Source organism: Gobius niger (assembly GCF_951799975.1).
Source record: "Gobius niger genome assembly, chromosome: 19".
Taxonomy (NCBI): Eukaryota; Metazoa; Chordata; class Actinopteri; order Gobiiformes; family Gobiidae; genus Gobius; species Gobius niger.
In genome coordinates this window covers 23,907,320-23,972,775 of record NC_136870.1, presented here as the reverse complement: position 1 = coordinate 23,972,775, position 65,456 = coordinate 23,907,320, and the positions used below count along the sequence as shown (strand labels likewise).

Sequence of the window (65,456 nt, the reverse complement as noted above, 5' to 3'; positions counted from 1 at the left end):
TTTTATGCATGTAAATGTAAATGTGTGTCCGATACAAAACAACGGGTTTAGTGGCAGAGGAGGCAATGACGCGGCCACAGACGCTCCTCCTTCTCCTCTCGCTCCTCAAATCAGAGATTTTGTAAATCAAAATCAAAGGCTCCTCTCTCTTTATGACCGATATTACAGAACAATTTATCAAACATTGGCTCTGTTCACGTTAGAGGCGCTGCTGTTGGACACAGCCTGGCCGGCCACATGCTTTTTCATAGATATTTCAGACACAGTAATCTGGGAGTAAGCATGATGTCAACCATTTCCCGGTGGGCGGGATTGTCAGACGGTATCAACCAATCAGGGCAAAGTTAGATACGTCGCAGTAACAAACAGCAGGAAGCCTTTACCAAAACATCTTTTTTCACGAGGAACGCTGTTTCTTGCTCTGGTTTTAGGGATTTAATATTTTCCAAATGATTTAAAACAGATGGAAGAGCAGAAGAAAACTGTGTATCGGTCGCCGCGCCTTCTTTAAAGGAATAGTTTACCATTTTTTATACTGAGATGTGTTCTTACCTGAGCTTAGAAGAGTTGATGCGTACCTGTCTGGTCTTTGTGCATGCCCTCAGTCGGCAAAAAGACCAAAGATGTTGCTAGTACTTGGCCTCTCCCAATGTATTCCTATGGCTCCAAACGGGGGTGAAGTTGGAAGCTACCACGCCCCTCCACGTGCACACACAATGACCAAACCGGCATCAACTCGTCAAAGCTCAGGTAAGAGCATATCATAGCATGGAAGAACTTTGTGCCCTCAGTCACGCAAAAAGACCAAAGATGTTGTTAGCATTTGGCCTCTCCCAGTGTATTCCTATAGCTCCAAACGGGATGAAGTTAGAAGCGACCAAGCTCTTTATTGGGCTCACAGACCAATTTGGTGAGTAATTGGACCAATCTGAAACGTTTGTCCCTGTTTCAGAGCGTGGCGTCCTGCACTGATCAGCTCCTCCTCCACCTCCTCCTTCCTCTTCCTCCTGCGCAGCTCCCTCTGCCCCACAACAGTCTTTCACCATCGGGCGTAGCAGACACATATATTCTCAAACATTAGTCAGAACAATAGTAGATAGAAGATTTGTGTGGCTTAGCTGCAAGTCTTGCCCGGATACCTCCCTATTCGTCCCTTCCTTGTCCCCTGTAGCGCTTCTTGTGACGCCTCCACTGTGCTGCTGTTTGTTTAATATAAAAAAAACGAAACCCGAGTCCTTCAAAACGTCTTCAAATTCTCTCCAGCTTTTTCCCACACAGCGACATGTTGCCTTTCCTTGTTATTGCCCCGAGCTCTTAACCACCCCCTCCATTCCCCACTGCCCCCTGCGCCGCGTGTGTTTAGCGCCCTGTATTCCTTTATAATGGTCTATATAAATATGTGAATGGGCGTAATAGGCGGCCGTATGGAGACAGGAGTTAATTTGCATGGCAGATTAGCTCAGCGTTGGCCGGGGCAGCGCTTCGGGGCTCGCTCTTCATTAATAGTATCTGGTCTCTTCAAATGCATTAAGTCAATAGGAGCCATACGTAATGGGAATGTAAAGACTGGAGGGAGAGACGCAGGGAATGAACAAATAAAAGTGGAACGACTGCAGCCTTGTAAAAGTTCAAATAATCTGCAAAAGTCGTACGTGGTGAAACAGCGGATGAGTGAAACAAAGCAAAGGACAGAGCTGCAAAAAGTCTGAGCATTATGAAATCAGTATTTGCTCTTGATTGGTTAGAGTTCGACCTCACAGCCTATATACCCGTGTGATGCCTCATTTGAAAGCCTAGACCTTCTCATTTCTGTGTGTAAGATCTGTGTGAGTGAAACAACTTGCTTCACATTTGCTGTTCCTGATCATAACCCTGACCCGACGAGTAACAGGTTAGCAGCAATTTATTAGGCAATTTCTGTGTCCCAGCGCCCCCTGGCCTTATGTTTAACCCCCTCCTTAACCGAGCGCATTTTCTCCAGTAAAAATATAAAAGCTTCTTCTTCAAAGCGTCAACAAAAATGTGATAAAAAAGTGACAAAAATATGATGAAAAAAATGATAAAATATGATACAAATCTTTTTAAAATGTGATGAACATTTTTTTAAGATTTGATGTAAAGATTTGATGAGAAAGTGATGAAAATATGATGAAAAAGAGACAAAAAGTGACAAAAATGTGATGAAAGAGTGGGAAAAAATGGAACAAAAATGTGATGAAAAATTGGAAAAAATTGGTGAAAAAATTGAAAAAATGTGATGAAAAAGTGACAAAAAATTTAACAAAAATATGATGAAAAAGTGGAAAAAATGTGATGAAAAAATTGAAAAAATATGATGAAAAATGTGATGAAAAAGTGACAAAAATGCAATGAAAAAGTGAATAAAATATGATGAAAAAATTGAAAAAATGTGATGAAAAAATTGAAATAAATAATTATGAAAAAATAGAAAAAATAATTGGTGAAAAAATTGAAAAAAATGGATGAAAAAGTGTATAAACTGGGAAAAAATGTGATGGAAAAAGTGACAAAAATGCGATGAAAAAGTGTTGAAAAAATTGAAAAAATGTGATGAAAAAATTAAAAAAAATATGATGAAAAAGTGCCAAAAATTTGAGGATTTTTTCCTCAAAGAAGTGGAAGAAATATGATGAAAATGTGACGACAACACAGTAGCAACATACGGGGAAAAGATCTGTGTAGATCACTTTTGTAGGTCTTAGCTTTCAAGTGAGGCGTGACACTGACCTATTGTGTGTAAAGCTTAGATTTGGGTAAAGCAGAACTGGAGAAAAGCTGAGGGTTAAGAGGCGGTTTGTCTTCCTTATTTCACGTCTGAAGTGACATCAAACAAGCAAAGTAAAACAGAGTAAAAGACTAATATTGTCAATTCAAGTCATTTAGTTTTTAATGTACCAACAGGAACAGGTTTAAATCCATTATCTTCAAGTCCTTTTGCCACTGGTGACTGTTTCTCCTGCACATAACACCAGCAGAAGAGGCTCTCGGCTTTCTGCAAGACTTCACCAGCAATAATGTGGGGACTTAGGCTTATACAGACTCCTGGATGACTGACCGATAGACACGCCGCATTTTTTATTTATTTTTTTTCCTAGGAAGTCGCCTCAAAAGCTAATTTTCGGGTTCAGTCTTAAATCCGTGGACCAGGACTAAGCACCTGGAGCGGGATGTGCTGACGGGGACGGAAACGCAGGTGCCGGACATTTAGAAATATGTCCAATCATCGTTAAAGTTTATCGTCAAGCTGTGAAATATCAAGCACCCGAGTTAATGTGCTCCTCTGGGTCCTCGATGCATGACTCCAGTGTAATTTAAAGGCACGGTTGGTAAAAGAAATGTTTTTAAAGTCACAAAAGTGGTGGACGTGTGTCTTACTCTTTCTGATAGTGGGGGAGACAGTAAAGCACATAATTATGGAATCATTCACAATGTGGACTTACAATGTGTATTTAGGCATTTTGGGCCAATTAAAAAGCAAAGACATAATCCCAGAACTATCTTCAAACCTAATTATTGTTCTGGTCACTGCCATATGGATGGAAGTTTGCCGATACTTATGGGTTCAATTCCCACCTGTGTGGAGTTTGCATGTTCTCCTCGTGTCTGTGCAGGTTTCCTCCAGGAAGAATAAGTTCAAATCAATCCACAAAACATCAACATAAAAATGTATGAATTACAGTAAAAAGGCAAGAGTGCAGATAAAATACTTTCAGTGGCAAATGCACAGGTAAAAAGAACCGGGTGGGAATCTCTGGTACTGCTCTCAACTGGTTCAAGTCCTATCTCGAGGACAGACAATACTTTGTTGAAATAGGCAACTGTGCCTCATGACCTGTGGTGTCCCCCAGGGGTCAATCTTGGGACGAAACATCTTAAAACACATCTTAACAAGTCCTGTTTTAACATAGGAGCCCTTGTGTGATAGCAGCTTCAAAATTGTTAAATCCATTAAACTTGTGAGTTTTTGGAGAGTTTCTGCTTGGATTTCTTTGCAAGATGTCAGAATAGCCTCCCAGAGCTGCTGTTTGGATGAAAACTGCCTCCCACCCTCATAGAAGTTTTGCTTGAGGCTCCAAAGGTTCTCAATAGGGTTGAGGTCAGGGGAGGAGGGGGTCCACATCATGAGTTTCTTTCCTTTTATGCCCATAGCAGCCAGTAATGCAGAGGTATTCTTCACAGTATGACATGGTGCGTTGTCATGCATGAAGATGATTTTGTTCGGGAAAGCACGGCTCTTCTTTTTGTAGCATAGAAGAAAGTGGTCAGTCAGAAACTCCACATGTCATTTTCCCACCTTCAGGGATCCTAAAGGGGCCGACCAGCTCTCTCCCCATGATTCTGGCCCAAAACGTGACTCCGCCCCCTCCTTACTGACGTCACAGCCTTGTTTCGACATGGTGGCCATTGACCAACCATCCACTACTCCATCCATCTGACAATCCAGGGTTACACGGCCTCATCAGTGAACAAGACTGTGTGAAAATGAGTCTTCATGTATTTCTGAGCCACCGCAGCCGTTTCTGTTCATCAGCTTCAATTAACCGTTTAGGGGAGGCCCGGATAGAAGGTTTATGCACAACTCCAGCCTCTGGAGGGTCCTACACCTTGATGTTCGGGAGCACCACCGATTATAGCAGCTGTTCTCTTAATCTGATGTATTTGTCTGGCAGAGACCGTCCTTATTGGTAAATGGCAATGGACTCAACTTATATAGCGCTTTTCCACCTACATTAGGCACTCAAAGCGCTTTACAGCAAGTAAAGTATTGTGCCTTTATCTGCACAAACCCATGTGAGTTTTGAATCATCCACAAATCTCTTATCTGTATGATGATTAAGCTTAATCTTTCATGAAATGTCGAAGGTTTTCATACCTAGACCAAGGCATTCAACTATTTCACGCTTTTTATCAGCAGAGAGATCCTTTTTCTTTCCCTTATTGCTTGAAAATAGTGGTCTGCTTAATAATGGTTAATGTCCTTTTTCAGTAGTTTTCCCTTAACTGGGCTTAACCTGACCTGTTTTTTTTATTCCATTACTGTAAAAAGTCATGTATGGGACGGACAAACGGATAAAGGAAAATCGTGGTCGTCTTATTTTCCTCCCACCCAGCGTGAGCCGTCCCGACCTCACATCGACTGCACAAAGCTCCTTTTGTTTTGGCCTAAACCTTATCTGCCCTCCCCAAATATGTGAGACATGCCTCGGAACAAAGACGGGTCTCAGGTCCCGGGACGGTCCGAGTCTAAGTCCAGGTCTAAGTCTAAGTCCACGGGGTCAGGGCGGGGGGGGATCTGTCAGCGCCGGTAGATTGCCCTGTGTTTTCTTAATCGACAGAGTGGGTGGGTTTTGATCGGGGGGGGGACGCGCAGCTGGCACACGGAGAGACCACCCCTGAGGCAGGTGAGGGGCAGGTTACCGGGGGAGTGGCGGGACGGGTGGTTTCGCCCGTGTGTGGGAAAGACGAGAGGAGAGTCTGGGGTCAGACGCAGGGGAGGGGGGATAACAGGGACCAGGATGTGGTCATTATGCAGTAAAAAGCAAAAGAGTCTTTCAGAGCGTAAGTCACGACAGTTTGATCAAACAAGTGACTTTTTTCATTTCTTTTCTGTGAACAAACAAAACAAAACAAGGCATGTTTATTTATAGCGCGCATTTCATACACAAGTGAACTCAGTGGCCTGGTGGGTCCTGGCGGATCCTCCAAGTTATTTTTAAAGGAATGTTTTCTTTTACCACCCGCCAAAACCAAATCCATTCTCTCCTCTTTGCCATTGTCGTCACTTTTTATTTCCCTTATGTGTTTTTGTCACTTTTTTATGGCACTTTTGTTACTTTTTTGCTGGATTATTGTCACTTTTTTGCTGGATTATTGTCACTTTTTTGTTGCTGTTTTGTCACATTTTCTGCCGCTCTTTTGTCACTTTTTTGCTGAATTTTTGTCTTTTTTTTGCTGGATTATTGTCACTTTTTTGCTTGATTTATGTCGCTTTTTTGCTTTATTTTTGTCACTTTTTTGCTGTATTTTTGTCCCTATTTTTGTTGCTGTTTTGTCACTTTTTTGTTTCTGTTTCGTCACATTTTCTGCCGCTCTTTTGTCACTTTTTTGCTGGATTTTTGTCTTTTTTTTTGCTGGATTGTTGTCACTTTTGTCAATTTACATCCTCATTTTCTTCTCGTTTTTTGTCGCTATTTTGAAGAAGCTTCTAGATTTGGACAATTTGGAGAACAGGAGAAAACATGTTCAGGTTGGAGTTAAAAGGTTAATAGATTTTTAGATCTTTGTTGTTTGCCATCAAAATTCTCTTCGAGGCAAGAGCTGTATTTGGCCCCAGGGACTGATGGTACCTGACCTCAGGGAAGCAGGAGGAAGCGGCTGGGGTGAGGGAAGTCTAGCCCCGTCCTGTCAATAATATTAGTAATAACAATAATGCATTGGTTTTATATAGCACTTTTCTGGACACTCAAAGACGCTTTATATTGCATTATTCATTCACTCCATACTTGGTGGTGGTAAGCTACAATTGTAGCCACAGCTGTCCTGGGGTAGACTGGAAGCAAGGCAACCCGTCTGCACCATCGGCCCCTCCGACCACCACCAACCACTCACTCGCCGGGCTTCCTGGTGTTTCCCAAAAGGTCTCCCATCCAGGAGCTGACCAGGCCCTTCCTGCTGAGCTTCTGAGATCTGACGGGATCAGGCAGAGCAAAAGAGGTGTGACCATATCCTCCTCGTTCGAGGGGGGGATCATGACGGATTTACAGACTCCTTCTCCCCAGCTCTGACGAAGCATGTTCCTAAAAAGGGCATAAGGGCGGGATCTTCACTGTAGACTCCGCCCTTGCGTGACGTGTAGCTCGTGCAGCTCCAATGCTAACAAGGATTGTTAGCATTAATGTTTCTAAAGTCCAATGCTTTTCAATGGGGGACTAGTGGCGACATGGAGGTACTACAGAAAAAAAAGCAGAGCAGTCAGCGGCCATTGGGTGTGACTTGTCGATGACAGTAATAAGTCACAGGTGAGAAGATTTGTCCCTGTCCTGTTACCGTACGGGTGATAAACTTGGGCATGATCTTGTTTCTGAAGCACTTATTTTAAATAATTTGTATTTTACTTTTTGTATTAGTGTCAATTTTTCTCTCATCCTTATTTTCATTATTCATACTTGGCCGACATATAACACTCACATTTAAAGCATTTGCTCACATGTCATTAAACAAATATTCACAGTTTCATTATGCTATGGGAAAAGCTCATAACTGAATCACACTTTAGAGACATTTCCTTTGACATTTTGAACAGAATCTGCACATTTTGAGGTTCCTGAAGTAGAGAATGAGGGCAAAATTAAAGACATTTTTATTGAAACATTATAATTAGACTTTTTGAGGCTTTAGCTCTCTTTGCACCTCGTCATGTAAAAAGGTTTACTAAAGTTAATACAAGTGCTTTGTCTTCCAGGTCGTGTGTGTGTCAGATACAGTGTGTTTGGCCAAAACATATGACAATGATTAATTGCGATTAATATAATAAATCACCCCCTTCTGGAGCCGCCACCTTAACGTGGTGGAGGGGTTTGAGCGCCTGAATGATCCTGGAGCTCTGTTGTCGGGGGCTTCGTGGCCCTGGTAGGGTCTCCCATGGCAAACAGGTCCTAGGTGACGGGTCAGACAAAGAGCGAGACCAACAGGCCCGGTCAGAACCATGAGGCCGTCCTTCTGTGGACCCACCACCTGCAGGGGGCGCCATAAGGGGCTGGTGTGATGTGATTTGGGCAGCTCGGACGGCTGCCTCTACGACCCGGAAACGGACAAGTGGAAGAAAATGGATGGATAATTAATCGCAATTATTATTATTTTTTATTATTAATTGTGAATTAAAGCTTTAATAATTTTTTTTCTACAATTATAATATTTGACCAGACTTTTCCTCAAGAGACAAAATCAATCATCTTCTTATACATTACATAAAACACAAAGTGGTTTACATTAATAATAAATCTGGGTTATCCTGCTGGAGTGTAAAGTGCGCCCTCTTCTGGACAACGACAGTAGTGCACACGTGGCCTCAATCTCCAAAACCAACAAAATACACCTTTATTTCAGGACTAGTTTAGGCTGAGCTGCACATTTTAATCCCTAAAATGAAATTAAAATTGTATAAAAGTATAAAGTCCAATATTTTTACCATTAAACTCTTACTTTTAATAACTCTAATCGAACAGTCCCTTCGCTAAAAAGCCACTCACTTAATAACCCAATCTCGCAGCGCAGGAATGAGCCTCTATGAGTGGTTGTTATAAATGCTCTTTACGGGCCGCTGGTTCGGACGCTGGCGTATCGACAGGAAGACGGATTCCGGCTCTGGTCTGGGCCGGGCCCCGGACTCTCTCACTGTGAGGCCCCGTCGCGGAGCAGAGCTGCCGTCCCGTTCAGATCAATGCTAATGGAGAGCGGTGATGGATGAGGCTTCAGGCCCAGTTTACCCGCGCACAAGTGGAGAGGAGTACGGACTGTGACTTACTTTGGTAATGACATAATAGGAGCGCAGACTCTGATCAGGGGGCGGCAGCAACTTTGGCGCAATTCGGCCGATTCCATTTCAGACTCAGGTTTTTTCTTCTATTCACTTGGAAGATGTTTAAAAGTCTGAATAAAATTGAATCAGAATTTTTTCATTCATTGGCCAAGCTAGGTTTTAATTATTAGGATTATTAACCTCTTAACCCCCACCATAAAACTCCTAACTTACAGCCTATAGCAGGGGTAGGCAACGTCAGGCCCGGGGGCCAAATTCGGTCCTCCAGCATAAAACCTTTACCCCAAGAGAATTTTGAAGAAACATTTATTCATAAATTAGAGACCAAATGCGTGAAAAGGACAAAAAATGTGGAAAATACTGTCAATATTTTCACATTTCCCAGCAAAACACCGCATTAGGTCATATATTATGAGCAAAACTTATATTTGTAGAAAAAAGGTGCTTTACTTTGGGCTACAGTTGTGAGTTTTGGCCCTTGGTGTTTTGGCAATGAAGAAAATCGACCCTCCATGACACAAACTTGCCTACCCAGGCCAGTGCAGTGGTTCCCAGTGGGGTCCGGGGCCTCAGATGCACTGCAGGGGGCCCCCCAAAGGTTGTCTTTAAGACAAGTGCATGAAAATATACATTTTGAAAGGAACAACACATTTTAAAACAGTATTAAGCCCAAAGTCATAGCCAGATGTTGCTTTTCATGTAATTTTAGCTGTAAAATAACAACAAATTCCTTTGAATAAAGTAAATTATTATTATTGGGGGCCTTGAGAGAATTTCCGATCGATTGGGGGCCGCGATGTCCTGGACTTTGGGAATGGCTGGGCCAGTGAAATGCCTCATTTGAAAGCTAAGACCTACAAAACTGATGTAAACATTTTTGCCGCATTGTTGCCGTGTTTATGTCAAATTTATTTCATCTCATTTTTGCAACATTTTAGGCACTTCTTTTGTTGTGCTTTGTTGCTTTTTCATCAATTTGTTTTTGCTTTTTCATCACATTTTTCCATCCATCCATTTTCTTCCGCTTTATCCGGGGCCGGGTCGCGGGTGCAGCAGCCTCAGCAGAGATGCCCAGACTTCCCGATCCACGCACACCTCCTCCAGCTGTTCTGACCCCGAGGCGACACCAGGCCAGCTCGGAGACATAGTCCCACCAGCGTGTCCTGGGTCGTCCACGAGGCCTTGTCCCACAAGGACATGCCTGGAACCAGTGTTAAATTTGTCGACTAAAATATTTAGTCTTAATTTTAGTCAAAGCGATATTTATGACGACTAAAATGTGACTAAATCTAAATTAAAAGTTTTTCATGAGACTAAAACTATGACTAAAATGTCCAGATATTTTAGTCGACTAAAATAAGACTAAATAAAAATGAAAAGGAGAGACTAAAATCATCCAAACTTCCACTGACCGTCTGAAAGAGCCTCATATTATTTAAATTCTCTGCCAAAGGAGCAGCTCCATGAAGCAGAGGAACAACATTAAATATGATTATATTGAATATTCTAAATGCTAAGTCAACAAAATTTGTCTTAAATTTAGTCGACTACATTTTTTTTACTAAATCTCGACTAAAATTGAAATAGAGACTAAATTAAAATATATTGTCAAAATGAACACTGCCTGGAACACCTCCCGCGGGAGCCGGCCAGGATGTATCCGGAACAGATGCCTGAGCCACCTCAGCTGCTCCTTTGGACGTGAAGGAGCAGCGACTCTACTCCGAGCTCCTCCCGGGTAACTGAGCTCCAGCCACCCTGGGAAGGAAACTCATTTCGGCCGCTTGTATCCGCGATCTTGTCCTTTCGGTCATTACTCGATCGGTAAATCGAGAGCTTTGCCCCGACTCAGCTCCCTCTTCACCACGACAGCCCGATCCGTCTGTCGATCTCAGGCTCCATCCGTCTCTCACTCGTGAACACGACCCCGAGATACTTGAACTCCTCCAGACCGACCTGAAGAGGGGAAGCACCTTTTTCCAGTGTTGCTTTTTTTAAAAATGTTAAGGCCTTTTCTGTTGCTTTTTCATCACTTTTTTTGTTGCTTTTCATAATTTTTTGTTGTGTTTTCGTCACTTTTTTGTTGCTTTTTCATTTATTTATTTGTTTGATCGGGACAACACACATTAATGAACGATCATAGATTCATCACTTTTTGGTCACGTTTTTGTTCGCCATTTTATTGTGTTATTGCTTTTCCGACATGTTGTTGTTGCATTTTTGTTGAGTTTTCATTCCTTTTTTGTTGCTTTTTTGTCACGTTTTTGTTTTTACAGCCTGTTGGCCTGTGCAAGGCCTCATTCAAAAGCTCAGACCTGGAAATATGTGTAAGATCCGTGTGAGAAAAACACAGTTTTAGGTGTTGGATGTCAGGTAACTTATTTAGTGACTTCCAACTTAAATGCACCGCGTGACCAAGACAAAGTCACACGCTCTGATATTTTCTTGTAGCACCTTTAGCTTTGATTACAGCTCACATTGTTTCATTAAGCTTCTGCAATGTCAAAACATCCAGTGTTGCATTCACGTTTCACCAAGATCTTGTATCGATGATGGGAGAGTGTGACCACCTTCTCCAGCACATCCCAAAGTTTAACATGTGTTTGGAAATGTGACAAATTTGTAGACTTAAAACAAACAAAAAGCCGGCCTGTAAACATTTATGCTTGATTAATTGAAAATATAGACTCACAACTTCCAAAGAACATCATTAACAATATTTTTTATTATTTTTTTCTTCATTCTTAACATATTGCAGCTGTAACTTGTAACATCAGTGGTTTAGAAAGAGGAGAAAGTGCCTGATTAGTTTTCAACAGCTCCCAAATGTGGTGTAACGCTGCCACCTGCTGACCACACACCAGAATGCACGGAAGGAAGAGAAAAATGTACTTCATTCAGAAACATCTTTTTAGGGTAAAACCAGTGCTTAATTTGATCCCCCGTTTGGGGGAACACATTCCCCCAATTCAATTTTTTTCAGGGTAAAGGATCCGGGAAATACTTCGGAGGATCCGGCAAAAGATGTATCTGATATAATGGTGTCTAATGAGAGTGTTCCGGCAAATGTTTTGGCCTGTTCCCCCAATCCATCACATCAGACCAAAAGTGTTCCTGAAAATACTAATTTACAAATTAAGCACTGGGTAAAACACATTAATTTACCAGTGTTAAGTGAACGTTTTCAAGACAAAATGGTGTCAAAAAATATGAATACAAAGGTGCATTGATTGATAAAAAAAAAAGAAGAAGAAGAAGAAGAATGGTTACTTATCCTTTCTAGAGTTTCAATACACTACAGTAGCAAAGACCTGGACTCCATAATGAACGACTTATTGAACTGATGTCCAAAACAGGAGCTAGAAATGTAAAAAAAATAACATGGTACTGTAGGCAAAGGGTAAGGCTCCGATACTAGTATGATATTGGACAAAAGGTACAAATAAAGCAGGTACCAAAAAAAAAAAGTATCTTTTATAGACCAAGTTTTGACATTTGTTGGGTCCAGGGACAGCGTTGAAAGATAAAAAAAATGCTACAAGTTTACCCTCTTACCCCCTACCTTAAAGGGACAGGCCACCGTTTTTCCACAGAGATATGTTCTTACCTGAGCTTAGACGAGTTGATGTGTACCTGTCTGGTCTTTACGCGTGCGATCAGTCATGAAAGAAGACCAAGATGTTGTTAGCCTTTAGCCTAGTCTTTCACCCACTTTGTCGAGCTTTTCCGTCACAAAGGCCAGAGCCAAATCGATCTGACCAGGTATACGTGCGTTTCCAATGACATCACACGTATTTCCTGTGGCCATTTTGAATACCGAAGTAGAATTCTGCAGTACATGTAACGGGGTGAAAAAGAAAGACAGTGGCATCTTTATGTACTCGTAATCAGTGCTCAAGAAGATAAGAGTAGTTTGTCATGTCAACAGAGTCTCAGTCTGGGTCAGTGTTCAAGCTGCTCAAGAAGTTAGCATGCTACCGGTTAGCAACAGGGGTTGATGTGACGTGAACAGACTCTGGCCTCTGATTGGCAACAAGAGAGTGGACAGTCCTCACTATTGACACGCAGGTCATACGGATTTAATATTTCACATCACACCGCTGATTTAAAAGGGGATTTTGCCGATATTAGCATTTAGCCGCTGTTAGCGCACCTTTAGCTGCTGTTTGCGTAAAATTCACATGTAGTTTACCTTCAAGTGCTCCTAAGGTGTTATTACGCCTCACAATATAGTTCCCCTTTTTTATCCGGCTAAAAAAATCTGTATGTTTATTTTGCATGACTGAGGGCACGCGTTAAGACCAGACAGGTACGCATCAACTCGTCTAAGCCCAGGTAAGAACATATCTCAGTATGGAAACTCAAAGTGGAACGAACCCTAAAGGACCAGTTTATACAGAAATGGAGAGGAGAATGTGGCACTATGTCGTCTTGTGATGTTTGTGTGGAATTTAAGAGCGTATTTGAATTAGAAAAGTATGGAAACAATCGGAAACAATCGACGGGCAAAAGTAGTGGGTTCATACAAAGGCATTGATAGAAAATGTCGTTATTGTAATCTCTGTAATGATAATGTTGTCGGCGATGAGTTTCATTTACTGTTTGAATCTTCAAATGCGGAAGCTGTCACTATTAGAGAAAAATATTTGCCAAAATTTTATGTAAGACACCCTTCAATGTTTAAATTTATTTCACTTATGCAAAATCAAAGTCAAAATGTAATCAGTAAATTCGGTACCTTTTTGAAAAAGGTTCTTCCTCTGTTAAAATGATATTTGTTATTACTTTGTTCTGTTTTGTTTTGTTTTTGTGAACTTGTCCTCATGGGCATGGTCGTGAGCACTGAGAAAAAAAAAAAAAACAGTGGCCTGCTCCTTTAACTGAGCACATCTTTCTTCATCACTTTTTTTCCCTTTGCTTTTTGACGCCTTTTTGTCACGTATCTTTTTAGTTGCGTTTTCGTCTGCTTTTTTTATTGTGCTAGTGTTGCTTTTCCGGCACATTTTTGGAAAAAATGTGATGAGCTGGGGATAAAGAGGTTAAAAGAACTAGTCGTTCATGGACTAAAATGACGCTATTCTTCTGTTTTATGGTTCTATACGACAAATATTTTAGAAAAGGTATCGAAAAAAGTATCGTTCAGGTATCGGTATCGAAAACCAAGTATCAGTATCAGGGGGAAAAGTAACCTAGTAAAGAGTAGGTCAGTTCCACTTTACAATAAACAGGGCAAATCGATTTGTGCGGTAATGCTGATATATTTGAGTATTGCGGGTTAAGATTAAGCATTGCAATACTTTCCTTTGAATACATTTAAAAAGAAAGCACAAGGAAAGTTTGTAACAGCTACAAACCAGTGTTGATCTGGTGATATATTTGGAAAAGTGCTTCGATATAAAGGGGAAGAATACTGCACTTTATTTGAACTGCCAATGAGTGGAGCTCAGTTACATGCATGAGGATATTCAAGTATTGCGATAATTGATAAAATACTTACTCAAATTTCTATATTGATATACGTTGGTTCAGTGAGGAAGGAAAGTTATTTTGACATCTTGGAGAGGTTAAAGCGATTCCTATTCCTATGAAGCGCATTTTCAAAGTTAAGACGAGTGAGTGATGAAAGTACAAGAACATATTTAAAAACGCTTAAAAAAAATCAGGTGAAAATAAGATTCTTCGGATGCATTTGGCACATTCATGCAAAAATAAATTATCCAAACACAAAAATCGCATTGTAAACAATACTTCAAATTGAAATTGGCAAAAAAAAAAGGCAAAGTGCTTTGGTAAAACTCGTCCCTCCTGGTTTAAGACATCAGAGACCGTGCGGAGTCTGTGAGGGTCGTGCGGGAAAAGTTCATGGCTTTTTCCAACTTTTGTGGACGGTGCTGACGATTTCCTACAAAAAAACAGAGTCCGGCGGTGTCTGTGTGAAGCTGCGCAGAAGCCGTGGAATAAAAAGCTGGAGGCGGAAAGAAACGGTGTGTTAGGGCTCAATGCACGAGTCTTTTGAAGTTTAAAGGGATGTTTCAGGATTTTTGACATAGGGCCTCACTTCCTAGTTATCCAGAGTGTTGCTGATTTCTGGAGATATTTTTTTTTGTAATTCAAGCAGTTCTTATGTTTGAAGAGTTTCGTGGCGCTAGGCTAGTGCAAGGCTAGCGTGTTTCTATGGTATCAGCTAGCCTGCATTAAAAACAGTGTGACCCACTCCACCATATAAATGTCTGTGTCGATGTTTCCATTTAAAATAACTTATCTTTGAGCAGCATCAGCTTCGTGGTTGTATAAGCTACGCGGCGGCGGAGTGATCTGCTAGAAAATAGTCCCTCAAAATGCGATCATTCATGTGATGTAGGTCAGTTATATTCCCAAAAATATTAGTCTTTTGACTAAAATGTAATTTAATTTTAGTCTAGTTTTAGTCGACTAAAATTGCATGTCAATGTAGTCGACTAAATTTAAGACTAATTTAGTCGACTTTGCATTTATAATATTCATTATAATCATATTTAATCTTGTTCCGCTGCTTCATGGAGCTGCTCCTCATGAACAAAGCTCTGAGCTGATCCTTTGGAAGTGAATTTACATGATATGAGGCTCTTTCAGACGGTCAATAGAAGTTTGGCTGATATTAGTCTCTCCTTTTCATTTTTATTTAGTCTTATTTTAGTCGACTAAAATATCTGGACATTTTAGTCATAGTTTTAGTCTCATGAGAAACTTTTAATTTAGTTTTAGTCGTCAAAAATATCACTTTGACTAAAATTAAGACTAAGTATTTTAGTTGACGAAATGAACACTGCTGTGGAGCGGGTCAGACTGTTTTTAATGCAGGCTAGCTGATACCATAGAAATGCGCTAGCCTTGCACTAGCCTAGCTCCACGAAACTCTTCAAATATAAGAACTGCAGGAATTACAAAAAAATATATCTCCAGAAATCAGCAACACTCTGGATAACTAGGAAATGAGGCCCTATGTCAAAAATCCTGAAATATCCCTTTGACCTTATGAGTAACAACAGAGGAAAATATGACAGATTCTGACACTGGGTAACCCTCTGACCTGTGCATGTGCCTGTGCTTCATATCTGGAGGTTGATGATGGGAGCGAAGCCCAGCACGTCCTGCAGCAGCACTAGCGCCCTCTGCAGGGGCGGCTCCACGTCGATGTCCACCGCCCTCTTCCTCAGAGGCTCCAGGCTGTGCTCCGACACGTTGTGACAGTGGTTCACTCGGAGAGACTGCAGGCGTGGGCAGTACTCCGCCAGCGTCCTGCGGGACAGAGAGCCGGTCAGGACGAACACAGAGGACTTTTTTTGGGTATGTGGATCAAGGAATATAGGAACTTTTTGGCTACGTTATTCGGCATTCGTAAAATCTAAGCAAGAGACGATTTACTGCCGTTTTTTGTTAATTAAAGCTTTGCATTGTAGATTCAAAATATGCATCAAAAAGTGTATTTGTATAAAATCATTATGGCAACTGTGGTGACATTCGAAAGCATATTTTTATTTAGTTTTAGTCAGGATTTAGTCAAATAATTCACTACAATTTAAGTCTAGACGACTAAAATGTAAATTCAGTCGACTAAGTTATCTAAGATTAATTTAGTCAACTTTGTATTTATAATACTTTTTATAATCATATTTAATCAAGGTCCCCTGCTTCATGTTTAAACAATAATATTGAGTATAATGCAAATACTGTAGGCAATAAAAAGAAATTGAAATGTTTCGAACTTTTGGCATTCAATATAACACCTTATACCAAACAAAGTGCAAACTAGAAGGGCAGAAATATTCTAGGACATTCTATCCATCTGTGCTTCTCAACCTTTTTACATAACTTATCACTCATCGCTCTTACCAGGTTCTGTGTTTGAACTAGGCCTGTCACGATTTTTTAAATAGTCAGTAACACTAATATTGCCATTTCATCTACATTATTCTAGTTAAATATTTCCTTACAACTCAATTCTGAGTTCAATTAAACCTGGTTAGAATAAAATATATATTAAATGTATGCATTCAGATGTATTACTCGGAGTAGCCATATGTTTTGTTTTTTCCTTTCCTTTTCAAATATATCCTCCTGTACACTGTTGACTCTTTGTCAAACCACTGCAGCATTTCTCTGGCTTTTGACCAGTGCGGACCAGTAACACGTAGACCTATCGCGCTTGTATTTGGATAGAGGCTAAAGCGGTCGGGTTCCTCTCGCTCTCACGTTGGACATACCTGCAGTTGCATTCATGTTGTTATTCTCTCAGTGATGAGTTTGTTTGGCTGGAATTCCAAGTGTTTTCACACGAGTCCCTCTTGCTCTTGCCCTCTTGCTCCACTTATTGCTGTTTATTTATGTTACGGTAAAGTATGTGTGGAGAGAGGGGGCGGAGTTAACTGAACCGAAGCGTTGTGTCTTCCGGGTTTGAAAAATACCTCCAGAAAACACTTATATTTATCACAAAAATAAGTGCTACATAGTGGTAGAGGTACAATATATCATATAAATTGCCTATACTTAACTTTGAAATGGCTAAAATAGCATGATACAGATCCTTTAAAGGGGCTGGAAGCAAGTTCGCCATTTTATACTCACTACTGCCACCTCAGGCCATATGTGTAACTGCACCTTCTATATTAAGCTCGTGCATTACGGCAATTCGGGCCGAAGAGACACATTTTTGAGTGACCGTACAGGATTTTAGAGGCAGTTGTGGTGAACAGGTCTGAGCTCATTCTACACATTAGGACATGGCTGGAACATGTAGGGGGAGGAAAATACAAATAAAAAAATAATAATTTTAACATTTTTAAACTCCTTATAGTCCCTTTAAGCACACGCAGCACATGCATTTATCGATACTTTGAGCGATAAGTCGATATATTCTCGCGGCAGGCCGAGACACAGGAGAATTTGCACACAGAAAGACCTTCTTACTGTGAGGTAAAAGTATAAATCGCTCCTCCATCGTGTTACACACAGTAAATGATGATATCTTGAGGCAGGAGGACACATATATCACAGCCGGCTCTCACCTGATGGAGTGGTCATTGACGCGGAGGCAGCCCGTCAGGTCCAGCCGCTCCAGCCCCCTGCAGTTTTTGGCCACCGCCTCCACCGCCTCGTCTGTGATGTTGGCATTCACCGCCAGCGAAACGCTCTTCAGATTCACACACTTCTTGGCCAGATAGCAGACGGCCTCGTCCTTCAGCTGCCTGCACGCCGTGAGGTCTACGGACTGCAGCTCGCCGCAGTGATCCGCCAGGCTGCGCAGAGACAGGCTGTCCACCCACTCGCAGTGCGCCAGGCCCAGGTGCGTCAGGTGGGTGCAGGTGAGCGAGACGGCCACCAGGGAGCGCCGCGTCAGGCCGGTGCAGCCCCGCAGCTCCACGCTCTGCAGCTGCCGGTTCTGCCCGATGACGGGGAGCAGCTCGGAGTCAGTGACCCAGTCCGAGCAGCTGTGGAGGGACAGCGACTGCAGCACCCTGTTGTCCTTCAGCATGGAGCAGAAGGCCTCTCTGGTGACGCACGGCCCGAGCTGGAAAACACCAGAAGGGTTGGAAAATGTAGGATCATGGGAAACTTTGAAGGCGAGACACTGCAGGATGGATGAGAGATTAGAGATATCAATCAAATTATCAAAATATAAGAAAAAAATAATTTCTGTCAAGTTTTTTATATTAAAAAAAGGAATTTTACGCATATTAATTGCCAAAATCTAAATAATGGATAAAGCCAGTTTAAATGTGTGGTTTTATTTTGTTGTTATATTAGCTACAAAGGTTTTTATTCTTGTTTAGTTTATAATTAAGAACAAATAACAAATTTTGCCTTCAAAGCTCAACACATCAGGCTAGAAATCAGATATTACCGCAGGGTAACACTTTTTTAAAGGAAGAGGCCACCATTTTTCCATACTGAGATATTTTCTTGTCTGAGCTTAGACGAGTTGATGCGTACCTGTCTGGTCGTTGTGCGTGCCCTCAGTCACGCACAACGACCAAAGATGTTGTTAGGATTTAGCCTCTCCCAGTCTATTGCTAAAGCTCCAAACCAAGCTCTTCCACTGGCACGCAACCCAACTTTACACATCTTTGTAATGATACTCTCTCATATATGAAGATTTTGGAAGGTTCTGAAAACAAAAGGCTCTGAAAACTATCAATATTTGCTCAAAATACAATATATTTGTAACTGTATAATTGCATTGTACAATATTATACCCCCTGGCATACTCTGTGTACACGTTGTATACTTTTCAATGCAATAAATAAATAAAAACAAAAAAAGACTACTAGTTATAGACATGCGCTAGCCTAGCACTAGCCTAGCACCACTAAACTCTTCAAATACTGCATGAATTGAAAAAAAAAAATCAACAACACACTGGATAACTAGGAAATTAGGCCCTATGTCAAAAATGATGCCAAACATGTCAATATTTGTGAATAAATATGTGTGTAAAAAACAAGGGAGCACATAAGCAAAATTGACTTATTAATGTTGTACAGAGCGAGTTTGTTCCGCACCGGAGAGAGGTTGAAGCTCCTGCAGTTGGCGAGGTAGACCTGGATGAGGCTGTGGAACTGTTTGGACACTCTCTGCAGTCGCACCACAGTCTGCAGCGGGACAAGGGAGAGGATACGGGGCACCAACACGTCCTCCCACGGCAGGTCCAGCAGCTGACACCTGACAGAGAGGCAGGCATTGGAGCAGGGCATATTGATACAAATTCAACACAAACATTGAGGTTGAGATGTGGAAGGCACTAACAGAGTCACCTATGTCTAAAGTTGCCCATATCTAACTGCTGAGGAGTTATGTAAACAAGACTGATGAGACAGACATTTTCTCTGAGAGTATAAAGGTCAGAGCAGTGTGGGAAATGCATCAAGCTGTATTAAGTGACCTCTAAAATAGCAAGTCCTAACTTCTATGAACCACTGAAGATTCAACATTGCGTATGATGTAACCTTTTCACCCCAAGTGACATTTATAAAATATCAGACCTTCAAAGTGGAACCTTATAAGTCCTTCAAGTGCCTAGATCAAGATCAAATCAGGACTAAACCAAATGCAGATGACCCTGACTTGCACCTGGAGAGGCCAGAGAACAATAATTTGAGAACCACTGCCTTTGAAAACTAAAATTGAAATGATAAATTAACACCTTTATTATAGTTTGGCTTATTACTATTGATGGTAAACTACTGTATAACAAGGAAAGAATTTACATTAGCAGTAATGTGCATCTATGATATTATTATATGTGTAATAAATGCCTTGTAGTAAGTAATATAGCTAAAACATTAATTATATTTAACTGATATTAACTCCAAGGTTAAAATTAATTCATTGTTGCTTTCTTGAAGAGCACTTTGGCTGCATAAGTACATTAATTAAATTGTAATAAACATGCAAATTCACATAGATGGGTAAAATGCACTTTAAAAGAGCATAACCTGTGTTACTAATAACCTACTGCTCCTCATCAGCCTTAGCTTATGCAGAAGAGCTGAGTTGTGAATAATTTCATTTATAGCTATCCAGGCTGCTGCAGCTATCAGTGTCAGAGGCTGCTGTTAGCACAGAAGCTAACCAACATTTCCAACATCCGCCCGCTTTTCTCAATCAAACTGCAAACGAAAAATGTCACTTACTCTCCTTGACACGCTTCTTTATCCATTTTACCTTGAGGATACTACCCAAAGTTGACAGGGACGCGTTACGCTTCACATAGCTAACAAAATGACACATAAACCGCTAGCATTATACGATGGAGCCTGACCAGCGGAGTTCAGAGCGCGCAGGACAGGCGACAATTTCCGACAAATAGTTGAAATAAAAATAGTATTCGTTGGATGTAGCTATCTGTACTTTTCAGCAATAACCATTATTCATACTTAAGTATTTTTTTAACCAAAGTAGTAAACGTCTGCCCAAACATCAAATGTGAAAAGGTGCGAAAAGAAACAAAAGCTTTCCGTTAAGTTGACATTTTCTCGAAGTGTATTTGAACTATGCACGATCGTTCTTCCGGGTTGAGGTAAACAACTGTATTAAATTATTATTACGAGCATAACATTATTTAAAAAGTAGTTTGCCGCTGTAATTACAAGATAAATATTATATATTACACTCGCACTGACATATATTGCAATTTATAATAAAAAATATCATTATATTGTAAATTTACTACCAATGTATTATATTACAATTTTCATAATCAATTTAAGCGGTTGTGTAATAACAGCTTTTACGTCTGCCAATGCTATTAAGATGCTACTTACATTTTTATGTCAATATTGTACATTTTGTATGACTGTGTCGACTTTTGACTTGAACCATGTGCTTCCCTTACATTTTTTTCATTATGTTTTTAACTTTAATCACAGATGTTACTTTTATTAAATTATTCAATATTGTTACATTTTTGTGAAGCCCTATATTTAATCAAACATGCTACAAATGTGGATCCTCATATAAACAGTACTAAAGGGACACTGTTTTACTTTTTACATTCTGTTTCCTCTAATTGTATGTGCCTCCATGTTCTTTTATGAACCTGTCAGTTGACCACTGCCTCGGACACAAAGAGTTCATTCATGCTGAAAACTGCTGACCTGTCGCTTTGAGTGAGTGAATGACACCGGGCCACGGACAGGCTTCTCTCTTCTCTCTCGACACTCGCCTGTGCGATTACGAGCCGAAATTATGGAGGGTAATTATAAGTGTATTTATGATTTCTGTGCAGAGACGCTGGACGGACGGACTGTTTCTCTGTCAGAGTTCAAGGGCAAAGTCATCCTCGTCGTGAATGTGGCCAGTTTCTGAGGGTCAACCATCGAGGAGGTAAAAATTGAGATTATTTTGTGGGATAAAGGTGATGGATGGTGTTTTAAAGATACATACTGTTCATTTTCGTAATAGATTGTGTGTAATATTATCGCTGGAATCATATCTTCATGTTAGAGAAGTTGTTTTTATTCTATTTTGTTTTATTAAAAACACATGGTACCTTCAAAGTCCCCAATGTTGACAAGCTCTCTGTTACATCAGTCTTCTCCAATCTTAAATCCTTTGTGAACTTATAGAAATAGGAGCCTGCTTTGAGAATACAGAGGGCTCACTACAATTAGTTTAGTTTCCTCATAACTTTAATGTATTTTCCCTGAATGTTGGCAGGTTGTGTATAACATGTTTATAACTATGTCAGTTTGTGCACAAGAGTGTTAATAAATGTAGTAGGGCTGGGTACCGTTAAACTATACCAGGTAGGTATCGGGATGGAAAACGTTTAGGTACTGGAATTGAAAAAAAAAAAGTATCGGGGGGGAAAATGTATCTTTAGTGGCCAGGTTCTGATGCTGTGGGTCCAGGGACAGCATTAGGTTGTTTCAGCTCAAATAAATGATACAAATTGAACCTGTTATCTGCCAGCTTAGGGTTAGGTTCAGAATAAGGTTTATCATTATGCATATCCAAATCTCAAAGCGTATTGACAGGAAAGCTTACAGTCTACAGGTACAGTATATGCCAGTGTGACACCTCATTTGAAAGCCAAGACCTTCTAGTTCCTACTCTGTGTAAGATCTGTGTGAGTAAAACACAACTTACATGACATTTGTTGTTCATAACCCTAATCCTAACCCTAACCCTAACCCTAGACACCTGATCAGTTGGTTATCTTGGGATGGCAAGTAACAGGTTAAAATGGTCTTTTATCGATCAAATCAAAATTATTATTCTGTTTTATGGTTCTATATGAGAATTATTATAGTGTAGGCATCGACAAAAGTATTTTTAGCTAAGTATATCTTGCCCTGAGGAAGGCCTAGAGCCGAAGTGCGTTGATTTTATCTCATCTAGCCATGTATTAAGAAAGGCTTTTTATTATCTCTACTTTTGGAGTGCCTCAGTTTGTTTGATTTTATTATCGAAAAAAAGTATTGCTGCTTGAAAACCTAGTATTGCTAAAGTACCGGTACCGAAACAAATGTAACGACACCTAGCCCTATTCATTATTGGGCTGAAAGATATATCGTTATCATATCAATCAATCTGGCATAAATATCCCTAATTCATGAGTAACTAATTTAGCTTGGAGAGCTGCAGATCGCTCACACACTACTAACCTTAACACATACTGATTGGAGACCTGTGTGTTAACTCTGATTTAACAAGGACAGAATACAGATAAAAAAAAATTATCATCAGTAGTACCGGGAAAACAAAATCTGTTTTCGTACTTATTATGATACCAGAGCGATACTGTAATCGATAACCAGAAAACAATAACATCCAAGTAACTCCCTTTAATGCTATCCCTGGACCCAACATGCATCAAAAGATTTTCTGTACCTGCTCTCTTTTATTTTTTGTCATGCCTAAACCGTTTTTATACCATACTGGTATTGTTTAATGACACCCAGCCCTAATCATCCGCCATTGTATGTATTTCCCGTGTCAGTATCCTCGACTGAATGCACTGATGGAGACGTTTGGACACCTCAACTTCACCGTCCTGGCGTTCTGCTGCAACCAGTTTGGACTCCAGTCTCCAGGTCGGTTTGATTCTGTAGCCTCTAAGCCAAAGCCAGGTGCTTTTCTCTTTTGTTTCATATGTTGCGTTGTTTGTCTGTGGCAGAGGTGAACCACGAGACGCTGAACGTCCTGAAGTACGTCCGACCCGGAGGAGGATTCGTGCCAAAGTTTCCCATTTTAGGTCGAATCGAAGTCAACGGGTTAAACGAAGAGCCTCTGTTCGTTTACCTCAAGGTGTATTTACTATTTTATATACTTCAACTACTACTGCTACTATAGATTCAGACGGAATCTCGTCATAGAAGGGGGCGTGGCTTCGCCAAGGGGGGAAATAGACTATTTTGGGAAACACAATTTTTCACTCTTTTTAGCCATTTTCTGGTGGAATATGAACTTATTTATCACACATACATAAAGTCAAGTGTAAATCGGGCCCATGTGGATATTTTCTCACAGCAGATTGTTCAGTAGAAGTGGAAAAAACGGCAGTTGTAGCTAGCGCTAGCTAACCATTAGCATTAGCCCGATTCTAACATGTAGCATCAGGTTAGCATTCCCCGTTATTTATGTATTTATGGGCTGTTCAACCACTTTGCTCCTCTCCATGTCTTTGTATCTTTATTTAGTAGAAAACTATATTCATAATTTAGCATTTGTTAAAGTCGTTTTTGAATAATTTCTGTTTTCAAACATATGGGCGGCAAATGCTGAAATATGAATATAGTTTTCTACTAAATAAAGATACAAAGACATGGGGAGGAGCAAAGTGGTTCAACAGCCCTTAAATGCATAAATAACGGAGAATGCTAACTTGATGCTTCATGTTGGCATCGGGCTAGTGCTAATGTTTGCTAGCGCTAGCTACAACGGCTGTTTTTTCACTTGTACTGAACAATCTGCTGTGAGAAAATATCCATATGAGCCCGTTTTACACTTGACTTTATTTATGTGTGATGAATAAGTTCATATTCCACCAGAAAATGGCAAAAAGAGTGGAAAATTGTGTTTCTCTAATATTCTATTTTCCCCCTCGGCGAAGCCACGCCCCTTTCTATGACGAGATGCCGTCTGTATCTATACTATGTTATTTTACTTTTACTAACCAAAAAGGCATGGTATTTCTACTGCATTTCGAACAATGTAACAGAAGCCTTTTGCAGTTCTTTACAGGCGTTTCTCTTTTCCCCCCAGGAGTCTCTTCCTTTTGTAAACCCGGTGATTGGGGACATTAAGAAGTTTTACTGGTCTCCGATCAAAGTGAACGACATTCGCTGGAACTTTGAGAAGTTTCTGGTGGCGGCAGATGGCGTTCCCTTCAGGAGGTGGGTCTGTGGCTGCGACTCGCTGCACTCACACGGGGTGTTTCCAGATGAGTTTATACACAACGCGGCCACACAACAGTTCACAGACTTGGCAGCAGTCGGTTTTTCAGAACTCATTTCCACATCCAAGTTTATTGCCTTGTTGGAAGATTTGTGGCAGAATTTTGATTTTGTCATTTAGTAATCCTGGGAATTTGCTGTTCGTATAAACCAAAATATTATTATGACCTTGGTAAAGATCTAGGACTGATCTCATGTAGTTTCGTTCTCCTCACTCATTTGGTCATTTTCAGGTTTTTCTTCATTGTTTGTCTGAAACTCCAGCATAAAAGGTGCTTTATTAATACATTTGAGTTAAGTCAAACTAGAAATCTACTTGTGTTTGCCTCGTTGGCAAGTGTTAATGTCAAGCCCTGGTTAAAGGGGCTAGATGCAAGTTAGTCATTTTATGCTCACTACTGCCCCCTCAGGTCATACGTGTAACTGCAGCTTCTATATTAAACTCGTGCATAACGGCACTTCAGACCCGAAGTAACACCTTTTGGAGTAACAGTGCAGGATTTTAGAGGCAGTTGTGGTGAACAGGTCTGGGCTCATTCTACACATTAGGACATGGCTGGAACATGTAGAGGGAGGAAAATACTTAATTTTAACATTTTTAAACTCTATATAGTCCCTTTAAGGTTAATCCAATCCAACTTTATTTCTATTGCACATTTAAAAACAAGAGTTTCCAAATTGCTGCACAAGAAAATATCATTAAACCAGAAGCAATATATAATAATTAATAACAATAAACACATCAAATATCAAAATTCACTAAAAACAAAATAAAATAAAAGAAGAAGAGACTTAATTTATATAGAACCTTTCACAGATAAAATCACAAAGTGCTTCACAAGACATCAAAAACATTTTGCATAAAAGACACACAACACAATAAAAAGCAGCTCTTAAGTTGAACTTAAAGGGACTATAGAGAGTTTAAAATTTTTTAAAATTAAGTATTTTCCTACATGTTCCAGCCATGTCCTAATGTGTAGAATGAGCTCAGACCTGTTCACCACAACTGCCTCTAAAATCCTTCAGGTCTGAAGTGCCGTCATGCACGAGCTTAATATAGAAGGTGCAGTTACACGTATGACCTGAGGTGGCAGTAGTGAGTATAAAATGACCAACTTGCATCTAGCTCCTTTAAACTTCCTGTTGGCCAGTGTAGGGCAAAGACTTCCTGTCCACATTGTAATGTAAATTGAACATAAAAAAACGATTTGATGCAAGGTGGTCAATTTAAGTTTTGGCAGAAATTGACCACCTTTTTAGCTCGAAAGGTTTCCTGCTTTGTCTCTTTCCTCTGCAGGGGCGGATCTAGAAAAAATATTACATGGTGGCAAGCAAGGTACGCAAGTTTTGGTTTGCTTTGTAAACTTTTTTTTTTTGGGAGCCACGGGAATTGGCAACTGGCTCCTTATGTAGCTTTAAGTTTAGCTATTTAAAGGCACACTGTGTAACATTTTGGACTATACTGTTGCCATTAGTACAAAACATGACCAGCTCAACACAGAACATGCTATTTTTGCAGCGGGTAATCAAAGAATGGATTTGGATGGGAATCTAAACTATTTAAATCTCAAATTGTGCTGGTTTTAGTCACATCTCCATGGAGACAAGCTGGAGACGTCCCCACTCCTGGTAAAGTTACAGTCATGTCTTAGGAGAGCTGAGCCGCTCACAGCAAAAGCTCATGTTTGTTTGTACATTTATGAGGTATTTTTCAATGATGAAATATCTGTCATAAAATAAATGCTTGTATTTCAATTTTATTTATTGGATAAAATTCTATACAGTGTTGCTTTAAGTTCTTTGTCCTGTCAAAAACTACTAACTTTTGTGAGCCTCTGTAAGCACTCAAGTAGCTTCTAGAGCAGATGTGACACATCGCATGACATCAGTGGGGTGGCCAGACCTTTACTAGGGGTGGCCACCCCTCCAGATCCGCCCCTGTTCCTCTGTTTGATGAAATGTTTGCAAATCTGAAGTTAAATATGTGTCGATTTCTTTCTGTGTTTGTGGCATTGAACTCTATTGTTTAGGCATTAAAATGTCATTGAATTTGCCTCTGCCTGTACAAACCCTGTATATCTTTATTTCACTGAAACACAGCTTATTCTCCAGAGGAATAAAACACAGACCGGAAACAGTCTTTACCCTCCACTGACACCTGGAAGTTGTCACATGGACTTCTGATTTCTTTCCCTCCAGGTATGACCTCCACTGCCCCATAGAGACCGTGGAGAGGGACATTGCTAAACTGTTGGCCTGAACCCGCTTCGGTCCGGACCCGGTGGCCGAGTGACGATCCCTCGGTAAAAGCACAAACCTGCAGCTGAGACGGATCTGAAGGAGAGGAGCCGGATCAGAGCTTTGGTGCATTCGCTCTGAGACGAGCTCCTCCAGCCACGCGGAGTTTAAGACACGGCAGCAATAAATATATACAAGATCAAATCAACAGAGTGTTTGATTGTTTTATCAGTATTCTACAATAATGAAGTAATATTACAATAGACTTCTTTAAAAAGAGAAGGTAAAGCTAATTCACATGTAATAGAAATAAGTATTGATTTTGATAGTATTTTGTAACGTAAATTATGATAAAGATATTCCGTTATTGTTTAGTTTAGTTTATTTGAGCAAGATTTCAAGATATATCAGCTAGACAAAACGTGTATTGTGTAAGTAAAATTAAATTCATTAACTTATACATTTACTAACCCGTCTTCTTGGAAAAAAAAAAAATGGAAATAGTGATGAAAACGGGACGCAAATAAGGATGGAAGTGCAATAAAAAATTACCAAAAAGCAAAAAAAAAAAAAAAAAAATTAAGAAAAGGAAAAAAAAAACCGTTTACATTACATTTACATAAACCTAAAAAAAAAACGTGACAAAAAAAAGTGAAAAATGTAAGAAAAAAAAATATATATATATATATGACAAGAAATTCTAGTATCTCAGTATTCTAGGTCTTAGCTTTCAAATCAGGCATTACTCTAACCTATTCGCTGTAACCTCCAGTCAAGAAGCTTTTAGATTTGAGTAAAGCTGAACTGGAGAAAATCGGTTTAGGTTCAGTCATTTTTATTTTCATCAACACTAACACTAGAGGGCGCACCAACCGTAAACGTAGGAAGCGTCCGGCGCATGCGCAGTGGCACGTCAGCCAGCCAGCCGCTGTAAACATGGCTGGTGTAGGTTTCCGAAGGTGGGCCCAAGCGCTCACAAAAAGCAAAGGAACCGGCATTTCGGGGCTTCTGTCGGGATGTCGAGCAGGTGGGTAATTCTGCGACCTTTTGGAGAGTGTGTGGTTGTACGTTTATTGCAAATATCGGTCGGATTTTAGCGCTGAAGCTTGTCATGTTTAGTAACCTTGAGGTGCTAACGTTAGCCACTGCTAGCTGCCCTGTTTGGCCCCTCTACTGTCATTCATTTCACAAAGCTCGTGTTTTTGTTATTGCATGCTGTTAATCTTTGCAATAATGTGTGTTTTTTTAGCCTCTACTCCGCCCAAGGGCAGTCTGCCTGGGCCATTTCCGACAACCCCAGAGGAGAGGGCTGCAGCAGCGAAAAAGTACAACATAAGAGTGGAGGACTACGAGCCCTATCCAGACCACGGAGAGGGGTAGGTCTGACAACTTCATGGAGAGTCTACTTGTTGTAATGGAGTATGCATTACACAGTAGGGGAATAGTTTGAAGCCTGGAGGAAAGACACCAGTGTTTTATCACTAAACTTGTTTCATTCTGTTCATAGTTTTGGTGACTATCCAAAGCTGCCAGACAGATCTCAACACGAGAGAGACCCCTGGTATAAGTGGGACCATCCAGACCTGAGGAGGAACTGGGGAGAACCGGTAAGAAACTGGCAGAACTGTCATCACAGAGCCATCAGTTTGGTGTTGCAAGTTATTTTGTATGGTTCACCCTTATTGTGCTCTGGAACAATGTGTTTCTGCCCATGGTTGCCAGTATAAATTGCCAGCTTCAGTGATGTTAGGATAAAAATCTGCCATTTGGGGAACCAACAAACCCCTTGCCACCCGCCTTAACCAAGTACATTTGCTCCAGTTCAGCCTTACCCAAATCTAAAAGCTTAATACAGCCTATAGGCCAGAATTACACCTCATTTGAAAAGCTAAACTGATCTAATCTGATGTTTTTCCTCGTGTTATCATCACTTTTTTCACATACTTTTTCCATCTTGCTTTCAGTTGGGTTTTGTGACATTTTTGTCGAGTTTGTCACTTTTTTTGCTTCACTTTCATCATTTTCGTTCCGTTTTTTTGGGGGGCTTTATTTGCCCCTTTTTTGATCCTCCTTTTGTTGCATTATTATTGAGTTGGTCACATTCTTGCCACTTTATTTGCTTTTGAGTTTTTGCAACTTGTGCTGCTCTTTGATCGCTTTTTTCGTCACATTTTTGTTACTTTTTGCTGCACTTTCATCGATTTTGACGCTTTTTTGTTGTGGTTTTCTTGCTTTCTTCTCATTTTTGTCCCGCTTTTAATGTTGTTGTTTTTTTTTCAAGAAGAAAATGTGCTCTGGTCGGGTGGGGGTTAAGAGGTTAACATTTACAACAACAACAAAAAAGATAAAGATGTGAACTACAGGGTCTCTCTACTGGTAAATAAATTAAACATGCAATACTTTTTATGTGAACGGTAATTCCAGTATTTTACATTTTATAACTTCCTTAAAGGAATAGGCCACAGTTTTTACATACTGAGATGTTCTTACCTGAGCGTAAACACAGCACAGACGGCGTTAGCATTTAGCCTCTCCTCCTCTATAGCTCCAAACCAGGTGAAGATAGAAGCTACCAAGCTCTTCCACGTTTTCCCTATTTAAATATGGTTACGTGAAGTGTTACACGATAAAGTATAGTTACACAAAATGAAACAATGTGGATTTTCTAAGCAGATGAAAAGGGGAACTATATTGTAAGGCGTAATAATACCAGGAGGAGTTCGGTGTCCAGTAAAGTGAAGATATTACTGCGCAGATTTTTATCCGCTTAGAAAATCCACATTGTTTCATTTTGTTTAACTATACTTTAACCATATTTAAATAGGGAAAACGTGGTAGCTTCTATAATCACCTTGTTTGGAGCTATAGAGGAGGAGAGGCTAAATGCTAACGCCGTCTGTGCTGTGTTTACGTGACTGAGGACACGCGTGAAGACCAGGCAGGTACAAATGAACTCGTCTAAGCTCTGGTAAGAACATATCTCAGTATGGAAAAACGGTGGCCTATTCCTTTAAGTATATAATTATTGAATGTACCCCCCGTTCCAGAATTGGACGACACAATCCTGTGCTCTGATTGTGTCTAATACCAGATTGTGTGTTGGTGTCCTTCCAGATGCACTGGGATTTTGACATGTACATCCGTAACCGCGTGGACACCTCCCCCAGCCCCGTGGCCTGGCACTCCATGTGCAAACAGCTCTTCGGCTTCATCGGCTTCATGCTCTTCATGTTCTTCCTCGGGGAGAAGTTTCCATCTTATCAACCTGTGGTGAGAGACCGGGGGTTTTCAAATCACTGACATCTATTTTTTTTGTTCTGACTGAAATTTATACAGTTTTAATCATGATTTTCCTAATTTTGTGCCATTTATTTCCCACACATATAGTATTAAGTCTTGTCTCACATTTTCCCGTTCAGTACATGTGCGTGGTCCAGGCGTGGAAAACTGGAACAAAACACTTTTTTTTTTTCATATTGCAGGGCCCAAAACAGTATCCCTACAACAACCTGTACTTGGAGAGAGGAGGAGACCCCGAAAAGGCCCCGGAGGAAGTCAAAAACTACGAAATCTAAAGTTTTAACCTACTTCTGCCTCATCTGTGTATATATCTCTGTTAAAATAAAGACTAATGTAACGATCTATGTATGGCTCCTGTATGATTTGTTAACTATAGAGCTTGGATTTACTTTACAAGGTGTGGTTAGTGCTCTCACCTCACGGCTGGTTTGATCCACTCTTTTATCCACAGGGCAGGTTCTGAAAAATGTATCATGAAATCTCTGGGACCTTCCTTGTTAGATAACGGTCAAACAGGGATTTGAAAGTTCATGAAAGAAGACGAGCTGTGAACATCTCTTGGAGACCTTCCAGCGTAATCCTCTTTACACGTTAATCTGAACATTTGCCATAGAGTCGAATGTTACTATGTTTTGCTTGCGAAGAAGTCATATTCGAGGAGACTTTGGGGAGAAATATGTGTAACTACTGTGTTATTTGGAAGGACAGGGTAATTTGTTCTCTGCATTTGACCCATCCTTAAAGGGGCTAGATGCAAGTTTGCCATTTTACACTCAATACTGCCACCTCAGGTCATACGTTTAACTGCAGCTTCTATATTAAGCTCGTGCATAACGGCAATTCGGACCCGAAGTAACACCGTCTTTAGTGACAGTGCAGGATTTTAGAGGCAGTTGTGGTGAACAGGTCTGGGCTCATTCTACACTTTAGGAAATGGCTGGAACATGTAGGGGGAGGAAAATACATAATTGTAACATGTTTAAACTCTGTATAGTCCCTTTAATGCCGCTGTGAGCTTTTCACTGCACGACCCTCTCACCAGAAAACCTACAAAACAATTGATCCTGGAGCGTTGTAGAGACCACCGTGATCGAAGGTAAAAGCGCCATGCTGACCACTCATACAGCTGCTGGGTCACTACAAGGTCAAATGCAACAAACAGCTTTTTTCCCCACATAAAAGTTGCATAATGCACCTTTAATACTTAGATACTTTTTACGTTGATTGTCATATTTCTGTGTAAATCCGGTGTAAAATTACAAAAATGTAGACTGCACTTGTTGGAAAACCTGATATAAACGTATTTACCAATAATCAGGAACTCAAGAACCCCTTTGGCAAATACGCAGGAGCAGATGGTTGTATGACACACATGTGTATTGTGTGTATGAACTGGCGTTTTAAATCTTTATGTTATTTTAGGAGGAAAAACAGTTTATCATTAAAAGTTATTTCTTCATAATGTGCAATTTGAAGCTAAACCCTAATGACTAAGTACTGTCATTCTTTGATTTTAGGAAGGTAACAAGTGCATTTTCTCCAGTTCAGTTTGCAAGTTACTTTAAAACTGTAATATATTCAGTATTGTTAGTTACAGCTATAAGAATATAACATGTTTTTATTAGATATTACTGCTTCAAAAATGTAGCTGAGTTACTTTTGAGTTACTTTTGAGTTACTTCCGAAAATAGCAATAATGCCACTGAGCAAAAGTGCAGTTAAAGATTTCCTATTTTTTCTCTTTGCCACATCTCTCTTTGTATGTTGTGTGATATGTTATATGCCTTAGATACTGACAAAAGTAATGTATCTTTGTAACTCGTTACTTTTGTAATACGTTACCCGCAACATCAGTTTTATCCAAATCTAAAAGCGTCTTGACTGGAGCTTACAGCCTAGGCCAGGGTAACGCCTCATTTCAAAGCTAAGGCCTACAAAACTGATGTAAACAGATCTTTTTCCTTGCGTTGTTGCTGTGTTGTCACTTTTTCATTGAAGTTTTACCACCTTTTTGTTGAGTTCTTTTTTTTTTTGTGGTCTTATTTTGTCACTTTTTTTTTCTTTTTTTTGTCGTTTTCATGATTGTTTTCTTGTTTTGTCGCTAGTTTCACGCTTTGTTCAAGAAGCTTTAAGATTTGTTTTAAGCCAAACTGGAGAAAATGTGCTCTCTTCAGGTGGGGGTGAAGAGGTTAAAATTACTCATAAAATAAAAGTGTAACTTTACTAGAATACAATTACTTAAACTGAGTATTACATGTATAGTTACTCCCCAACAGTGAACATGAATCAATAAAATACATGCAAAAAAAAAAAAAAAAAAAAGAAAGTAACTGAGGAAGTGTTACTTATTACGTAACTGTACGTGAACTGCCCAGACGTGGCACACATGTTCCACAAATCAAGGAAACTTACACAGGAAAAAAACTTTATTTCGACTTTTTAAACTAGCCTCATAATCTCAAACATTTTCGTAAACAATTTCTCGAGCCTTTCCTATGTTTGGAAATGTGATCCCACTTCCTCCACAGCTTGCGCAGTCAAAGTTGACTTGAGGCCACGGTGGCGGTGTGTGCGAGGATTGTCCCAGCGCCGGCCTCCGTAGCCCAGTGACAACACGACAGCACTTTGCTCGGATTCCGCCTGTGGCTAAAGGCTAAAGGCTAAAACCATAAGAAATTCCGCTGTTCGTTTTGGATGTGGACCCCGCAGTTACGACAGACCCTTAACGTGAGCTGTCCTTTGCGCGTTTATGCAGAATGACGAGTTTTTAATCACGTGTTTGTTGCAGGATTTGGGGGGAAGCTAAAGTCTGGGGTGGTGACTGTAGCCGAATGCTAACGGCTAACTGCGGCTTAGTTGGCAGATTTCCTCTCATGAAATAATGTTTTTTTCCTAATCAGTTTCTATGAACACGTACATAATATTACTCAGACTAGTGCCAGCTTTACGTGGTGTACTTTGTTTTTGCTATTGGACAAGGTGATTGTTTAAAATTCAAGTTTTACTGTGTCAAATGATACGAGCAATGTCTGCTAAGTGCTAGTGTTACTTCCACTTAAAGGTCTTAGCCAGGTGTAAATTGTAGAGATGATTTAAATGAAGCTCACATTCGCCTTTTACATTGTGTTTCACTCATCTGATCATATGAGGAAAATAAGAAACATGTATTGCCATGACACACATCTTATGGCTGGGACCACCCATTTTCTCACTGTAGCAAATTCCCTTTAACTTGAAGCAGGGGTTTTTAAACCTCATTCATTCAGAGGTTTTAGCTTGTACTTTGCTCTGTTTGGACCTTTGCTGTTGAAATTGGCAATATTAAGTTGGTGTTTTATTGTAACCTGAAAAATAGTTTATTCTCTAGTAGTATAAAGTATATGATTTTAATGTTGTAGTGTAAATAGTTTTCATGTGACAGGACAAGGACTGCACAATAAATAAATAAAATTGCATGGCACATAAAAAAGAAAGTGCTATGGTTCAGTTTTAGTCTTATTGTGATTTTGTTCAACTTGAGCCTTGTCTGATCCTGATTAGGTTTTATTTTAATGTCTTGTTTTGACACACTTTGCTTCCCAGGGTTGGGGCCCCTCAGACCCACTATGGGGCACCCCAAAGCTTATCTACAACACAAGTACTTTGATAGCATAATTACGGTGCCTTGAAAGGAAATGTACTTTAATTTGCTACATTATACTTTAAATCAGTGTTTAATAGGACTGGGTACTGTTCAATTTTTTTTGACACCCATACCTGTTCCCAACCTTTTTTCCTTGAAACCCCTCCTGCGTGTGCTGTGGTTAGGCCGCGCCCCCACAAATGTATCAAAACAAGAAAGTATTTGCTAATCAGCATTATTTTAAACAAATGAACTGAAATTGGAGTGTTTAATGCACCTGTTGTCCGTCATATTTGATGATTTTAGGCCATTTATTCTGCTCAGATCATATAGTTTATGATCTGACCGTCTGAACAGGCAAAGCTCTGGGCCCCCCTGCAATCCCAGGCGCATAGTTTATTCTTTTTCCTTCCATTGAATTTCTTTTGCATTTGTATAATTTGTTTGAGAAACTTCCTTTAACTACAAAAGGGCAGAAAAACACATTCCAAGTCTTCTTATTTATTCCCCCATTTTTAACACGTCTTTTCACATTTCAACCCCACATTTTATTCCCTAAAATTCCCTTTTTTCCACTATTTTCCCCAAAATGTAAAACTTCTTTCTTAAATTGCTTACCAAACCTTTTTTTTTCACAATTTTACCCCACATTTTCTTATTTTTTTGCCCCATGTTTTTTGCAATTAATTTTCTTTATATTTTCCCCCAAATCTTCCCCATTTAAAATGTTTTTTTTCTGTTAAATTTTGATGACCAACAGCATCAGCACTTGAAGATTTATTTTTGGTTCCTGCTTTCGATACTTTTTACCAGTAGAACCTTGTTTTTTCTATACTGGCCTGGTATCGTTTAACGGCACCCAGCCCTCGTATTTAACCTACCGTCATTACGTGAGGTCTCTTTGTGTGTAATTTTTAATGTAAAATAACAACAAATTCCTTTCAAAACAGTAAATACGGTATATTATTGTTGGGGGGAGATTTTTCAGATCAATTAGGTGTTTGAGAATGACTGCAATTGTTTACGCAGTTTAATAAAAGGCCCATTTCTTTCTTATTATACAGCCTTGTGCAGGACCTGTAATGTTTCAAACCTGTAGCAGGGATTCTGTCGCTGACGTGTAGTTTGTTTTTCCAGGATTTGTGAACTGTTGCTGCCGAGAGGAAGATGAGGCTGAAGGAGATCCAGAGGACGGCCCACCAGGCCTGGAGTCCCGCCATGCACCACCCCATCCACCTGGCTCTAGGTACAGGACACACATGAGCCCGGATATAAAGGATATAAATTACAGGAAGATTGTTCTGTGGTTTTCCTCAGTTGTAGAGCAGACAGGATCTAATTAAATGCTCAGGTGTCAAGTCTCGCTTCACCTGCAAAGAGCGGTGAGCGACCGGGGAGTGGTCAAGCTTTTGTTACAGCCAGATTTCTATTTCTCACATTCCAACTCTGGGTGTTTTTATTGACTTAAACCTAATCCATAAAAAAACAAACTTAATAATTTGGTGCTGAAGCAGAACTATTATTCATTGTGTGTTAATTTGTTCTCTGATCCAGTAAATCCCATTATTGTCATAAAACATTCAAAAATGTATGGCTTGTAGTAACAATGGCCACTGCAGTGTTTGCATTGTAGGAGTAGGAGCTGTAATGGTGTGATAGTTTTTAACCTCTTAACCCCTACCTGAAACAAGCACATTTTCTCCAGTTAGGCTTTACCCAAATCGAAATGTATAAAACAAAAAAATAGCAATGAAAAGGAGACGAGGATACAAGGATACAAGGACAAGGATAAAAAAAAAAAAACAAGGATAAAAGCGTGACAAAAAAAAAGTACGAAAAAGTGATTTAAAAAAATGATGAAAAATGAAGAAAAAAAGAGAAATTAAATAAAAGCACCAAAAAAGTAAAAAAAAATTACAAAAAGGCAACACAAAAATTACCAAAAATGAAAGAAAAAAAGCCACAAAATAATTGCACAAAAAAGCAAAAAAAAAGAACGCGAAGAACAATTAAATAAAAATTACACAAAAGCAACAGAAACGCGTTTTAGGTCTTAGAAATAGAAAAAACTTTATTGTCTACCATGAATAATGATGACAGAAATTTGCCTTTGGCTTGCTCATACATTCTAATACATTTGCCCAGAAATGTACATAATGAAATCAGTTCATTATGAAATCCGTTCATTGCAGACACAGCAGCAGCAGGTACACTTCATTAAGGAAAGGAAAGGGAACAGACTGACTGAAGACATTAGTGGACATTAGACAACTGGTTCAGCTCCTTGATGGCAAAGGGAATAAAAGAATTGCTGTACACATTTTTCTTGGCACAAGGAAGTCTGTTTGCTATGATGAAAGGAGCTCAAAGTGATGGGACAATGGGTGGCTTTCGTCATCTGTGTTATTTTACTGCCCTGTTTAACAACTCTGCCAAGTTTAGCTTTGTTTTTGACAGTTAAATGACCAAACCAAGAGACTATGTTAAATATGAGTACGCTCTCAATTAAACACTGTTAAACCCTTGTTAAGATTTGGTCACTAACTTCAAAACCTCAGCTGACGCAGCAGGAAAAGCCTTTGCTGAGCTTTCTTGTAAACACAGTCAACATGTTCGTTAAATGTGAAAGAATTGTCCAAAATTTTTCCTAGATATTTGAATGAGTCCACTTGCTCTACATCATGTCCGTTTAACTGAAGTGGTTCAAACAGTAGATTTGACGGCTCCAGTTTCCTTTGGTTGCTGAAGCACATTTCTTTTGTCATATTTACGTTAAGTTGAAGGTTACTGTCCTGGAACCATTTCTTGGCTTTCAAATCGGGCATTCACCTGGGTAATAGGCTGTAAGCTCAAGTCAAGAAGCTTTTAGATTTGGGTAAAGCCGAACTGGAGAAAATGTGCTCTGTTCAGGTGGGGCTCTGTTTTAATTTCTTTAACATGTGTCTTGTTTGTTTGAATCCAGGCACATCTGCCCAACAGCTGGATGCCTCGTTCAACACCACGGCAGCTCTGGAGATCTTTGAGCTGGATTTCGCTGATCCGTCGATGGACATGGAGCTCAAAGGCTCTATAAATACAACCAACAGGTAAAAGATGTTACAACTGTTTATTTTCTTCCTTTCTGGAGCCACGTTTGGTTTGTTGAAGTTTCCCTAAAGGGTTTTGGTTTTACTCATGGGAAGTGTCTCATTTCAATCGCACTTTGCTCCTGCCTCTGTTTAGACAAAAAATGCAAATGAGTATACAAAGTACAGTAGCACCAATGACATGATTATTTGAATACTTTTTGATGGGGCAATGCCAAGTTTTCAAAGCATCATTCTTATATAAACTAAGAGCTAAGAACTATTTATAGGAAGTCGCATTTGCAAAACCAGCCTCTGTTATTGTGATTTAACACGGGTATGTGACAGCTTTTCAAAGTGTTCTGCTTCACCTGAATGTTTACAAAGTGTTATTGGCACTGCACGAGCATGAGCTTAAAGAGACTATACAGAGTTTAAAAATGTTAAAATGATGTATTTTCCTCCACCTACATGTTCCAGCCATGTCCTAATGTGTAGAATGAGCTCAGACCTGTTCACCACAACTGCCTCTAAAATCCTGCACTGTCACTCAAAAAGGTGTTACTTCGGGTCTGAAGTGCCGTCATACACGAGCTTAATATAGAAGCTGCACTTACACGTATGACCAGAGGTGGCAGTAGTGAGTATAAAATGGCCAACTTGCATTTAGCCCCTTTAAACAAGTACCGGTACACAAATGTGGGTGTATTTTGCATATGGCAATGTATTTTTGGATAAAGCAATTCCTTGGGTACTAGTAAATGTTACGTCACTGCACAAAAAGTTTTCATTTTAGCCATCACTTGGCATCACACTGGGCATGAAAAAGTATTAAAAATTAAATTAATTGTGTTAAAATGAATGCCTTAAATGTAATTAAAAAGCATTACATTTGATTAACACAGGCATCAAATCAAATGTTCAAGTATTTTTAGTGTTTAAGTTCAATAAAATTCCAAAAATGATGGTCCAAAAACACATTCAGCTGCAACTTTGGCTGAAATGGTACGCAATGTTTTGCTCCAAAGTTTCCCATTGCATCCAATAGGTTTATGGCATTAAGAAAACTGTATTTGGGCATTAAAGGGACTTTTTCCTAATGAGTAGAATGAGCTCATATTCACCACAACTGCCTCTAATTCGGGTCCGAAGTGCACGAGACTGCAGTTATGCCTAAGACCTGAGGTGGCAGTAGTGAGCTTTAAATGACCAACTTGCATCTAGTCTCTTTTTAAAAGCATCAACAAACTAAATAAAGTAGAAACCCTATTATGTTCTTTATATTGTTGTATTTATTCTGACTTGATACTTGTTATAAAAAGTGTTTATTTAATCATCGGATTCGCTGTAAAAACCTGTGATATTATTAATAAACAAGACTGAATTAAATTTGTCTGCTTTCAGGCTGCACAGTCTGGTGTGGGTGAACTTCGGGATGGGGGAAGACGGGAGCGGGGGCCGACTTGTGGCGGGAGCCGAGAACGGGACGGTGACGGTTTATAAGCCCGAGTCCATCATCGGCTCCGCTCCGGACTCCGCTCCGGACTCTGCTGCCGACGCTGTGGTGGGACAGTCCGACAAACACACGGGACCCGTCAGGGCGCTCGACTTCAACCCTTTCCAGGTAAGGGAGGACTTTACTCTCTGGGTTTTTTAACTAGTTTAGAAAGATATTGTAGAATAATGCGCATGAATCTACTTACTCATATTACATTTACGTATCAGCTGGGTCTGAAATGTTTTTGTTTTTATTTATAACTTTGGCCATAAAGAAGAGAGGGTCTGTTATGTCTGTGAAAAGTTATTTTGTCTCAATATTATGTCTCAAAATCATGCTATTTTAGCCATTTAAAAGTAAAGTATAGGCATTTATATGATATATTGTACCTCTACACCTATGGAGCACTCATTTTTGTGGTAAGTAAGATAAGTTATTTTAAGTTATTTTATATTATTTTTCAAACCCGGAAGACAAGACGCTTGGATACAGATATCTCCGCCCCCCTCCCTGAGTTGATGCAGCTGATGCAACTTTAGCAGTAGCAGAAGTATAAATATCACAGAAAAAAGTGAAGTTACTTCACCATGCCGTTATAAGGAGTTGATATTTGCAACACTGCTTCATAAATGGCTAACACACACACACACACGCTAACACACACCCTAACACACACACGCTAACGCACACACTCCAACACGCATTTTGATTGACTCACCGCTCTGGCTTTTCCATCGTCACTGGTTATAAGAGTTTAATCCACTTTGCTTCTGGACAAGATTCACCAAACATCCATCAGAGACAGTCACAGAAAAACAGTATTTTGGCTGATAGTCGCTGAATCCCGGAAAGAAATTCCAATTTCCGGCGAGTGGCCTCTTCTTTAGGAAGGTTGAATAAAGTCATGTCCTCTCGTGGCCAAACACACATTTTCGCCACATCATCGTTAGGTAAGAAAAAAGAACAGGTGTGTCCAGAGTAGGTTAGAAAGAGCTCCTTCTTCACAACTTTCGGTGCAAACACGACATCTGTTCAGATGCTCAGTGGTTTGTTTGTTTTGTCTGCAGGGGCAGCTGTTTTTTTTTATGTTTTATAAATTAAAATCAGGCCATTAGGCATTACATTACAGACGTCGAGCACTTCCATTCATTTCTGATGTCAGAGTGTCACAACGTGACAGCGTGATTGAAGCCAAAAAGAATGAATGAAGCCACTCTGGAAATAGCATAACAGCATGGTTAAAAGCTCCAAACAGTCAATTTTTCATGATGTAGGACCTTTTAAGCGGTGGGGGGTTTTATGCAAAATCTTTTTTAGAGTCTTTAACCATGTTACATATTTGTTCTCCTAGAGCTGTGTTTCGACTTATGAAATGAAACTAGTGGATTTGTTTCAGCTGTTGTAGACCAATAACTTTTGTTTTGTTTACAGAACAACCTCCTTGCATCTGGAGCAAACGATTCAGAAATCTACATTTGGGATCTCAATAACTTCAACAGCCCCATGACTCCAGGGACAAAGTCACAGGTGAGAGATTTAGCACGTCTTAATCTTGATTCATTCATTCCACTTTTATGACCTCAAGTTCTGCATTCGATACACTGTAATGTGATCTATCGAATCGAGACCTGTTCCCAAGCTAAAGAAAACAACAGTTATTAATTGATAAATGTTTGTGTCCAGCCCGCGGAGGACGTGAGTGTGATATCCTGGAACAGGCAGGTGCAGCACATTTTGGCGTCGGCGAGTCCCAGCGGGAAGGCCGTGGTTTGGGACCTGAGGAAAAACGAGCCCATCATCAAGATCAGTGACCACAGCAACAGGGTACGGACCGGTTATTTCCTACAGACACGGCTTTGGGTGTAGAGCTTTTAATGTGTAGCTTCCTTTGGGTGTAGAGCTTTTATTTTGTAGGTTTCGTTGGGCGTATACTTTTATTTTATAGATTCCTTTGGGTGTATGCTTTTATTTTGTAGGTTTCTTTGGGCGTATGCTTTTATTTGATAGATTCCTTTGGGCGTGTGCTTTTATTTTGTAGCTTCTGTTTGGTGTATGCTTTTATTTGATAGGTTCCTTTGGGTGTATGCTTTTATTTTGTAGATTCATTTGGGCGAATGCTTTTATTTTGTAGCTTCCGTTTGGCGGATGCTTTTATTTGATAGGTTCCTTTTGGTGTATGCTTTTATTTTGTAGGTTTCTTTGGGCTATTGCTTTTATTTGATAGGTTCCTTTGGGTGTATTGGGTGTATGCTTTTATTTTGTAGGTTTCTTTGGGCTATTGCTTTTATTTTATCGGTTCCTTTGGGCGTATGCTTTTATTTTATGAGCTTCTTTGGGGGTATGCTTTTATTTTATAGGTTTCTTGGGGTGTATGCTTTTACCTCTAGCTGTTGGTAACGAGAAAAACCTGTTTAATTCAATGTGTTTTTTAAATAATAATTATCCTACTCATTGTGTCTTTCCTGTCTGTGTGTAGTGTTCTTTAGTAATACAAGTTCCGCAAGGCATTATGGCTGGTGTTCACTGTGATTCTTTTAGTCTTCTCACATTGCACGACGCGGGGATTGTGAAATTATAAGCCTGTAGTCGTCTTTACGACTACAGGCTTACGATGGTTCAAAGAGAGAATCGATGACCAAAGTCTTGTCGTTGCAGTTTCAGGCGTCAGACGGCAAGTGTTTAGCTTTGCAGAAAGTCCTGTAAAATACGGAGTTGGACCTGGTCATGCCAGGCCCCTGTTGATTTATAACTCAGGCGGTGTGCGGTGTTGAATGGACACTGATCGAGATGGGCAGGGCAATATGGCCAAAAATGTATATCATGATAACGATATATTTGCCGATATAATTTACACCCGGCACAATAGTTTAAAATCAAAGCCTTTAGCCAATGGGGAAATTAATTTACAGCTATTTAATTCGCTTAATTTATCTAAAGTCACCTAAATCTCTACCTCCTTCTGGAAGAACACAGAGGATAAGATAAAATAATTCTACAATAGCTGCTGCACCTTCATCTCCATCACAGTAAAATGCTCCTGTAAGTTCAAAGCTCCTGTAGCTTTCAAAGGATTCACTAAATCCCATATCCTGTCCGCGATGTAGTTCCATTAGGCGGAAGCATTTGAAGGTTGTGTGGCTTTACATTCAGATGCACAGTGAGTCTAATGTAATGGTGTGTGTCCAGATGCACTGCTCAGGGATGCTGTGGCACCCGGACGTAGCCACTCAGCTGGTGTTGGCCTCGGAGGACGACAGACTCCCCGTTATTCAGATGTGGGACCTGAGATTCGCCACGTCTCCGCTCAAAGTCCTGGAGAACCACACCAGGTCGGACTGAATTCATTTACTACTTTTATATTTTTGTTTTCTCCCGCATTAACAAAGCACAGGCCTGTTCCTTTGACAGTGAATTTAAATGATATGAGGCTCTTTCAAACTGTGTCTTTGGAAATTCACATGTTTTCATAGTATCTCGAGGGTTAAATGGTTTGTGCTTGTTTTGTGTTTTCAGGGGGATTTTATCCATTTCCTGGAGCCAGGCCGATCCAGAGCTCCTCCTCAGCAGCGCTAAAGACAATCGCATCCTCTGCTGGAACCCCAACACGGGAGAAGTAAACCTTTCCCACCTGTTATTCCAAAACATGAATGAAATCTCTCTAAATAAATCTCGATTCAAACCTAATTCTGTCCTTGTTTCTGCTTGCAGGTGATCTACGAGCTTCCCACGACAAACCAGTGGTGCTTTGACGTGCAGTGGTGCCCGAGGAACCCGGCGCTTCTGTCCACGGCGTCGTTCGATGGAAGGATCACGGTTTACTCTGTGATGGGGGGAAGTTTAGCCCCTCAGCAGCACAGCACTGTGGATAGGGTGAGATGGGCTTTATTATTTCTTTAAAGGGACTATACGGAGTTTAAAAATGTTAAAATTAAGTATTGTCCTAATGTGTAGAATGAGCTCAGACCTGTTCACCACAACTACCTCTAAAATCCTGCACTCAAAAAGGTGTTAATTCGGTCCGAAGTGCCGTCATGCATGAGCTTAATATAGAAGGTGCAGTTACGCATAAGACCTGTGGTGGCAGTAGTGAGTATGAAATGGCAAACTTGCATCTAGCCCCTTTAAATCCATGTTTGTGGTTTATCTGCTAATATGAAAAACATTTTACTCCACTAGATGGCACTAAAATGCAGTAGTAATTGTAGAGGAGGAAAACCAGACTGAATTGTGCTGATATATAGGCCTCGAATCCTTTCAAAAGCTTTCATTTGGATTCTACTACTAGATTTTATGACCAATTTAGAAATTCCAAAGGGTTCACATACTTTTTCCTCCCACTGTATAAGTTATTTATCCTATTTTTGTTCATATACAGAGTCGTTTATCTGCTTGCTTGTCCTCTCTCAGATCTCCTCGTCGTTTGACTCCATGGACCCCTTCGGGACGGGTCAGATGTTGCCCCCTCTGCAGGTGCCTCAGCCCCAGGCGCAGACCACCATCGTCCCCCCCCTCAAGAAACCGCCCAAGTGGATCCGCCGACCTGTGGGAGCTTCATTTGGGGTGAGTGCCTGTTACACCACTTGTTACACCAAAACTCGCCCGTAAACATCTCAGACGTGGCTCTCTGGAGTAAAGACTAGACTTCTGCAGTACGGTAGTGAAGTCTTATTGTGAGTGTGTGATCTCGCCAAACAAATTCCTATCGACTTGTCAGTTGGCAATAAAGCGTTGAATTTAATTAAATTTAATGAAGAAAAGTGGATAAGAGTTGCCATATTAAAGATTTAACCTTCCAAGTACTAGCAGACCTAGATTAAGATCAAATCAGGACCTCTCTACTTAAAGTGATAGTCTGTAAATTTGCAAAGTGAGGAGAATTAAAGAAGGTTTACTTCGCACATCCCTTTGTTTTAAACAGGTGCGTAAGAGAAGGCATAGAGGCCAAATGTAGAAAAGGAAAAATCTCTCGCACACTGTATACTTGCAACACCAGTGTTCTTTTATTAATGCAACGTTTCAGCCAGTGGCCTTCGTCAGGCAAAATGTTTTTTGTGAATGAGAAGCCATCCTTAAATAGGGTGTGGCCTGCTGCATCACAGGAAGCTGTCATAACGGCCTATGGCTAAACATAGGCAGCATATGTATACAACATGCATCCAATCACAGAAAAAACAAAGCCAGGATGTAGTGAATAAAGCAGTCAAACATATACATATATACAGTAAAAATATATATACAGTAAAAACTTTTTAGGCACATGCATGCTCTACGTTTTTGTGGCATTAAACAAGTCCCTCCTCCTTATAGAGGAGGAGACCATGACAAACTTTTGAAGAAAAGAGAAGCCTACTGGATTTAAACTTTACAGACCCTTACACCCAAGAGATTAAATGATGAGCTTGTTTTGATTTTTTTTCTATAGAGATTCCAGTGTCATGCGTCTACTTCCTTGGTGTACATATTGATTTGCATATATTTAGGCAGATCTTCTCTATCTTCGAGCTGTCTTATATATCCATTTCCCATATGTATTGCATGTGCCACTAAAACACTATGACAGCTTCCTGTGATGCAGCAGGCCACACCCTATTTAAGGATGCTTCTCATTCACAAAAAACATTTTGCCTGACGAAGGCCACTGGCCGAAACATTGCATTAATAAAAGAACACCGGTGTGCGAGAGATTTTTCCTTTTCTACTAAGTGAGGAGAGTAAAATTTGAAAACAATCAAATTCCTCCCCTCTTTAACCTCTTTTAGTTTAACTAGTTTACAAAATGAGGAGAGCAGGAACAGAATTTTCAAAAGTAAATGATCAAGCTCTTCCCCCTCCATCCTGATTGGACCTGACAGGCTGGGTCATAGTAAAAGCTCGTCTTATTGGTCGACGCAGGAGGATGCTACACACACGTAAAACATTTGGACTTCCAGATTTTCACTTTCCTTCCTTGCTTTAGTTATGCATTTCTTACAATGAATAAAGTCTACATTACAGACGACCCTGAGAACCACCTGAACAAGTGCCTTTAACCACTGCCGGAGTTCAGCCAAGTTGTGCCAGAAGCCATACTTCCATACTCCAAGCATAGAACTGGGACTTACACGTGGCCCATTGGTACAGTATGGTTGTACTACAGAAAAGCTAGTAGCTATCTGAAGCTACTCTCACAAATAACGTTCTCCCTTTTGTGCAAATGAATGGTGAAGCCAGTCTCTCTATTAAAATATGGCGAGGTATAACATGGCCATTTCACAGCATTTATATAATCAACGTTCGGATCAAATGGGGCGTTTTTTAGAAGTGAATCTAATAAACTTAAAGGTAAACATTGATGAAACCCCTGCTTTAATGTGTGTGTTTGTGTGTGTGCAGTTTGGGGGGAAGCTGGTGACGTTCGAGTGCCCGAAGCAGCCCCCGGCCCAGACGCCTCAGCCCGTGCCCAGGCAGGTGCACCTCTCTCAGGTCACCACCGAGACTGAGTTCCTGCAGAGATCCCGGGAGCTCCAGACCGCGCTCCAGACCGGAGCCTTCAACCACTACTGCCAGGGCAAGATCCAGACGGCCAAGACGGACGCCGAGCAGGACATATGGAAGTTCCTACTGGTGAGGGGCATTCAAGTGGAGAGAACATGCAGAATCAACTTCTTTTATAAGCTTTTAACTGTCCACTGATAACACATTGACTCACAGGTCAATTTTGAAGACGAGGCACGGATCAAATTCCTCAGACTTTTGGGCTTCAGTAAAGACGACCTAGAGCTTAAGGTACAGGCCCAAATATTTCAAAACCGGTTTCTTTTACTTCCTGAGTTGAAACTTTAATGTCTTTTGTTAGATTTCCAAATGTCTGGGGAAGAACTACCAACCGAACGGACACGGAGTCGACGCCAAAGACCTGGCCGAGAAAATGATGCAGCTCTCAACCGAGGTCAGTCGACTTGAAATACCCCAAATGTCATTCCAAAGCATTGATTTGAGCATTGACTAGCCTTTCCACTAGGCCTGTTATTATTGATGACCTTTTAACACCATAGAAAGTTAGAAACTATCTCTTAAGCTTAAAAATGACAGGCTACAATCCTGCATTAGTTAAGTGTGACTTACACTTACTTCACTTATTCATTGTTAAGTAGTTATTTTGTGAAGAACTCTTCGTTATGAGTTGGCCATTAACCCTTTATGTACCATTAAAAAAAAAAAAAAAATTATTCTAACCATTTTCAAACCGGTCCAAACCTGATCTAAATAAATCTAAAACTGGTCTAAACCGATATGAACCAGTCGTTACCTGGTCTTAACCAGTCTAAACGTTGTCAAAAGAAGCATAAACTGGTCTTATCTTGATCTAAACCAGTCCAATCTTGATCTAAACCAGTCCAATCTTGATCTAAACCAGTCCAAACTTGATCTAAACCAGTCCAATCTTGATCTAAACCAGTCCAAACTTGATCTAAACCAGTCCAATCTTGATCTAAACCAGTCCAAACTTGATCTAAACCAGTCCAAACTTGATCTAAACCAGTCCAAACGTGATCTAAACCAGTCCAAATTTCATCTAAACCAGTTCAAACTTCATCTAAGCCAGTCCAAATTTCATCTAAACCAGTCCAAACTTGATCTAAACCAGTCCAAACTTGATCTTAACTAGTCCAATCTTGATCTAAACCAGTCCAAACTTGCTCTTAAATATCCAAATGTCCCCTCATTCCTTTCTTCTATGGAATGGTTAAAAATGTTTGGAAATTGTGAAAACCTATTTGTACTTTTACTGTGTGGTCTTCCTTACTATTGCAGCGGCAGAAACTAGTGGATATTTTGTTTGTTAGTTAAAAAATACCATAGTGATAAAGACGTGTTTGATATTATTGCGTAATACTTCTATATCTTTAAATCTAACTAATGTGTTTATTGCATTAAAAATCTTTACACGGGACGTTTTTCAGAGACTGGACGACGCCGACGCTGCAGCTAAAACCTCCGGCTCCCCGTCACCAGCGGATTTCTTCAGTCAGACTCCAAAGGAAGCGCCCAACTTTCAAATCCCTGTTACATGCGGTAAAAAAACTCCCAGTTTTTGGCAATAATCCGGTTGTATTTGCGAAACTTTGAGACGTTTTTTCCCCGTCCTGTTTTCAGACACCGACGGTTTGATCAGCCAGGCGCTGCTGGTGGGAAACTTCGAGGGCGCCGTGGACCTGTGTTTGAACGACGGACGATACGCCGAGGCCATTCTGCTGGCGATCAGCGGAGGAGAGGAGCTGCTGAAGAAAACGCAGCAGAAATATCTGAGCAAACAGAAGAACAGCGTTTCAATGGTGAGATCGAAGACTTTTAGGAACATTCACAGCAGCTGGAGAGCGCTGGAACGGGTCTGCTTGTTGTATATGGGTTGAATCAAAGTTTAGTTTTTGATTTTTCAGATTTTTTCGGAACATCCAAAAATTCTACCGTTAATGCTTTATCGTGAAGTTATCTGTGAAGAATTATTTCTTTTAAGTACATTTCTTTGAGTAATCCGAAAGTGCCGTCATTCACAAGCTTAATATAGACATAGTTACACGTATGACCTGAGGTGGCAGTAGTGAGTGCAAAAGGGGCAACTTGCATCAGTAGAAAGTACAAATGAGTTTAAATAAGTGAGAAAAATAACTTTGCTGCTTCTTTTGGGGCGATGGTGGCGCAGAGAGTAGCACAGGTCGTCGGTGGATTGGTGGTTTGAATCCCGCAGATGCACACTGTTGTTGTGTCCTTGGGCAAGACACTTCACCCTCCTCGCCTCCAGTGTCCGCGTACACTGGTGTATGAATGAGAGAGTGAATGAGTGTCCTTGATGTAAAGCGCTTTGAGAGCCTAAAGCAAGTAGAAAGGAACTACATGAATGTCACCATTTTAAAAACGAAAATTGTGTGGCAACATGACATGGACAAAACCTCTTTTCATTGTTGCGCCACCTACTGTTCTGGAGTGTGCATTATTAGGTTTTCAAAATAATAAAACACATGGACAAATTTCCTTTTTTATCTTAGAGCATTTTTTTTTTTAGTATTGTGGAGTAGAAAGTATTATATTTATCTCTCAAATGTAGTGGAGTTAAAGAAGAAAGTTATCAACACTTATGCTATGTGAGAAAACTCAAAAACTCTACTTATAAGTATTATTAAGTAAATTTACTGACCATCTCTGGATTTTAGAATCAGACCGCTACATAAATGGTAAATGGTCGCATTTATATAGCGCCTTTCTACCTGCTGCTACCTGCCACCCATTCATTCTCATACTCTTACACGAATGTACTGGAGGCAAGGTGAGTGAAGTGTGTTGCCCAAGTACACAACAACATTATGCGCCTGCGCCTACGACCTGCTCTACTCTCCGTTGCCCCATAATGAAATGAAATTTAAAAAATGGGCTTAAACGACACAAAAGCTCCACATTCATATTTTTGTTGCTTAATAATAATATAATAATGCATTGGTTTAATATAGCGCTTTTCGGACACTCAAAGACGCTTTACATTACATTATTGGAAAGCTACCATTGTGGCCACAGCTGCCTTGGGGTAGACTGACGGAAGCGAGGCAGCAGTCTGCGCCATCGGCCCCTCCAACCACCACCAACCACTCACTCACTCACTACATTCCCCAGGCTTCCTGGTGTTTCCCAAACGGTCTCCCATCCAAGTACCGACCAGGCCCTTCATGCTGAGCTTCCAAGGACTTACGGGATCATGCAGAGCAAAGGGGGTGTGGCCACTTGGACATGTCATTGGAAACATTAGCTTTATTTGTTTAAAGACTTAATGGCAGTGGGAAAAAAGTGTTTTTAAGTTTATTGTAAAGCAGACATTTGTGAAAAATTACCTGTTTGTCTCTAAGTATTAAGCGTTTTATTGATAGTTTTAATAGTTATAATAGTTGTCTACTTTATCATGACACTACTGCCTCTAAAAGCTGAGACATGCTCGTAAACTCATCCATGTGAAGTATTTAGATGGTTGAAACATTTTGGGAATAGGTTGAACTACAACTAACAATATAAAATGTACACACTCCTTTCATTGTTAAATTAAAATAATCCGGACTACGGCCTTTAAGAAGACGTGTTATATTTCCATCATAAAATAATGTTTAGTGCATCTTTATTTCCTTGCAGTGTTTCGTTTAAACCACAAGATGGCAGTAAATGAACAAAAGCTTGTGACTCTGCTTTACTTTGGATGTTTGTTTGCAAATGTCACGGCGCCGTCTCGTAGCCTCTGTGTGACCTTTTGTTTCCGTCTCCTCCGCAGCTCATCTCGTCAGTGGTGACCCAGAATTGGAAGGACATCGTGGAGAGCTGCGAGCTGGACAACTGGAAGGAGGCTCTGGCCGCTCTGCTGACCTACGCACATCCGGAAGACTTCGCTCACCTCTGCGGTACTTTTCATGTTCATACTGATCTGTTTTATCGCAGTAAAAGTGGTTCTAAAAGCTTCATTTACAGATTTATCATCGTTTGTTTTCAGACACGTTGGGCGGGCGTTTGGAGTCGGAGCAGACGGAGAAGCGCAGCCTTCAGGCCTGTCTCTGCTACATCTGCTCCGGAAACATCGAGAAACTGGTGGGGTGTTGGGCGCTGCACCGAGACTGCTCCTCTCCCCTGGGGCTGGAGGTGGGAAATAAACAAATCCATCTCTCGTCTCTTATGTTTAAAGGGATATTTCAGGATTTTTGACATAGGGCCTCATTTCCTAGTTTTCCAGAGTGTGGCTGATTTCTGGAGATATTTTTTTTTGTAATTCAAGCAGTTCTTATATTTGAAGAGTTTCGTGGCGCTAGGCTAGTGCTAAGCTAGTGCATATCTATGGTATCAGCTAGCCTGCATTAAAAACAGTCTGACCCGCTCCACAGTGCATAAATGTTTGTGTCGATAGAGTATTTTTTGGAATATAACTGACCTCACATGAATCACATTAATGATCGCATTTTGAGGGACTATTTTCTAGCAGATCACTCCGCCACCGCGTAGCTTATACAAACACGAAGCTGATGCTGCTCAAATATAAGTTTTTTTTTTTCATATTTCAAAAATTATTCTGTTAACACAGACATTTATATGGTTAGTCTGGTGTTATAAGTGATTTGCCTCAGGTGCTCTGTGGAGCGGGTCAGACTGTTTTTAATGCAGGCTAGCTGATACCATAGAAATGCACTAGCCTAGCACTAGCCTAGCGCCACGAAACTCTTCAAATATAAGAACTGCTTGAATTACAAAAAAAAATGTCTCCAGAAATCAGCAACACTCTGGATATCTAGGAAGTGAGGCCCTATGTCAAAAATCCTGAAATATCCCCTTAAAGGGCCTATGTCATATAAGTAGTTTGTCTTCTTTTCTCATGAGTAATCCGTGAAGGTCCTCCTACGTATTTGTGGTCACGCTCTTTTCTTTGCAGATTAGCGCAATTAGCCAAAGCTTTCACTCCCGCCCCTTAACGGGGCATTGAAGAATGAATCAATGAATTGCGACAAAATTAAGGCCACAGATGTCATAAAAAAGCATTTGATTGGGTTCAAACTCTGTATTTCTTGGATTATATTGACACTGATGCATAAGTTTGTTAAAGATTCATAAATATGAAATCTTCTAAAGCAATATTCAACTTAAGGCACATTTCTTTCCATAAAATGTTGCAATGCAATGTTTTCACATCTCTCACATCATCTAAAATATGAATATTTTTGTTGTTTTTGCAATATATTTGACTTGATTCACTTTATAACAGCTTACGTCCAAGGTTTTTTGATGGACACATTAATTATTTTCGTTCCTTTCCTTACGTTCTAGGTTTAGGTTCAGATTTAGGTTTTGTTTAGTTAATAATACAAACATATTAAGCATAAGTTGCCCATTTATTGTAGCCTGAATAAAGTGTAATATCACATGATGGTGCTTTTCTAGTTGCCTCTGTTAAAGACTTGAATTCATTCCAATAAACGTGCTAAAACTCACTCCTCGTTTTGCAGGACCTTGTGGAGAAAGTGATGATGCTGCGTAAGTCAATCGAGCGCCTGAGGAACAGCGAGGTGTCCGTCCAGAGCCCCGTTCTGGCAGAAAAACTCACACGCTACGCCGGCATCCTGGCAGCAGAGGGCAGCCTCTCCACCGCCATGGCCTACCTGCCCGAGAACTCAGAGGAAGTAAGTCGCCAACGCCAGTCTCCCACCATTGTGTTCCCGGTGTTTTACAGCAATGCTCTGACTCTTAACTTGTTTTTGTTTCTCCTCAGGCTGGGATCCGGATGCTCAAAGACCGTCTTTTCCTCGCTCAGAGTGAAGCTTCTCGACCAAACGCGGCGTCAGTGAAACCCGCTCCTGCTCCTCAGCCGACTGCTCCGAAAGCACAAGTTATGGTACGACTTCAAGTGTGCAAAGCCCCCACCACAAAGATTTATTTCTGGAGATATTCCAGTCCTTGTATTTGAAGAGTTTTGTGGCGCTAGGCTAGTGCTAGGCTAGTGCATGTCTATGGTAACTAGTAGCCTGCGTTAAAAACAGTCTGACCCAAGCACAGTGCACCTGAGGCAAATCACTTATAACACCAGACTAACCATATAAATGTCTGTGTGACTGAATATTTTTTTTTAATATAACCATTTTGCATTTAAGAGAACTTTTTTGAGCAGCATCAGCTTCCTGGTTGTAGCTATGCAGCGGTGGAGTGATCTGCTCGGTGACCGGATCTACAGTAGTTTGTTTACCTGCGGCCGCCATTACTACAAGTGGAATTCACAAAGGAGCTTTCTACAAATCAGATATGGCAACGTTTGGAGGACGAGCCCACAATTTTGAAGAGGTTTTTAATGCAGGCTACTAGCTACCATAGACATGCACTAGCCTAGCACTACTAAGCTCTTTAAATATAAGGACTGCATAGCTCCTAATCACCGGTTAGCTAGCACCAGAGGTCTCTATGCTAAAGTGGCTATGCTAGTTAGCATTGAAGCTCCTTTTCCTAACTCCTTCCTAACTGACAGACCAATTCGTACGCTTCGTGTCATGGCGGACGCGGGTGCACATCCGGTTTTTCGTAAGACCTCTTACCAATTTACTGGTTTTGGAAGGGGCCTTCGTCTTATTTTGGTCCTGATGTTTTGTAAGTCTTGTTTTGACACAATTTGCCGAAAAACTACTTGGAATGGGACATATCGTGTTGAAATTGTTTAGTAAAATACCGCAATAATATCGTCATCGCAGTATTGCACAGCAGATCACAAGTTACTTCAGTATCATGTAGCCCTACCAGATACAGAGATAATGACATGAGACAGTGATAATGAATTTTGATGGGAAATGCACTGCCCTGACACTGAAACGTGGGTTTGCTGATTTGCTCATGTTGCTCTTCTCTCTTTCAGAGTCAGTACCAGCCATCGGTCCCGCAGCCTCAGCAGCCTCAGATGCCTCAGATGCCCCAGATGCCCCAGATGCCCTCCCTCTTCACCCCTCAGTCTCCTCCATCCAGCACGGGCCCAGGCCTGCCACCCACGAGCCACGGCATGAACCCTGGCATGAACCCCTCCGTCCCCAGAGCGAGGAGGCCGAGCTACCCCCAGCACCCGCCCGCCCCAGGTCGGATTCGGAAGTCAAAGCTCTGACACAAAGCAATAACGTCTGAAGTCAATCGAATACGTTTTCTCGTCTTTCCACAGGCTTCATTCCACAGCCGCCGTTCCAGCCTCAGCCCATGGGCGCTCCCTCGTCGTACCCTCCTCCGCCTGGGCCCTCCATGCCTCCCTCCTCCATGTCGGGACCCCCTCAACAGCGCCAGCACCCGACGCCTGGAGGTAATTAAGCAGTTATTCTCAACTGCTATGGTCTACAAGCATGTCTGATTTGATCCTCAGGAGGCACTGCTCTTCCTGTCCCGTTATTTCCCTGAGTTAGTAGCGTCGGTGTGTGCTAAACATCTCTACATACAGTAGCACTGACAGACAAAAGTTTTTTTTTCCTGATATTGAAGTTGTTAGGGTTTCTTTTAATCTAGGATACCTGATTTTTCCTGTCCAAACTGTGAAATCTGTAGTTTTTTTCCAAACTTATTGCTAGCTCTCACAATCCCTTCTGCATATCCGAATTGTTCAAGCAAATCTATTTTATGCATGTTTCACTCCCGTGTTAAGCTTTGAACCGGAGCAAAGTGAAGCAGAGGGGACCACCCCCAAAATACAGGCATTAATTTAGAGTCTACTTTTAGTCTACCCAAGCCCGTGGGAACCCAGGGTGCTGAGGGTTCTGCAGCAGCCCCTAGTGGTTAGTTTAAGCATTGCAAGCAATATCGATAAACAGGAAATATGCACTGAAAAAAAAAAACAATGGGCAATTTCTTCCTTCAACACCCCCTAACTAAAATATGTTCCCACGGCTCTGAGTCTACCATCACTAAATACATATGTAGGGTATAGACAATGTGACAAGATCTGTTTTTTGCTGTGTTTACAACATACTTGCAAGTGGCAAAAATACATTAACTCTACACCAACAAGTCAGGTATCCCATCTTTAAGAAGCATTTTTCAATAAACAAGACAAAGTATACATTAGTTATCTTTAATTAGCAAGTTATGAGATAAACAAACAAGATGTAGCATAAAATAAAAATCTGTCTAATGTCGTGGTCGTTAAATCTGGCTCTTCCCATTATTCAGATGTTTTCACCAAAAATACAGTTGGCTGTTTTTGTGCAAAAACAACGTTATTTCAATGAGAAAACTTAAATCAGATTACTGGCAGGATGACAAACATTCATTCAATAACTGACCTGGTGATGCCTCTTCTTGCTCCTCTTCTCCAGGGTCCGGGATGCCGCCCATCATGCCCAGTCCGGGGGTGCCTCCCACAAGCTTCATGCCCTCCACCTCTCTCCCATCAGGCCCTATAGCGCCCCCTAGCTCTCAGCCCGGAGCCCCCGTCCCCATGTACCCGGGGGCCATCCACAACCAGGGACCGGCCCCTCCTCCGATGCCAGGGGCGCCTTACACTCCGATGGGCGCGGGGTACCCACAGGGCGGCCCCGGAGCCCCCGCCGCCAAGCCTTACCCTCCCGCCGCGGTTCCTCCTCCGCCAACAGGTCAGTGTAGTCGGTGTATTTATATTTGAAAGGTTTTTGACTTTTACAGAGTCTTGGCAGCAGAGGAGGCGTTATTTTCTTTTGGTGTAAGATTTCAGTCGTACAGGAGTTATCAATACTAGATAAATGCTTAAGTACAGATGGCGGCCTAAAAACCTTTTAAGTATTGGAAGCTTTCGCAAATTGTCTAACACATAACTTACCAAATAATAGCAAAAACACTGCGAGAACCTCTGAACTCCAAATGTTTGTTTTTCACAGATATAATGTTGTCATTGTGTGACTTTCAGGAAACTTTCCGTGGTTGAATTCCAGCTCTGAGCTCACAGGTGACAGGTTCAGGGCGGGATGCGGAGGAAGAGTGAAGCGAAACACACACCAAGTGACAGAAACTCTGGAGACGTCACAAAAATGTTTTGAATTTAAGCTAAAACTCGAGATCAGGGGTGCCCAAATACGTTGTCCGGCCAGAGGGTGACCTACTTTTGCGTCGCTTATGGTTAATGCTAACTCTCTCCCATTCATTCTCAATGGTAAATATGGATGCAGTATGTCTGTGTAAGCTCTCAGTCATACAGGAGTTGTCCATCTTCAATGAAGGTATTCGAGTCGTCCACTGAGTACAGAAGACGACTCGAATACCTTCATTGAAGATGGATGCAGTACACTTTTTGGCCACCAGAGTCAAATTGGGGGCGCTGTTTCACTCCTTTAATGTAGCATGATATTTGCATAGATAGAATTAAATGCTAATGTATATATAGGCTACCGAAAAATAAAATAAAGTAACTATTAGGCTATCATCCCTGCTTTAGATCAAAGTTTTCTGTCACTTGGTGTGTGTTGGGAGTGTGTCGCTTTTGCCGCTTTAGGAATCAGTTTTGAGAATTTATTGCATCTTGGAAAAAGCTAGCACAATGATTAAACACTGAGGTTTTTGATCAGTAACGCTACAAAGGGTTTCTGGATGTTTTGCATTTTGAAGTTTTTTTTCTCATTTGTCCATTTAATAATAATATGATGACTATTTTTGACTATTAACAAAACAGCATCATAAAAAGAGACAAAAATGTGGGAAAAAAAGCAACTTTTCTTTCTCAACTGAGGCTTTACACTGTTGTTCTCCACTCGAGAAGCTTTAATATTTGGGTAAAGCTGAACTGGAGACAATGTGCTCGGTTAAGACGGGGGTAAGTACATTTTTTACGTTTGTGGCACTAATAATACAGTGTTTGGGCATTACAATGGCATTGAAAAGCATTAAACTTGACTTGCTGCTCCCTGTATAAATGAGTGAGGCTTAAAACAATGTGCGTAATTGCCATTTTAATCATTTTTTTTTGTTTCAGCGCCTCAAGAAGGATGGAACGACCCCCCTGCGGTGAGGGGAGGATCAAGGAAGAAGAAGGTAAAAGTTGCAATAAAACTAAGCAAAATGATCACACTGTGGCCTAAATCCAAACTTTTGTCGGTTGTTTTTGTAGGTCCCCGACAACTACACTCCTCCGGCCCCGATCACTGCCCCGGTCATGGGCTTCCCCGAGGCCCCTCAGCCCCACGACCACCACGCTCAGGTGCCTCCAGGGGCCCCACAAGAACCCAATGTCCAGGTCTGTGGCACTGCCTCACCAGTGTAGATGGGTTTAAATCAACTTTCTGAGACTTTTTTGTACATGCTGTGGGTTGTTCCCTCAGTAGATCAGCTGTATTTTCCTTCTTTATAAATACTGATAGATCTATAGCTGAAGCAAAATCGACTTTTTAACGTTCTAATTACGGCTGGGCACCGTTTAACGATAGCCGTTTGGTATAGAAACATTTTTTTTAGGTTCTACCAGTGTCAAAAAATCGAAAGCCGGTAGCACAAAAAAAAAGGCCCTCTTTTGATCCAAGTTTCCCAAAAAAATTCCTAATTTTTGCCCAATATTTATTTATTTTTTTTACTTTGTGCCCAATCTTTGCCCCATCTTTTCTAATTTTATTACATTCTTTTTTTCCCCCCTATTTTTTGCTATTTTTTATACAAATATTTTCCCTATTTCCCCATTTTTATTGTCCATTCCCCCCCCCCAATTTATTCCCTATTTTCTTCCAATTTTTCACACATTGTTACCTTATGTTTGCCACAATTTCTCCCAATTCTCCCCCATTTTTATTGTGAATATATTGTAGATTTGCAGATCTTCCACACATTATGTTATATAGTCGACTAAAAGTTAACTAAACTAAAAAGCTACAACTTTTCTCTACAAGTGGGTTTATTTACCACAATCATGCAATATGTGTCCCTTCTTAAAGGGGCTAGACGCAAGTTTGCCATTTTTTTACTCACTACTGCCACCTCAGATCAGACGTGTAACTGCACCTTCCATATTAAGCTCGTGCACCTTTTTGAGTGACAGTGCAGGATTTTAGAGGCAGTTGTGGTGAAGTATGGGCTCATTCTGCACATTAGGACATGGCTGGAACATGTAGGGGGATGAAAATACTTAGTTTTAACATTTTTAATCTTTGGATCGTCCCTTTAAAGTAAAAAACTCAACTTGGTAATATTTTTGATGCAGTATTGAAACAAAGGCTGATTTTCTGTGTCCCCTCAGCTCCTGCAGCAGTTGCCGGCTGAGCGCGTGGAGCAGAAGGAGATCCCGTCCGAACATTTGGTGCTTAAATCCACCTTCGACAGCCTGGTGCAGCGGTGCCAGCTCGCGGCGGGCGACCCGGTGAGTGCCCAGAACGTTCCCCACAAGCCCGTTCAAAACCCTGACTTACACTAATGAAAGAACAGACGCGGCGCCGAGCGGGTATCAAATAACCAGCGTGTGTCTCTGTCGCAGCAAACCAAGCGGAAACTGGACGACGCGGCCAAGCGGTTGGGGTTTCTCTACGACAAGCTCAGAGATCAGTCGGTAAGTCGCTTTAGGACAGCGCCAAGGGAAGCCGCGGGAGGGAGGTTCTCTGTGGTAAAGGAGGCTTTTCATTAGCTCTGTTTCTGCCGGGATGAAGCGCTGACCAGTTCCAGTGCATCAAAAACAAGCGAATATCCTCAAAAATCTGGGGCGTTCAGGCTCAAACTAATCGTGTGGCTGTTTTGCTTTGAGGATTTACTATTGCAAGAACCACAACAAGAAGCCCTTTTATCTAAATCAAAAGGCTCCATGCAGTGAACTTCCTAGGGTGGTTACTGCTTCCTGTCTTTGTTTATTCCTATTTGGAGTTGGTCATGTCTAGTCAAATAATGGGGGATAATCACTTGCATTTTTCTTATTTACATATTTTTAAAACCAGCTCAAAGCCGCCATAAAACGATGAAGACGAGACAAGGTAAAAGTGTGGAAAAGAAGGGTTTATTTACAGAGAATGTGGAAAAAGACATAAGTGGACAAAGATTAAGGCTAACAAATGAGGTAAAATGACTTTAAATGTGCCCGGTGAGGAGTAAGAGCGACCCGGGCACCTGCACAGCCCGGCTATTACAGGCGCTGTGATGAAAGGACCAGGCAGGTTGGGAGGAGGTGACTTATATGAGCAGACGAGATGATGCAGCAGCACCTGGGTAGAGACGCAGAGGGAGGAGCAACCTCCCTCTAGAAATAACTTAGAAAAAACTCATTGGGTTGCCTTGTGTACGAAATGCGCGGTATAAATAAAGTTTCCTTGCAACTCCGAGGACAAAACCCCCCAGACCAAGCCCCAAAATACGCCTCTGGCAGCTCAAAAAGTGAATTGTCCTTAGGAGCCTACAGAAGGGCAGAATAAAACATGTTATTTTCCCCTTATTTTTTCCAAATTAAGGACCTTTTCTGGAATCACTTTATTGTACACTACCTTGATACATTGTACCAAACTAAATTTAGTACAATGTAATGTGCTCTGTTACAATGTGTAATAATAAAAATGACTCCATTCGTAGCCTAGCGCACTTCCTGTTGATATTATACTGCGTAGGAAGCTCTTGACTGAAAAATAACTACTGTTTTGGGGCAAACTGTAACCTCTTTGCCATGTCCTATGGATCTTTAACCATAACTATACCCATGGTCTACGTATGGATCTCACCAGTATTTAAGCACACATCCAGCCCATATGTACGTATAAAGGACTATTATTTGTGCTAGTGGACAATGGTTATTCCAGGTTAGCCCCGTTAGCTTGTTACAATCGCCTACAGGTCTTTGTTGATGAAAAGTCGTCTCAAAGGCAGCTTTATATAGTTACTGGCATTATAGACACCATTGTTGCATTATATTTGTTTTCACCGGATCTATGCGCTGCTAAGGAACTAGTTAGCTCCGGGCGAGCGGTTAGCAGCTCGGCTACGGACTTATTATTGACATGGCTGATGTTCTCACGTTGAAAACACAGACTCGATAAAGTTGTATCGGACAAAGAGAAATAATCAGAGGCTGTCAGTGCTTTTTACTATAGTCTCCCAGGGACAGCTCACAGACCCCAGGGGCAACGGTTGGTTATCCCGCCCGGCCTTCGAGGCTCCGAGCCGGGCGGGATATCAGCTATAGAATAGGGCTGGGCGATATATCGATATTTAAAATACATAGATATATTTTTGAATAAGATATGGAATCAGACCATATCGTGTATATCGGGATATTTCAAATTCAGACAAGCTCTTAAGTTAACAATCTCAAGCAGATCTTTAAAAAAAAAGTTTATCGTAAACTGAGCACTTAAAGTTATCTCCTTATATATAAATGCTGCCCTCAGAAAAAGCTTGACATATTTTATTTTATAGGCTATTGTTATCCAAGATATTTATTTAGTTATTTATTTAAATGTGCACCTTACAGAGCTTTATTATACAGTGTTTATGTTTACATTTTATAATGAGTTTATATTTGGCTTTGACTTATACTAACATTTAATTTCACAGCTCTCACTTTGTGGAAAAAATATCGGGATATATATCGTATATTGATATTCAACCAAAATATATCGGAATATGACTTTTGGTCCATATCGCCCAGCCCTACTATAGAATTGTATTCCTTTTTTAAAAGAAGATCAAGCAGAGTGAACGAAAACGCTCCGACAGGACCGGAAGTTGTGAAGATATGCGTTACCCATAATGCACCGCAAAATTCAGTTGCTCCCCCGCCCATCGGATGAAATTTCGGGAGAGCAGAACGCCTGAATTGCTTTATGGCTTTTTGTCCTGCTGTCTGTTCCTTTTTCCTCTACTTTAGTGCTTGGCTGTGTTTTGAGGCTGTGATCACCAGTGTCTGTCCGCAGTCATGGTCACAGGTTAACTGAACTCTCTCTCTCTCGCAGCTCTCTCCTCACATCCTGAACGGGCTGCACGAGATCAGCCGGTGCGTGGCGGGGCAGAATTACCAGCGCGGCCTGGAGGTCCACACTCAGATCGTCAGCTCCAGCAACTTCAGCGAAATCTCCGGCTTCATGCCCGTCCTCAAAGTGCTCATGACCATCGCCACGCGCCTCGGGGTCTAACACCGGGGGGCGCCGTTCCCCTCCTGTCCACAGTGTTATATTCTCATTGTTATTTAGGGTATTTATTTCCTGCTCTGTTCTCTTGTTTTGGACCCAACGGTGGAGAAGCGTCTGTTGCGCTGTGGCTCACTCCGTAAAATGTAATGAGGCGACTCGACGGACGACAAGAAAGGAGACGCTTGTTTAAAGGGATATTTCAGGATTTTTAACATAGGGCCTCATTTCCTAGTTATCCAGAGTGTTGTTGATTTCTAGAGATATGTATATTTTTCCTTATATTTGAAGAGTTTAGTGGTGCTCGGCTAGTGCTAGGCTAGTGCTAGGCTAGTGCATGTCTATGGTAACTAGTAGCCTGCATTAAAAACCTCTTCAAAATCATGGGCTCGTCCTCCAAACGTTGCCATATCTGATTTGTAGAAAGCTCCTTTGTGAATTCCACATGTAGTAATGAGGAATTACTACAGGTAAACAAACTACTGTAGATCCGGTAACCGAGCAGATCACTCCGCCGCGGCGTAGCTACAACCAGGAAGCTAATGCTGCTTAAATATAAGTTATGGTTATATTTCAAGAACTATTCAGTCAACACAGACATTTATATGGGTAGTCTGGTGTTATGAATGTTATTTTTAATGTAGGCTACTAGTTACCATAGACATGCACTAGCCTAGCACTAGCCTAGCACCACTAAACTCTTCAAATATAAGGACTGCACGAATTAAAAAAATCTCAAACACTCTGGATAACTAGGAAAATGAGGTCCTATGTTAAAAATATCCCTTTAAGTGACTTGAATTCAAAATATTAACCTAATGTACTTGCTAGGCATACATGTGTCGACTTGTTTGAGATGTAGGTAGGTGCTTCTCTTCAGTGGGATAGAAATATCTACAGATTATTCTGATATGGGCTCCATCAGCAAATCACAATGCTGCGATTTAGGTCAATGACTGTCAACCCAATCCACTGTTTTATAGCAGTGTCAAACAATAGAAACATTTGAAAGTGCTGCATGTAAAATATATCGGAAATAAAATAATATTGAAATAACAGAAAACAGACAAATAAGTTCAAGGTCAAACAGCGCTGAAGGAAATGAGTTGTCAAAATTATGGCCTTATATAGATAAATAGCATCAAATTGGATTCAAACCGATAAATACAAAAATCATGGTCTTAGACACATTCAGCTGCAGTTTTGGCTGAAAATTATTTTTAAATCTTAGGAAATGATAAATGCATATGATTGTTTGTTCTCTGGTATTAAAAAGATAATATTTGAGGATTAGAAAGAGCATTCAATTGACTTGGTTCGACCTGTATAAACCTTGTATGAAGAATGAACCTCTTAACCCCCACCTTAACTGAGCACGTTTGGCTTTACCTAAATCTAAAAGCTTCTTGAAAAAACTGTCAAATGGTGACAGAAACAGGACGTAAATGAAGATGAAAGTGTGACAAAAATACAATTAAAAAAGTCAACAAAAACTAGATGAAAAAGAACGGAAACAACGCAAGGAAAAAGATCCAGTTTTGTAGGTCTTAGCTTTCAAATGAGGCGTTACACCGGTGTCCAGAAGCTTTTAGATTTGGGTATAGCCGAACTGGAGAAAATGCCCTCTGTTAAGGTGGGGGGTAAGAGGTTAATGATGCTTCATATCAGGGGTGTCCAAACTACGGCCCGCGGGTCAACTGCGGCCTGTGGCCCACTTTAAATTGGCCCACCACAAACTCTAAAAATCTAACACATTTTTTGAATTTTTTTGTTTTAATAGAATATAGATAGAGATATAGACAGATATATAGAGAGATAGAGAGATAAAACAAGTCAGATATTGAAGGCCTAATAAGTAAGTCGTAACTACTATAAAGTTTAATAATTTGAATTCAACTCCTCTTTTTCCATAGTGTGTGGGTCGCTCCGTTGTAGAAGCTGAGCAGCAACAGACTGACGGAGATTTGTCAAAGAAGCTGTGGTAATTTTAAGATGAAATGAATGTATTTTGTTTTTGTTTTGTCTTAAAGAGTCGATGTAGAAAGTCGTGTAAAAGCCTGGTTTTAAAACGAGCGGATTCCCCTTTCGAGTCCGCGTAACCGAACCCGCGAGTCGTCCTACAGAAGAAGGCAGACGGGGCTGGGCAAAGCAGGAATGTGTTTAAAGTGGATGTTAAGAAGCCCCTGGTGGATAAACTTGCTGCCTATATTTTTAAAAAGATGCTGTTCGATGCTGTGTTTTGTCAAATGAAATCACTAACTTTAAAAAAAACAAGTTCTCTAAGATCTATTCTTTTTTTTCTTCCTTTTTTATGGCTTGTTTGTTATGGAGTGAGTAAAGTAAAATGACTGCTATTTTTTTCCATAGACTTTTTGAAACCATGATATTAAGGTAAAATATCATGGCTTTTAACCGTGGTGAAATTGTTCTCTTGGTACCTGGAGTCGTATTTTGCTTATCTGTGGTTGTTTCTTCTTCTACTGCTGAGTTGATCTGCATATCCTGGATTTGATTGCATCATTAAGCAAATCCATGAAGAGCTCTCTGCATTTCTAAAGATAGTTTTATTCAGGGTAAAGTTGGAGACTGGCACGCTACTTTTTGCCTATTTAATCCCCCCTGCTGCCAGTGGAGGGCGCTCCAACCCTGCTTTTATTCACAAAGCAACACCGCCCTGAGTGATAAAGTCCCCTTTCCACTCAGATGTTACTTCAAGTTATAATATGTAAAGTTTTACAGCTGAAATGCCCTTATACAAGTTTATACCTGCCACAAATATGCATGATATGTCTACTTTTAAAGTTTAAATGAATGATGGAAGCTAATTAGAATATTCATCTAACTTTATAAACACAAAACTTACAAAAGTATATCCCTATATGTTCAAGTATTTGGTATTTTCGTATATATATATTTGCGCTGAGGCCAATAGTTGCCACATAATCCTCTGCTTTGTGTTTAAACTTTACTATTTGAAGCTAAGTTGTGAAAAGCCTATGGGAAAAATTCATGTGAATTTTGCTTCAAGCACCAGAACCGGTTTGGAAGTGCGCCTTAAAGTGGACAAATTAGACAAATGGGGCTTTAAAAACATTATTTTAGTTTGGTATTTTACGTTTTATTGTTTGAAATGGTTTCTCTGTAAGAAATAGTAATGAAATACTGGGGCTAGAGCTGGTGAAGACTTTGGCTCCTCCTGCTGGCAGCTGTAGGAATAACTTATTATAAAACTCGATTTACGGTGTGGTTTACAGCTTCAGCACGGCCTGATAAACACTTTCAACCGATATAATGTCAGATTATGGGCTTAAAAGTTGTTTTTTTTGCGTTTTGACAATGATGCAGTTGTATCCAGGAGGAAAACAGAACGAGGCGCTGACGCCGTAGAAGAAGAAACATATGTTTAACAGCTTTGCCTGAGGATTAGTAGTGAAATACTACTCCAGGTCTGTCTTTGAAGAGTTATAACATGGTTTAAAAATACGTCCACTTTAAGTCCGATACCTTTCCTTCGCAGATAGATCCAGACGGCATCTTTGGTCATGTTTGAAGCAGCCAGAGGTGGAAACAAGGGGGAGGAAACACTTAAATGTCTCCCATTTCTCCACCACAAATTCTGAATCATGAATATATTTTCATACTAAATAAAGATTGAGACATAGAGAGAGGAGTAGAGTGGTTCAAGAGCCCATAAATACTTGACTGACAATGCTAACCAGGAAGCTAACGTTAGCATCAATCACATATAAATACAGACGGCATCGTGTCATAGAAGGGGGCGTGGCCTCGCCGAGGGGAAAACAGAATCTTTTGGGAAACTCAATTTTTCACTCTTTTTTTTTGACATTTTCTGATGAAATATAAACTTAGACATACAAATAAAGTCAAGTATAAATCGGTCCATATGGATGTATATTCCCAGCAAAAAATCTGCAGTCGTTGCTCGTGCTAGCATTGGCACACTGCTATCATTAAGCATCATCTTGGCATTCTCCATTATTTAGTCTTTATGGGCTGTTGAACCACTTTGCTCCTCTCCATGTCTTTGTGTCTTTATTTAGTAGAAAACTTTATTCATAATTCAGCATTTGTTAAAGTAGTTTTTGAATAATTATAGGAAGTTTCGATTTTTCTCCTAATTGTTTTCCCCCTTAAATGTTTTTAAAAATGACCATATATGGGCGATTCCAGAGATGCCGTCTGTATCTATCCTAACGTTTGCATGGAGTGCCATTTTATTCACCATTACTAATCAACTTGCTGTGAAAAAGCATCCATATGGACCCGACTTTGGCTTGACTTTATTAAATTGTTAAATTTGTTCACAGTTTGACTGAAAACGGCTAAAAAGGGTGAAAAAAATGTGATCCCTATGAGAGGTTTTGAGACCACGCCCCCTTGTATGACCCCTTGCTGTCTGTATCCATTGCAGCTTCGACACACTAAATATTCATTAAGTTTGGCATTCGTTGAAGTACTTTGTCCTTTTGAGTGACATAGGTTTGACTCCCTGTTGCCCAGCCCATTGAATTACTATCACAACAACTTTTACTGCAATATAAACCGATTTCTAGCGTCCATTTTGGATTCAGGAGTCACATATTAGGGCGTAACTCTTGCATTTCACTCCTATTACAGATGAGATTGGATCATTATTGTATTTATTGTAACATAGTGAGACTGTTTATTGGTATCTGCTGCTCTATGGTTGAGTTTTTTTTGTGCCATGAGGGTTTTTTTGGGCCAAAGCAAAACTAACGTACGGCAGTGGTTCTCAAAAGGTAATATTATACGAACTCCATTTACAGACTGTTTGAGAATCACTGTTTTACGACGAGTTTTCCTCTGTTTTTATTGATTTAGCTTTTCCTCTTTCATAACCTGCTTGTGTTTTTTTGTGGCAGCTTTAAAAAAAGGTCTTAATTTTCTGCCCGAGCTTCACTCCCGCCCTCAGTAAATCCGCATTTTGATTATATGTTTTTGTTTTAGAGTCGAATGATTGAAAAGTGAGGGTTTTTTTCGGTGTTCATAGCTGGATTTTTTCTTGGTGAAATAGACGTGCGTATCATGGCAGCAGAAGGCAGGGAAGTGCCTCACACGTTGCACAGATATTTATACAATCCATGTTGCTCATAATTTAGTCATTTCAGGATCTTTTTTCAAATAAAACGTAATAATTCTGCCGTCCTGGGTCTTTTTATTTCCTATTATTTCTATTTATAATAAACTGGTGAAGGAAGGGAATCTTGGAACGGATTTCCAAATCCAAATCTTTTTGTTTTGCTTATGGCACGTTTCATAAAGACTATGTGAAAAGTGCTGCAGTTGATACAAAACATAAAATCAATTAGAAACAACAGATGAATACAAGCCATAAATAGGTCTTGGAACAGATATTGAGGAATGATTATTTTCTTTTGCTTGGTCAGTTTTAGCACACTTGGGCTCAGGTGCTAAATTGCAAGTACTACCACTTGAAAATAGCACATTTTACTGTTTTTAAAAGGGGAGTCTGGGGTCAGGAGATTTTTTTTTTCTTTTTTACAATGCAGATGTGATTTCTTCTCTCTGGTGCATTTTAGATTATAAATAATAGTTGCCTGTGTAGAGAATATGCCATTACATTTCTGTGCCTCCCTTAAAATTGGGACCTCTCAGCAAATGCCCAGTGAGCCCCCTTCATTGTTGCGGCCCTACCCAAAAGTAGTGCATGGTCGAGGGCAGTCTGGCCATTATAATTTCATTCCACTATAATTTCACATTAAAACAACCTGATACCCCTTTTACATTATGTTAGGCATAGTTTGGATTCTATTTGAGTGCCACGAACTAAATCCATGTCTCTCCTGTTTCTCACATCAGTCATTCTAATTCTTTGACATAAAAAAGTAATTAGCATAAAATTATGAACATCTGAATATGTTAATAACTAGTAAGGTCTCCCATGACAAACGGGACCTAGTTGACGGGTTAACCTCTTAACTCCCACCTGAACGCATCCCATTTTCTCCAGGCTTTACTCTAATCAAACAGCTTCTTGGGGGGAAAAAAGCACCAAAACAGCCACAAAAAAAATAAGAAAACAAGTATGTGTAGACGCAACAAAAATGTGTCAAAAACTCAACCAACAAGTGACTAAAAATTTAAAAAAAATAAAGGGACAAAAACTCAACAAAAATGTGACAAAGACTTTACAAAAAAAATGACAAAAAACGCAGCAAAAATGTGAAAAAAAAAAAAACATAAAAAAGGTGACAACACAGCAACAACGCGGTGGAAAAAGATTCGTTTTGTGGGTCTTAGCTTTCAAATGAGGCGTTACGCAGGCCAAAGAGGACAGAATGCATTCTATTTAGGCGGGTGGTAAGAGGTTAAAAAGATGGCAGCACCTGGTTTTTGCTCTTTTATGGCTTTTTTTTGTTGTATTTTGGTCACATTTTTGGCACTTTCTCCATTGCTTCCTTGTCATATTTTTGTGGCTTTTTTGATGCCTTTTTTTTTTGGTTCGTTTTTGTAGCTATTTTTCAAGAAGCTTTTAGATTTGGGTATTGACAAACCAGGGAAAATGTGCTCATTTCAGGTGAGGGTGGCTAAGAGGTTAAAGTCAAACTAAAATCCCGTATCGATGAGGGTGTCGTGTTCACCGCGCCCACTAGATGGTGGTGTTTCCG

At 40.5% G+C, this 65,456-nt stretch overlaps 4 protein-coding genes across 4 annotated transcripts; 3 read left to right on the top strand and 1 right to left on the bottom strand.

The window, feature by feature from the left end:
- Positions 1-15,614: 15,614 nt before the first annotated feature.
- On the bottom strand, positions 15,615-20,362 carry fbxl15 (F-box and leucine-rich repeat protein 15). The gene is made up of 4 exons (XM_079577324.1): positions 20,230-20,362; positions 19,099-19,258; positions 17,605-18,107; positions 15,615-15,838 (listed from the first exon to the last, which is right to left on the bottom strand). The coding sequence occupies exons 1-4, from the start codon at positions 20,253-20,255 to the stop codon at positions 15,649-15,651; spliced, it is 879 nt and encodes a 292-aa protein (XP_079433450.1). The 5' UTR covers positions 20,256-20,362; the 3' UTR covers positions 15,615-15,648.
- A 921-nt stretch (positions 20,363-21,283) lies between these two features.
- On the top strand, positions 21,284-26,911 carry gpx9 (glutathione peroxidase 9; the record flags this gene model as incomplete). Its single annotated transcript, XM_079577300.1, has 5 exons — positions 21,284-21,421; positions 23,040-23,133; positions 23,217-23,347; positions 24,305-24,435; positions 26,698-26,911. The coding sequence occupies 5 exons, from the start codon at positions 21,284-21,286 to the stop codon at positions 26,756-26,758; spliced, it is 555 nt and encodes a 184-aa protein (XP_079433426.1). The 3' UTR covers positions 26,759-26,911.
- Positions 26,912-27,617: 706 nt separating this feature from the next.
- ndufb8 (NADH:ubiquinone oxidoreductase subunit B8) lies at positions 27,618-30,372 on the top strand. The gene is made up of 5 exons (XM_079577299.1): positions 27,618-27,763; positions 27,986-28,112; positions 28,244-28,343; positions 29,851-30,006; positions 30,219-30,372. Exons 1-5 carry the CDS (start codon positions 27,673-27,675, stop codon positions 30,309-30,311), a joined length of 567 nt encoding a protein of 188 aa, XP_079433425.1. The 5' UTR covers positions 27,618-27,672; the 3' UTR covers positions 30,312-30,372.
- A 2,218-nt stretch (positions 30,373-32,590) lies between these two features.
- sec31b (SEC31 homolog B, COPII coat complex component) lies at positions 32,591-58,938 on the top strand. Its single transcript, XM_079577104.1, has 27 exons — positions 32,591-32,763; positions 34,796-34,904; positions 36,621-36,744; positions 38,128-38,347; positions 39,653-39,748; positions 39,905-40,045; positions 41,408-41,550; positions 41,735-41,834; positions 41,930-42,091; positions 42,629-42,781; positions 44,594-44,824; positions 44,912-44,986; positions 45,057-45,149; positions 46,165-46,276; positions 46,358-46,536; positions 48,510-48,636; positions 48,726-48,871; positions 50,224-50,397; positions 50,487-50,609; positions 51,615-51,828; positions 51,909-52,043; positions 53,050-53,325; positions 54,675-54,733; positions 54,810-54,935; positions 55,926-56,045; positions 56,160-56,231; positions 58,612-58,938. Exons 2-27 carry the CDS (start codon positions 34,826-34,828, stop codon positions 58,789-58,791), a joined length of 3,660 nt encoding a protein of 1,219 aa, XP_079433230.1. The 5' UTR covers positions 32,591-32,763; positions 34,796-34,825; the 3' UTR covers positions 58,792-58,938.
- Positions 58,939-65,456: the final 6,518 nt, after the last annotated feature.

Coding starts and splice junctions, on each gene's coding strand:
- fbxl15 (XM_079577324.1), bottom strand. CDS start 20,255: ATGGATAAAGAAGCGTGTCAAGGAGA. Junction 18,108..19,098: donor GGAGCTTCAACCTCTCTCCG/GTGCGGAACAAA, acceptor GGTGTTTTCCAG/CTCGGGCCGTGCGTCACCAG. Junction 15,839..17,604: donor GTCAATGACCACTCCATCAG/GTGAGAGCCGGC, acceptor TCTGTCCCGCAG/GACGCTGGCGGAGTACTGCC.
- ndufb8 (XM_079577299.1), top strand. CDS start 27,673: ATGGCTGGTGTAGGTTTCCGAAGGTGGGCCCAAGCGCTCACAAAAAGC. Junction 27,764..27,985: donor TCTGTCGGGATGTCGAGCAG/GTGGGTAATTCT, acceptor GTGTTTTTTTAG/CCTCTACTCCGCCCAAGGGC. Junction 30,007..30,218: donor TTCCATCTTATCAACCTGTG/GTGAGAGACCGG, acceptor TTCATATTGCAG/GGCCCAAAACAGTATCCCTA.
- sec31b (XM_079577104.1), top strand. CDS start 34,826: ATGAGGCTGAAGGAGATCCAGAGGACGGCCCACCAGGCCTGGAGTCCC. Junction 52,044..53,049: donor CCAGCACCCGACGCCTGGAG/GTAATTAAGCAG, acceptor CCTCTTCTCCAG/GGTCCGGGATGCCGCCCATC. Junction 56,232..58,611: donor ACAAGCTCAGAGATCAGTCG/GTAAGTCGCTTT, acceptor TCTCTCTCGCAG/CTCTCTCCTCACATCCTGAA.